The 72,089-nt window shown below is 41.5% G+C and overlaps 3 protein-coding genes and 1 non-coding gene across 5 annotated transcripts; 2 read left to right on the plus strand and 2 right to left on the minus strand.

The window, feature by feature from the left end:
* The first annotated feature begins 12,688 nt into the window (after positions 1-12,688).
* Positions 12,689-27,862, plus strand: LOC102705736 (putative aldehyde oxidase-like protein). Its single transcript, XM_006658408.3, has 10 exons — positions 12,689-12,933; positions 18,222-19,874; positions 19,989-20,251; positions 20,476-20,685; positions 21,423-21,641; positions 22,066-23,040; positions 23,645-23,740; positions 23,841-23,939; positions 24,753-24,942; positions 27,443-27,862. Exons 1-10 carry the CDS (start codon positions 12,759-12,761, stop codon positions 27,682-27,684), a joined length of 4,122 nt encoding a protein of 1,373 aa, XP_006658471.1. The 5' UTR covers positions 12,689-12,758; the 3' UTR covers positions 27,685-27,862.
* A 2,989-nt stretch (positions 27,863-30,851) lies between these two features.
* Positions 30,852-42,611, minus strand: LOC102706025 (zinc transporter 5). 2 transcript variants are annotated; one of them, XM_015838978.2, is made up of 11 exons: positions 42,255-42,611; positions 40,164-40,373; positions 39,985-40,070; positions 39,253-39,337; positions 37,618-37,696; positions 37,345-37,472; positions 36,622-36,708; positions 33,157-33,269; positions 32,597-32,727; positions 32,259-32,386; positions 30,852-31,888 (listed from the first exon to the last, which is right to left on the minus strand). In XM_015838978.2, the coding sequence occupies exons 1-10, from the start codon at positions 42,609-42,611 to the stop codon at positions 32,274-32,276; spliced, it is 1,389 nt and encodes a 462-aa protein (XP_015694464.2). In that variant the 3' UTR covers positions 30,852-31,888; positions 32,259-32,273. The 2 variants fall into 2 exon arrangements, with proteins under 2 accessions (XP_015694464.2, XP_015694465.1); XM_015838979.2 differs by having other exon boundaries at positions 30,856-31,888; positions 40,164-40,356; positions 42,255-42,422.
* Positions 42,612-57,134: 14,523 nt separating this feature from the next.
* LOC121055071 lies at positions 57,135-57,273 on the minus strand. Its single transcript, XR_005812290.1, has one exon. It is a non-coding gene; the product is annotated as a small nucleolar RNA Z247 (small nucleolar RNA).
* A 9,068-nt stretch (positions 57,274-66,341) lies between these two features.
* Positions 66,342-68,301, plus strand: LOC121054917. The gene is made up of 4 exons (XM_040525892.1): positions 66,342-66,954; positions 67,035-67,428; positions 67,557-67,747; positions 67,853-68,301. The coding sequence occupies exons 1-4, from the start codon at positions 66,342-66,344 to the stop codon at positions 68,299-68,301; spliced, it is 1,647 nt and encodes a 548-aa protein (XP_040381826.1).
* Positions 68,302-72,089: the final 3,788 nt, after the last annotated feature.

The following is a 72,089-nucleotide window of genomic DNA, read 5'->3' on the forward strand; positions in this document are numbered from 1 at the left end:
GTATCGGCTGTTAATCTCATGTGTGATAAGCTCTGCGATGGTCCAATTGGCCAATTAATCTTAAGACTGTCTTGGTTCGGTCCGATCTTTTAAGATTAGTTGATTGATTGGGCTGCTTAGTGTTTATCCTACTTCTGGCTCAACCGATTGGGCATATTTATAACTGTTATAATAAAATTCTTGTAAAGCCGATCATCTAGTCTATCGGCTAGGGTCTTAGGATGGTATCAACTGTCTAGCCGATAGCGATTTCAGGGTTATCTATTTCCATGCTATATCTTGTCAGTTACAGGATCAAACTGACTGGCACACCCAGTACTTCTAAGAATTAGGTCCTGCACTAGAATGGTCTAAGATTGATTCACAGGGTTACGTGTGTGTCCGTTGATTGTTATTTTCAGCATCAACACATTTTTGGCACGCCCGGTGGGACCGTGTCAAGAACCCAACTCAACCACAAGCCAGTCAATCATCCATCAAGTCAAGACACCACCAATGGCCGCGAAGGACATCAGCCCTAATAACATTCTTCCTGTCACCTGGGGAACCTCACAGACGAGCAGCGAGCACAGGTGCAGCGACACATGGATAAATTCCAGAAGCTGTGCCTCGAGTCCTTCAGCATGACTCGAAACGGTCCGGTACAAAAGTGTTGGCTCCCATCGCCCACCTTAGAGCCTGGGAAAGGCAGCGATGCAGGAAAAGGTGGTGACCCTCCCCCGGAGAACCAGCCGAATCTGCAAGATATGGTGGATTCGGCGATACACCATGCACTTATTAACCAGTCGGGGGTGCTGGTCAATACCCTGTCAGGGTTGATTCGACAGGTGGCCGATGGAGCTCCTGATGGAGAATCACAATAGACGGGGCCTAGATACTTCCCAGACGGGGAGAGGCCTAGGTATCGGTAGTACAGGGATGAGAGAGATCCGAGGGATGAGGAGCCAATACCGCAACATCCCCGCGTACACTTCGAAGAGATCCCGGACAGGCCAAGACAACCCTACCAGGAGAGGACTCCGCCAAGGAACGCTCAACACGCCGATCCATACTATCGGGATAACCAACAGTACCAACCACCTCCAGCATGGCCACATCGGCCAGAGCCGATCTACGAGAACCAATTCCGTCAGCCCGACCCAATGCCCAAGGGACAATTCAAGGATGAGGATTGGATAGCAGAGGTCATCCAGGAGCGCTTCGGCCTAAGGCCGAGGGAGCAAAGAACTATGTATCAGCGCACATACCCAGAGTGGTTTGAGAGGGTGCCGTTAACACACCGGTACAGTGTACCGGATTTCTCCAAGTTCTCGGGACAAGATGGCACATCAACCATCGAGCATGTCAACCGGTTCCTGGCCCAGTGTGGCAAAGCATCGGTTGAAGATGCGCTAAAAGTGCGTTTCTTCCCACTCTCACTATCCGGATTGGCCTTCACCTGGTTCTCGTCCCTGCTGCCAAATTCGGTCAAGAGCTGGGCCGATCTCGAGAAATAGTTCCACAAATACTTCTTCGCGGGGGTGCAGGAAATGACGTTGACCGATCTCACCACAGTTAGACAAAAAATAGACAAATCAGTGCATGACTACCTCCAGAGATTCCGCAACATGAGAAGCAGATGCTATCGGCTAAATTTAAGCGACCAGCAGTTGGCCGAGTTGGCATTCCAGGGCTTGCTCAGCAAAATTAGGGAAAAATTCTTGGCCCAGGAATTCGAGAGTTTGGCACATCTCGTGCAAAAAGTGTCGGCCCATGAGGTCCGATACCAAGAGGCTAGGAAGGATAAGTTCTAGCGCCGAGTCACCTATATGGCTGAAGAGTCATTGGACTCCGACGTCGAGGAATCTGACATAGGATTGGCAGAATGGACCAGAAATAAAAAGTCGGTGAATTGTCTCTAGGTCAAGGGGGCAAAGGAGACAGAAAAGTTTGACTTCGATGTCAACAAAGCCGATAAGATATTCGACCTCTTGTTGCAAGAAAAGCACATCCAGCTGCCAGCAGGGCATGTCATACCATCGGCTGAAGAACTAAAAAAGAAGAAATACTGTAAGTGGCACAATTCTGTCTCACCACACAAACGACTGCCAAATATTCCAGTGTCAAATCCAGGTGGCAGTCGAACAAGGCTGTATCAAGTTCGAGGAAACCAAGAAGCCGATGAAGATTCACGGACATCTGTTCCCTGTCAACATGGTCCAGCCTGACATCGGCTATGGGTCAAACAATAGTTCGAGGCGATGTCTAGGTACAAACAACATCACCTCCACTTTGATGATGAACAAATACCATCGGCGCTTTGAGAGGAACGAAAGGCACGACGGGTCATCCCGATACGACGATCATTGGGATTGTCCGTTCTTTCAATACTGCTGGGAGGAAAGGATGTGGCTGCCTTCCAAAAGAGACTGCCCGGAATGCAACCCCGAGGAGCGGGATTACCCTAGCCGGCAGCCGCGCCCTCAGAGGTCAAGAACGCCACCACGTGCTAGTACATGATAGGCTAGGTCCTCACGAGCAGAACTACGAAGATTATGATGAAGAGGAGATCGGCCAATACCGCGACGATCAAGAGCAACCGCTGCCAATGAAGCCTAACCAATGGTGTCCCAACGCGAATTATAGCAGCAACAAGACAAAGAACAACCGCCGGCACCCAAAAGGACACGTAAAGAATGGCGCATCAAGTCGGAAGTCCACAAACCGTCGGCCAATGTAAACATGGTAGTTACACTGCCAGCAGAATATAGGGCCGATTGGTCTGACGACGAGGTACAAGAGGCAACAGCCCAGCTCGTACTACCCCCACAACAAGCCGTCTTCGAGAAGCCGACAGAGAAGGACCATCGGCACCTTCAACCGCTGTATATCCAGGGGCATGTCGATGGAAAGCCGATAGCGAAGATGCTAGTTGATGGCGGCTCAACAGTGAACCTATGTCGTACTCCACCTACAGAAAGCTGGACAAGACCCCCAAAGATCTTGTCAAAACCAACATGATGCTAAAAGATTTCGGGGGCAACTCGTCGGAAGCCAAGGGGTGCCTCAATGTCGAGCTTACAGTCGGAAGCAAAACGCTACCGACTACTTTCTTCGTCATCGACAGAAAAGGGTCCTATAGTCTGCTGCTCGGGCGGGATTGGATCCACGCCAACTGTTGCATTCCTTCTACCATGCAACAAAGTCTGATACAATGGCACGGGATCAAGTGGAAGTGGTCGCAGCCGACTGATCGTTGAACATAGCCACAATGGATCTTCCCACGTGGGAAGCAGAAGGCTATGAATGCATCGCCGGGAAGCCCTGGTCAGGGGAAATCCTGAGCGTATTGGACACTGGGATCCAGTCGATACGCGATCAGGAGTCCCAGTGAATACCTTAACAGGAGCAGTTGATGACTTAGATGGGAAGCTAGGTCAAGGATTTATGTCGGTCGATAAGTAAGAAGAGATAGACATAGGACCTGGAGACAGGCCAAGGCTGACATACATAAGTGCAAACTTGACCCCGGAATTCCGGGAGGAATTAATAAAATTACTGAAAGAGTACGTGGATTGTTTTGCACGGGAAAATCACGAGATGCCAGGTCTAAGCCGATCGATCGTCGAACATCGGCTGCCGATTAAACCAGGTTATCGGCCCTTCAAACAACCACCGAGAAGGTTTAAACCCGACATGTATGAACCGATCAAGGCAAAAATTACCAGGCTATACGACGCCAAATACATCTGCCCTTGTCGGTATGCAGAATGGGTATCCAACATCGTCCTAGTACTCAAGAACAATGGCAAACTACGGGTCTGCGTGGATTTCAGAGATCTGAACAAGCCAACTCCAAAGGATAAATACCCAATGCCAGTAGCTGACCAGCTGGTGGACGCAGCCTTAGGGCACAAGATGATAAGCTTCATGGATGGCAACGCCGGTTACAATCAGATATTCATGGTGGAAGAAGACATCCACAAGACGGCTTTCAGGTGCCCGGGGGCAATCGACTTATTCGAATGGGTCATCATGACGTTCGGACTTAAGAGCGCCGAAGCAACCTACCAAAGAGCCATGAACTACATCTTCCATGATCTGATCGGCTCCCTGGTGGAAATCTACATAGACGATGTGATGGTCAAATCCGGGACAGTGGAAGAGCACCTGGGCAACCTTCGGCGCGTACTAGAAAGAACAAGGCAATACAGACTGAAGATGAATCCAACCAAGTGTGCCTTTGCTATCTCGGCCGGAGAATTCTTAGGGTTCATGGTACACAAGAAAGGAATCGAAATAACCTAGAGATGTCTCCAAGGGATAAACAACACTCAACCCCCAGAAGACAAGACAAAATTACAATCCTTGATCGGCAAAATCAATTTCATCCGGAGATTCATATGAAATTTGTTCGGAAGAATCAAACCCTTCTCTCCGTTACTGAAATTAAAAGTCAATCAAGAATTCTCATGGGGGGAGAGTCACCAGAAGGTGTTCGACAAGATCAAAGAATACTTGAAGAACCCTCCGGTAATCATGCCACCCAAAAAAGGGGTACCCTTCAAGCTTTATTTGTCAGCCGATTAGAGAACTATCGGCTCGGTACTGATCCAGGAAATAGAAAGCAAAGAAAGAGTGGTGTACTATTTGAGCAGAAAACTATTCGATGCCAAAACCAGATACCCGGAAGTCGAGAGGTTATGCTTGTGCTTATATTTTTCGTGCACCAAGTTAAGGCATTATCTGTTGGCGGCCGAATGCACGGTGGTATGCAAAGCCGATGTAATAAAATATATGCTATCGGCCATGGTTCTGAAAGGAAGAATGGGTAAAGGGATTCTGGCACTAACAGAGTGCGACTTAAAGTACGAGTCGGCCAAGGCGGTAAAAGGACAAGTGATGGCCGACTTCATAGTTGAACACCACAAGGAAGCCGATTACGTCGAAATCACACCTTGGACGGTCTTTTTCGATGGATCGGTTTGCAGACACGAATGCGGTATTGGCCTAATGATAATCTCGCCTCGGGGGGCATGCTTCAAATTTGCATACACAATCAAGCCGTATCGAACCAACAATCAGGCCGAGTACGAAGCGTTGATTAAGGGGTTAGAGTTGCTGAAAGAAATAGGTGCCAAAGCAGTTGAAGTCATGGGAGACTCCTAGCTGGTAATCAAGCAGTTATCCAGGGAATACGAGTGAAGAGATGACATCCTTAAAACTTACCACGAGGCGGCCAAAGAACTGCTAGGGGACTTCAAACAGATCACACTAACCCACATTCCTCGAGAGCAAAACACCGAGGCAAACTCCCTCGCTCAAGGAGCATCGGGCTACCGGCCGATGAACTCAGAAGCAGAAGCAGAGATAATGCAGCTAGGGCAGACAGAAGCAAGCATAGCGTGCGCTGAGGCTGATGACTGGTGATAGGAAATTATCGACTATCTGGAAAACCCGTCGTCATCGGCCAACAGGAAAGTTAGGTATAAAGTGCTCAAGTATGTCCTGCTCGAAGATTTGTTGTACTACAGAACGATTGATGGAGTGTTGCTGAGATGCTTAGACAAAAAAGAAGCCAAAGTGGTAATGTGCGAAGTGCATGATGGCATATGTGGCACCCATCAATTGGCCTACAAAATGAAGTGGTTGGTGCGGAGAGTAGGGTACTATTGACTGACCATGCTAGAGGATTGCTTCACGTACTACAAGAGCTGTCAGGACTGCCAAAAGTTCAAAAACGTGCAGAGATCTCTAGCATCGGCCATGAATCCGATCATCAAACCTTGGTCGTTCAGGGGCCGGGCCATCGACATGATCGGACAGATATATCCTTCGTCAAGCAAAGGACATAAGTTCATAATGGCAGCTATAGATTATTTCACCAAGTGGGTCGAAGCCGTACCATTGAAGAAGGTGACTTCAGCCGATTTGATCAGTTTCATAAAAGAACACATTATATACCGATTCGGGATTCCTCAGACGATAACCATAGACCAAGGATCGGTATTCATCTCAGAAGAGTTCCAACAATTCGTCATCGGTATGGGAATCAAACTACTCAATTCATCTCCCTACTACGCTCAGGCTAATGGACAGGCAGAAGCATCAAACAAGAGTTTGATCAAGCTAATAAAAAGAAAGATAGCCGAGCAGCCTAGGAGATGGCATACTTCGCTAGCCGATTTGCTCTGGGTTTATCGGATGGCATGCCACGGATCCATCCAGGTCCCACCTTATTAGCTGGTATATGGGCACGAGGCAGTACTCCCATGAGAGAATAACATTGGCTCCAGGAGATTGACGTTGCAAGATCAGTTGACACACGATGAGTACTATAATCTCATGATGGACGAGTCAGAAGAAGTTGCCCAATCCTGGTTAAGGGCGCCAGAAAAAATAAAAGAAAACAAGGCTCGAGTATCAAGGCACTACAACAAGAAAGTTAAGTCAAAAACTTTTGAGGAAGGTGAATTGGTATGGAAGTTTATCTTGCCGATTGGATCCAGAGACAACGTCTTTGGCAAGTGGTCACCGAATTGGGAGGGAACCTTTCGGATTCACAAGTGTGTGCCCAGAAACACATATATGCTAGAGGGACTAGATAGAGAAGTGTTCGGGAGAGCATTAAACGGGAAATACCTAAAGAAAGACTACCCGAGCGTGTGGATAAACACTTGATCGTCTAAACCTGATTAACATGAAAGCCGGTACACTCAAGTATCGCCTCAAGATGGCTGATGTTAACACATCGCACTTAGACCAACAAATTCATTACAGATCAAGACAGAAGATAATACACAACGAAGCAGAAGTTATATCATTAAGCCAAAGCATCAAGTTATACTAAGAAGTTGATTACAGGGGAAATGTTAAATAATTACAAGCCCAAGTGTTTCTTTAGGGCAGCAATTGCACACATGCGAATGTCATCGGCGTCTTGAATGATCTTTAAATCGTCAGCGTTGGTGCCAGGGACTGCCTTCAGGGATCGGCGGCTGCAGATGGCGGTTTGGACGGTAGACTTCAAGATGTGTTCTTGAGCAGTCATGGCCGATGGAAGATCTGCCAGCTTTTGTTCCTCGGCTAATAGGCTCTCAGCGACCCTGGTCAGTCGCGCCTCCAGTTCGGCCTTTTCCATCTTCAATCTTTCAATACGGGTCAGTATCCCCGGTGGAGCTGATTGGAGTTCGTCCAACTTGGTCTTTTCAGCCACAGCCCGATCTCGGTCAGCCTGAATTCTTGCTTGAGCCACGGCCTAGGAAGCATGGTCTATTATCCTTTGACGCGCCCGGAGCACAGGAATTCTATGGGACTCGATATAACCTGTAGGGGTTATCGCATGTATCAAGTCATCAGGCAGCCGATCTTGGATTTCTTCGATTCTAGATCTAATTGGCCTGACGTCATTGATCAACGTATCGATTGGGTAGTCTAGCCTGGCCAGGATATCTTGAAGCTGTACTCGGAGGTCAGTCGGCAAATCAATGGGCTCATCTACGTTGGCTTTAGAGGGGTCCAAGTATTTGCCGACATTAAAAGAAAAGGAATCATCCAAGTCCTGAAATGAAAACGACAGGTAAGCCAGAACAATAGTAAGGCGAGAGAATGAGCTTAAAAGTTTACTTGTGCTATGGGAGCAGCATCGGCCGGTTGGATAGGCATGCTTGCAGGCAGAGGAACTTCCTCCGGGACGGGCGCTGGTGCCGGATCAGCATCATCTTGTGGAGTCGTTGAGCTGGGGGCATCAAGAAGCTAGCACAAGGAAACAGAGTGTTAGTGATAGATGCAAGACCAGATAATGAAGGAGTCATTGGACGATTACCTGTGCAGAGGAAGTAGCTTGCCGGGAAGGCCAATGGACCACCATTTTTTGTTTCATGCCAAATCTCAGGGATGGGCCAGCTGGTGAAGTTGGGCTTGCTGGCGCAAGTACCATGTCAGTAGCAGGAGCTGGATCGACGATGACAGTCGGCACAAGAGAAACATCAACTGATGGCTTGACAGGAGACTGTAGGAAAGAAGATCAGAGAAGTGATCGGCTGGGTAAAACAACAGCTATAGTTCAAGAAGCAACTACCTGACACAGCGGAAAGAGATAAGAAATCACCTGCTAACGGATCTCGGTGTCAGAAACCTCTTCGGCAGTAGCGTTGACGGTAGCATCTATTTCAGCCGATGACGCAGGGATCGGCAGAGCTACTGCCATCGTCTTGGCCCTCTTCTTCTTCGGGACCAAAGTGACCTTCTTGCTCCTAAGGGGCCTTTTTGCTGGACTTGGTGGCCCCGAGAACTTCTTGATGTACTCGCTAGGAGAAGGAGCACCGTGGCCCAAGGTGGGGAGAGCTGATGGGGAGTACTCGATCGGCTTGCCACTTCTGCTAACAGCAGGGACTGCAAGAGCAGGCTACAAGATGAGGTGTTAGTAATAGCAGAAGAGGTATATCACAAGTAAGGGAATGAGCTCTGTGTAGGGAATACCCTAGAGTTGGAATACTCATAATCGGAGTTGATCCGGTTACAGAAGCCTACGGTCGTCGAAAAAAGATGTTGGTGTAATTCTTCCGACCAACATTGGTAAAGATCTAGCACCGCGTTCCCAAAGGAGAAGGAGGTTGTTGACCCGAATGCGATAACTTCGGCCATTGTGGTGATTTTGTCAAACTCTAAGGCCGAAGCTACATAACCTCTCATCTCAATCTTGCCAAGGAAGAATAAATCGGCCGGTAACTGACCACATCCAAGTTGCCGGGATTCAAGAGTTGGGTGATAAAATTCATAAGATGGACTGGCCGATCGACCGGCGTGAAAGCTCATTGGCAGCAAGCACGGGGTGCAGGCAAAAGAAAAGTTTGTGCGTTAGGTTCATGTCTGTTAATACCTCTTCTAATACCTCTTCTAGCCTGAGTATACTTGGAGCTTCGTACTCCCGAGAATCAGGATAGGCGAACCAAGTCTGTGCGTTAGGTTCAGGTCCTAGGTAACAGAGCTTGAAAATATGTGCTAGTCGGACGGCTGACATCCAATGGCCTGGGAAGGATGACATTACTTCTCCGTACGACATACGTCTCCGGGTTGTAGCCGGTTCTGACTCCAGGTATGACAGAGAGGGGAAGCTACGCTAGTTGAAGGCCGATAGCTCTAAGACTTTTGAGAAATATAGCCTCAACCACAGCTGGAGAAACCACCATGGTCCGGCTATGTGGCCAACTGGTTGGCCGATAGAGAGCCTCGAAGATACCTAGTGCATATGGTACACTGCTCCGAGTAGGTTTTGGCCAAGGGGCACAGGGTTTCCATCGGCCAAACGTTCTGCTATGTTCTCAAAGTTGGTGGTAGGGCCTAAAGCTTGTCCGCAAAACATGAACCTCTCTAGCCATAGGTTCAGGAAAGCATTGTGCTCTCTATGATTGGCTGACCCAGAATCCTTGCGGTGGGAGATGTATCCCGACCAACCTTCAACACCCTTGGTTTGCAGCCGATGTTGGAAAGTGCTTCTCCGGCTCAAGGGGTTCACGGGTGTCATGATATTCAGGCCAGTTAACATCAGGACATCCATGAGAGTGGGAGTGAGTATCCCATGGCCGAATACAAAAGCATTTAAGGCATCGGACCAGAAATAGGAAGCAGCCGCTAGAAGTGGTTCATCCTTTTCCATCTTGGAAAGGCTAGGCCTATACAATGGCCGAGGTCCAGCTCTTCCCATTGGGTACCATAACTTTTGTACATACGGTTGTACCAGTCTCTCCAGTCGGTCAAGGGGGTTGGTAAAGATCTAAATGACTGGGTCCAATCGGAAGTGTTCAATTGGGCAATCTTAAAAGGGATCAGATTGGCTTCGGAACAGATGATTTCTGTGGGATCGAGATTTCCCATGGGTCCGAGAAAGTAAAATCTAGGGTTTGGGCTAGGGATCATGATCTGGTTTCTGAGCTGCTGGAAAAGAAAACAATGCAGAAGAGTAAATCAGATATGGGACCGATTGGTAACCTAGCATATAGGAGCGATGAAGGAAATTCGCTAACAGTAACCCTAGATTTAGAAAAACAGGGTACTCAATGGTGGAAGGCGGAAATAAGGCCAAGGTGAAAATTTACCTCAGGGATCTCGAAGGGGGTGTCCGGTGATGAACTTGTGGATGCCATTGCCGCTGGTGAAGGCTTGATGCAGCGGAGTTGATCAGCGCTACACCGCGGAGCGATGGCGGGGTGTGATGTGACCTCGAGTGGGAAGTGTGAGCTCGGGGGATGGAACGAAGTGAGTGGGATGGACGCAGGAGTAAGGATCACCGGAGCTCGAGGAGGAAGAAGGATACAATGGTGAAAAGTGGCTAAGTCTAGCGGAGAGCGAAAGCTTATAACACAAGCAAGCAAAAAAAGTCGTTATCACAGTGCGCTAAAATAGGGATCCGTTGAGACTGTACGTTACAACAGAGTGAGCCCATGGCAGAAATCGGTTACAACAGAGGAAATTTCGGAACAATGAATTATTCCGAAATTGGGGGGCATGTATTAACACCGAATTTTGGCAAATAGGCGTTATGGATTGGAACACGGTTGAAGACTGAATTGAAAAGGAAGGCTCGAATCGGCTGGAGATAGGAAACTGGGTGCGATTTGGTTGCAACCGATAGAGTATAGATCGGACAAGGATGGGAGTCCGATTAGGCCCAAAGCTTGGAGATAGGTTCGGTATTTAACTGTGAGTCTGTGTAGATTAATTAGAATTTATCTCGAAGTTTGTTTAGGATTCTGTTATTTAATTAGAGTCCGGACAGTGTAAAGTTAGTTAGTAGCGGATTCTTATCCGGTTAGTTATTTCCCTGGGCTATAAATATGTGTCTAGGGTCCTTGTAAATTATCAGTAGATCAATTCAACTTGGCACATCGCCTCAAAACCTTCGACTTGCTTGGGCTTTCGGCGCGGAGTTTGTCAGCTTCGCAATGTAAGTTCTAGTTTGTCAAAACCCGTCGATCAACTGGGACAGAACTGTCTCGGTTAAGTCCGATCTTCTACTTGGTTGATCGGCGGGCTGAGTTCTACTACCGCTTTGATCTATTTTAGTTTGAAGTAGTATTAGTGCTCGTTCAAGTCTCTTTGAATTCTTTGTTTCAATCTGGTAACGTTGTTCCAGTTGGCCTGGTCCTGTCTTAGTTCAGTCCGATTAATCTGGTTTACTGCATCCCGTTAATTGTCGGATTGGATTGGGGATTCGTAGAGGCTTATCGCTGAAGGTTTAGCCATCATTATCTTGAGTAATTCACTGATTAGTTGGTTAAACTCACTGATCTTCATGTTTCTATGGTTATATCATGCGAAACTACGTACTGTCTCGGTTAGGTCTGATCTATGTATGTTTGGTATGATCTGTCCATAGAAGTCTGTCCGATTGGCTGAATTTAGTGGATTAATTGATGGATTATGCTGGTTTGCTATCTCATTATTTGCATGCTATAATATTCCGCTGATATCATGTATGGTTGCGCCTAGATCTGTACTGTCTCGATTAGATTCGATCTTCTAGGTCTGGTATAAGTATGCATGTCGTTAGTCGTTATTGTTTCATGTTAATAATTAGCTTAGCATCCCAGTTTATATCCAATTCCATGTCTAGTCTTGTATCGGCTGTTAATCTCATGTGTGATAAGCTCTGTGATGGTTTGAATGACCGATTAATCTTAAGACTGTCTCGGTTTGTCCGATCTTTTAAGATAGTTGATTGATTGGGCTGCTAAGTGTTTATCCTACTTCTGACTCAACCGATTGGGCATATTTATAACTGTTATAATAAAATTCATGTAAAGCCGATCGTCTAGTCTATCGGCTAGGGTCCTGGGATGGCCAGCCGATAGCGATTTCAGGGTTAACTGTTTCCATGTTATATCTTGTCAGTTACAGGATCAAACTGACTAGCACACCCAGTACTTCTAAGAATTAGGTCTGCACTAGAATAGTCTAAGATTAATTCCCAGGCCTACGTATGTGACCGTTGATTTTTATTTTCAGCGTCAATACAAGTGTGGTGACCTCAACCCCTCGTTGGTAGGATATGCTATCACAGCCATTTCACAGCCAAACTCCATCACCTAAATGGTCAACCACTTTCATCATCTTCGAATGGTGACCTTGTCCCAAAATTGGCCATGAGGGAATATTGAAAAGCTAAATTATATTTTCGCATGTCAGATACTCTCAACTTAGGAAATATTGAAAAGGTAAATTATCTTTTCTTCTAGCCCAAGTAATATTTGCCGAATAGTTCTGACATTATAATGACATTCTTACAATTAGTTAAACAGTAATGTCATATTTCAAAACTAGTAAATTTATAATGGCATGAATCTAATTAACCCTTATGCTTTCGGTCTCATATACTACTCTGAATATAGAAAACTTTGAATAAGATAAATATTCAATGGTTAATAACACTATTAAGTAACATAATGGAGTAAGCTTATATAGAATAATAAAATTTCTATATTAGATTTAGGAGAGGAAATTAAAGTTGACAACGAAATAATTTAATTAGGACAATTCTTTTAATATAAATTAAAAAATAACAATTTTCAGTCTCTAGCCCGTGGAGATGCACGGCTGTTGGATTGTACTATCATCCCTGAACTATCCATCTCCAAACAGTGTATTTGACTCTCCCATTTAGCTAGCTAGCTACGTACCATTAAGTCCTGGGCAACGGCAAGGCATCACGCACGCCCGCGCTAGGTAGGTGCAAAGCCCAAAGCGACCGGCGGCGACGTCGACCGCTCTCTCCGGCGACGATGATGGAGGAGGAGAAGGGGACGGTGGTGGTGGCGCCGGTGGAGCGGGTGGTGTTCGCGCTGAACGGGGAGCGGCAGGAGGTGTCCGCCGCCGAGGTGGACCCGTCGACGACGCTGCTGGAGTTCATCCGCACCGCCACGCCCTTCAAGGGCCCCAAGCTCGGCTGCGGAGAAGGTAATATTAATATTATCACTTAAGCTCTTTCGACCTCGATCTTCTACGTACTGTACGTGTTCGCTTCTTCCAGCTGATCTGTTTCTGAAATTTTGCAGTACGTAGGTAGGGTGTAAATCAGAGTAACGTACGCAGTAGTTTAAGAGGATAATTTAATTTAATTTGGGTGATATTTTCCCCATTTTTAACCGGTTCCCGGTCATGGTATCAAGATTTATACGTGGTTTCATTGATTTATGATACCACGTAAATGATCGGTAACTTACTATTGGTTACTTCTCCATTGCTAGCTACCCTTCTTGTGTATAGTGTACTCCATCTTTCATGCATGTGAGTGAAATACATGTGTTAATTTCTTGCCACGAGATCTTATCATAACATATAGAGATATGTCCTGATGCGAGCCTGCATGCTTATTTGCATCTGTTAATTTGGTAATTTCTCGTAAATGATGATTAAAGTTGAGTCAAGTTGAGCATGGATGTTTGCATCTATATGCAATAATGTACTACCTCCTGGCAGAGATATTTGATTCCACACAACGAAAATGACTTATGTGGTTAGTATTACTTCGTTTTCTAAAAATAAAATGTGGTTAGTATTACTTGGCCGTCCAAAATGAAATAATCTTGACCTTACGGACAATCTTTTTACACATGATAACAAAATAAGAAATATTCTAATTTATCTCTCACCACATCTTACGATCTACAGTATACTTTTTCTTGATCATTAAGAAAACTCTCGTTTATCCAAAGTTGATTGTGCTGTTTTGGGACACGAGGGGGGATTAGACACAAATTAGCAAAGTCGGGGTCGATCGGGAGAACTTGAGAAACATCTCCAATAGTAAAATTTTGTGCAAAACAGGCCGTGCATCTGACATACTGCACGGTGTGTGTTTGTGGGTTGCGTTATTTCGTTGCTAAAAGATGAAAAATAGTCTGACTTTTACGATAGCTATTTAATTACATAAATAGTTGAATATTAATCTGAAAATTTGAAAATATACTCTATAAAAATAAAATAATAAATTTTTATATAAAAACTTTTTTAAAAAATACCTTTTAGCAGCTTGGAAATAGGTTTGTGCCAAAATCGAGGAAAAAATCTAAAAAAAAAACGCTACCGTGATTGTTCAACTGCCTTGTTGTTCAGGTCCCATTGTCAAAATCTGTACTTTCTCCGTACTAAAAGAAAAGGCCTCCTACACAAAAGCAAACTACAGTTAATCACCTGATTAAGATACATTTTTGTAATTGAGATGCCCATTATTCAAGATATATTAAATTTTATTTCTTTTAAAGTATGCATAGGATTATCACACGCCCTTGCACGTACCATGCATATATATTATAGAAAAAAGTCTTTTTGTGAAAAATTCCATATACACAAGAGTTATATATCAAACTCGGAGTCTCTTCGCTTTATATAAGTTGTAAAAGAGTTGGAGAAACTACACTATCTTCTCTGAAGATCCTATAAAGTTTGAAAGGTCTAATGACACCCTTAAAGGGGACGACAGTCGACATCTAGATGTGACTGTATGTTTCGACAACTCCAATTACAAGGTTGCTGTACAATAAAGGTGACATGCTTTCAAATCGATAGTATAGGTATAGATCAGTATCCTGTCTTAATTATACATAACTCTAGAGTTGCTGTTAATTACTTAGTCCCATTGATCAGTACGTTGCAAACACATTAGATGGGTGTCTTCAAGGTTAACCTGGTTCAAATTTAACTAAATTTATAGAAAAACATAGCAAATATCTAAAATGCTAAATCTGTTCCATTAAATATATCAATGAATATATTTTTATAGCATATGTGATTTATGTTTAAACATTGCTACATTTTTTTAAAAGCTTAGTCAAATTTAAAGAAATTGATTCGGAATAAACCTAAAACATCTTATATAATATGAAATAGATCGCGGAGTAATTCATATATAATCACTCTTCAAAGAAAATCATAGGCCTTTTTTAACAATAGCTTTTGTTAGGATCAATATGCATTTTTTTCCTTGCATATGTCACCTGCCACTTTGTCCTCCTGCAGAAATGAACAGAGCAACCGTTCATTGGATTCACCACGAAAACAAGTACATGTAGATACGTCTTTCTGACTTGTTAAATCGCCTTCGTTTGGGTCATCTCAAGCTTAACGTGGTTAATTTGTCTTCTGCCAGCGAATGATGTGAAAACTGCTCAAGACTCGATGTAGACACGACGATCTGCTTGGGTGTTTTCTCGGACAAAGTCACCTTGAATTTAAACGCAGGGTTTTTGGGTAAGATGAATGTGTAAGTTAGTAGGCGGGATATCCACCTGTTCATCAATATATGGGCCGGACTAACATTATGGGGGTGGTAAATGGTGAAAAGCAATGCATGGGTTATTTTATAACCCAATGCAGACTTTAAATATTTTTAGCTCAAAAGACAATAAAATTTCAGCTCATTCTTTTTCACTCAGCCCATAAGTTTTGTAGGCCAAAATGTTTCCCACCACCATCCTTAACTATATATCTATTGATTTGCACACCTACATGTGCTAGTACTATCCATATAGAGAAAAAAAAACAACTTACTAGCTCCATCCAACATTACAACAAACAAATTAAATGAGAGATGGTTGTGTTTGGCGGAGATAAAGCAGTTATTTCTCGCACTTACACGCACAACTTGTAAAGTCCTTAATGAAGATATCCTCACACAGATGTAGACCTCAAGTCCCCACTGAATCTAGTCTTGATTCCACCGTGAAGCGATGTTGACCTTAAATATCCTGACTCTACTCTAACCTTGTCATATGGTTTTTCGACCATACTAGACCTAGGTTCCTCCATGTTGGTATTTTATAAGATCACAATTAAACCAGCAAGCATACGGAGAAACTTTATAGCATTTCACCTCAGAGTATTCCAAGCGTATCGAACACAAGGAATGTGCATATAAAATCTAAGAATGAATTCATCCAAGGACACCAATGTCTAAGAAATTACAGACCAAGATTGACCTAAAGTCAACTACACACAAATAGATAAAGCAACTATTTCTGGGTATAGATATCGCTACCTAACCCATGTTAATCACAGACACTCACCACCACAAATATTTTCAAACCAATTTTCAGTAAATAAATCGTTTGGAAAGGCAATTGTTTATCACGAAATATTAATCATGCCAATTATCTTACATGGCTGACAAGTGGAGAAGTAGTAATGGAACTTAGGCGCAGCTAGACCCAACCTTAGCATGGCTATATCCAATCTACAAGGAATGTCTTGAGATTAGGAATGAAACCCTAACCTTTGACTTCACTTCACTGACAATAAAGATTAAGTACAAACGTAATCAGCAAGCCGTGGGAAAATATGCGACCTAGTTTATTTCGCAAACATTTGATAACATTTCTTTTTCAAAACTCTAAATGTGGGTTGGTTTACAAAGATAGGAAGGAGGCTCTCACCTCAATCCTATCCATGAGTTGCTCTATAACAACACAAGCAGACGGAACACATTTCAGTTATTAATCTTTACTGGGAACTCCTATTGCATACTACTTGTCAGGCCACGACATTTGCTCCAAGTCAGCCACCCCTTCGCAGCTCCCAACTCAAACCTTCTCTCTTAGTTTCTTTGCACTTTCATCCTTTCGAGGACATCAATTCATCTCATATATCATTCTTTCTAGCTCCTAGAGCCTTTCACAATCTCCAACACACTTATGTCATAATCGTTTTAGATCACACTTATGTCATCCATCAGTCACGAAGACTGATTTTGTTAATGAGTCCCATTCCCACAAACCGCTTTCACAAAGCACTAACAAACAAATCTACGCTTGAGGAATGACCTCATATTCGCCCTTAACTATGGCCCGACTGTTCAAATGGTTCTCTCCAGAGGCAGCGTTACAAAACTGTTATTGGAGGGTTACCGCCCCCATTGGAAGGGCAATTAACCATCAAAACTACACAAATTCATGTTCGAAAAAATTGGAAGTCAAATTCCATGATTTTCCTGGACAAACCGCATTGTATTAGAAAATTATTGCATAGTTTGGACTCAAACCATGGCCAGTTTGTTCATGGGGAAATATAAATAAAAAAATCCTAAAAAATTTAAAATTTACTGAAAATAGAAAATTAATACTATGATATATTTGGTGCATGTAGATATATTAGTTGGTAAATAGAAAAATTTCTAATGATGTAAGCTTTGGTAAAAGTTTGACATTCAAATGATTATAAATGACAAATTGCAATTGTGCAATGAATATGCAAGACAACTGAAATTTAAAATTCATGTATGTACCATTATAAATTTCTTTGGTGCACAAACTACAACAGATAAATTCAATGAAGGTTTTTTTTCTTCTCATATATTCTCTTGCCATCTGTAAGCTATAAGCATATTGTATTATCTCATCTATAGATTATATATGTGTTGTCTTTATAGAAAATGTTTTTTTATATAATCAATGTGATTTTCTAAACATGGCCTAGATGAACAGTGTCTTTTCTGGAATTTTTATTCAGTTTTACCACATTTGATCGGTTTTGTCTTAGATTTTGATCCTAGAAATGTTATTTTCATAAACTTTCACCACCAAATTGCTCTAACTTCATATGTATTGCTAGGAAATTTTGGGATTTTTTCCACAATTGGTTTTTAAAATTACTCGATTTGGTCCAACTTTATTTGAATCAAACTGCCAGTAACCACTACGGCGTTGTGGCGGTTTGAACGGTTAGCGCGGTAACCATGGCATTTACTAGCGGTAGAGTTAACCCTTGCGAAGGATTCACGCTTTACCCACACAATATGAGCTTACTAGTGGCTAGGCAGGTAGGTTGGAGTGAAAGCATTTTCAAAGTATTCTAGGATAGCTAGTCATCCACCGATGGGTGTAGACCAAGTCCTAGGTAGGTCCCAGACCTCCCGTACTTAGGATTCCACGGGTGCATCTCACATGGCATTATGCAGAACCTGAATAGGCAACACAGACCAAGGCTAAGAGGATTCAGTCCTTTGTAGGCAAAGACATCAAATGCACCGAGAGAACATGCCTTCTTTTCTTTTGTGAGATGCTAAAGTATTCTTCTTTTTTGTACAGTATATTTTCTTTAGGGTTCAAATAGGGGGTGTAGTGATTTACATAGCAATTTCAGTTACCCCATCCCTTGTGTAAGCTATTCTTTCTTCAACATGTGAATTAAATATCGGGCTATAACATGTTGTGAATTTATCCATAGTTTCATAATACTTTGCAGTATTTCAGGTGGATGTGGGGCCTGTGTAGTCCTTATAGCGAAGTACAATCCAACGACAGATGAAGTAACTGAATTCAGTGCAAGCTCATGCTTAACACTTGTTTACAGTATACATTTCTGTTCAGTTATCACCGCTGAGGGTCTGGGGAATACCCAAGATGGCTTTCATGCCATTCAGAAAAGAATGTCTGGATTTCATGCCTCCCAGTGTGGTTTCTGCACCCCTGGCATGTGCATGTCTATTATGTCCTCTCTTATCAATGCTGACAAATCCAAGCAGCCTGAACCACCACAGGGGTTCTCAAAGCTATCTGTATCAGAAGCAGAAAGGTCTTTCTCAGGCAACTTGTGCCGATGCACCGGTTACCGACCGATTGTTGATGCCTGCAAAAGTTTTGCTTCAGATGTTGACTTGGAGGATCTAGGCCTTAATACATTCTGGAAAAAAGGTGACATGTGCCCAGATGTTAGCAAATTGCCAGGCTACACATTTGGTGGTGGGATCTGTACCTTCCCAGATTTCCTTAAATTCGAGATCAAAACATCGTTAGATTATATGAATGATGCTACTATTCCAAGCCCCATGGAGGGATGGTATTGTCCCAAAAGTATCAAACAGTACTATGAGTTAGTAAATTCTGGTTTGTTTAGCGAAAGCTCAGTGAAAGTGGTGGTTGGCAACACAAGTACTGGTGTTTATAAGGATCAAGACCTTTATGACAGGTATATTGACATTGCAGGAATTCCTGAACTTTCATCTATTGTGAGGAAAGACAAGGGCATTGAAATTGGAGCAGCTACGACAATTGCCAGGACCATTGAAATCCTTAACCAAGAAAGTGAATCCATGTCATCTCCAGATGGGAGTGTGGTTTTCAGAAAACTTGCTGACCACATGAGCAAAGTTGCTTCACCATTTGTCCGGAACACAGCAAGCATTGGAGGAAACATAATTCTGGCACACAAATACCCTTTTCGCTCTGACATTTCCACCATACTTCTTGGTGCCGCTGCAACAGTTAGTCTTCAGGTTTCTTCAGAAACACTACATGTTACTTTTGAACAGTTCCTTGAGCAACCTCCTCTGGATCACAGTACTTTACTTCTCAATATATTTATTCCACATTGGGCTTCAGACTGTAAGAAAGAGAATACTTTGATATTCGAAACTTATCGCGCTGCTCCTCGTCCTCTCGGCAACGCGGTTTCATATGTTAATTCTGCTTTCCTGGGACATGTTGCCTTGGATAAATCATCAGGTGATAATGTACTAAGTAACCTGCACTTGGCTTTTGGTGCCTATGGAACTGAGCATGCTATTAGAGCAAGGAAGGTTGAGGAGCACCTGACAGGAAAAATACTTACTGCATCTGTTGTGCTTGAAGCAGTGAAGTTGCTTAGAGAAACAGTTGTACCGATGGAAGGAACAACTCATCCTGAATACAGAGTCAGTGTGGCTGTTGGATTTCTTTTCAGTTTCCTATCTCCACTTTGTAAAGGCATGGTAGAGCCAGGAAAGACCCCGAGTATTTCTGAAGATTTGCTAGATAATTATGTCCATAACATGCCGTTCTCTTTGCGAAGAGAAACGATTTCCGGTGATGAATATAAGCCTGTTGGTGATCCAATCAAGAAGTATAAAGTTGAGCTTCAAGCTTCCGGTATGTGGTAATCTAATTACATTGCTTCTCGCAATTACGAAAATAGTCATGGTGATATTTCCCAATGAATACTTCTTAGAGAATTAAACATAAACTATTCTCTCTCTAATGCAGGGGAGGCAGTATATGTAGATGATATTCCTGCTCCAAAGAATTGCCTGTATGGAGAATTTATTTACAGCACACAACCTCTTGCTTATGTGAAGAGTATAAAATTCAAACCTTCTTTGGCATCAAAGAAGATCATTACTGTTGTTTCTGCCAAGGATATTCCTACTGGAGGGAGAAATATTGGATCATCGTCCTTTCTCGGGGAAGACGAACCACTATTTGGTGATCCAATTGCTGAGTTTGCTGGCCAAGCCCTTGGTGTTGTGGTACTTATCTTATATTTTTAATATTTATACGAGAGCTTTTTTTCCATCTTTAAGGAGGTACCAAGAGGTAGCATTATTTTCTATGTATCTCAAGGATGGGAAAATTACTCTTTATACAAAGTTTCAACTGCCTTTACTGAATAATATTCTTTATGGATTTTGTTCATGTGTTTGTTGTTTTTTCCATATTCATGTCACTCAAACATGATATTTATTTATCTCAGATTGCAGAAACACAGCGGTATGCTGACATGGCAGCAAAACAGGTGGTTGTTGAATATAGCACAGATGGTTTAAAGGCACCAATCTTAACAGTGGAGCAAGCCGTGCAGAACAAGAGCTATATCAAGGTTCCTCCTAGTATGGCTCCCAAGCAAGTTGGTGATTTTTCCATTGGCATGGCAGAAGCTGATCACAAGATCCTATTGGAAGAAGTATGGTTAATTTAACTTTCTGTGTGATTCCTCATACTATCATCATTGTTACATTATTAGAAGACAGAGTGAGAATTATGACATACCAAAAATCCGCTTAAATAAATTTGACATCTGTATATATCATCCAATAAAAAGAAGAAAAATGCTAGACCAGTGAACAAAAAACAACTACTATTACATTCTCCTTTTTCACATTGTTGGAGTGGTAAATAAAACTTAATATGTGCTGGTTCCAAAGCCTCGAACCTGCACTGGAAGCACATCGTTATCAGTGTTGGTTTGTGAATGAGTACTCACATTTGAATTTTATAGGCGAAAATACCACATATGGGATAACTAGATATTCCATATCAGTTACTTTTTCTTTTCAGATATAACTATATTGTCATAATACTTTTATTAAAACATTAAGAACTGTTAACTATATGCTCATAATTGCTTTTTCTTTAAATATGGTCTGTTACATATATAGCCATAAAAAAATCCTTATAAATTATGCAATGTTACTGTTTGTAGTTGATCCTTGAAACTATTTTTGATGGGCACAAGTTAATTTCCAAACTGTAATCGCAGTTATACTGATATAGTATTGTAAGTGAAATGTTATGACATGCTATATAGCTTCTAATTGAAGTGACCAATTTTCCTAACCTTAACAAATATAGTAAGATTTATCATCACAGCATAGGACAACATTTTTCTCGTGAATTAATATGTGGTATCAATGGCTACAGGTGAAACTTCCTTCTCAGTACTACTTCTACATGGAAACACAGACAGCCCTAGCAATTCCAGATGAAGATAACACCATGACAGTATACAGTTCATCACAATACCCTGAGTTCGCACAGAATGTCATTTCTAAGTGCCTCGGCATTCCATTCAGCAGCGTACGGGTCATCACAAGAAGGGTTGGAGGTGGCTTTGGTGGAAAATCAGTCCGATCACTCCATGTAAGAATCTAATTAATTCATACTAGTTTAGTAAGCTAGTTTGCAGCAACTGTTTTAGAAGAGATTTGCTTCAATCCAACAAAAAGTAACAAAAATTATCTCAAGATACTGATACCTCGCGGTACCAAATCGTTTCTGATCGTTGGATCTAACCGTACACGTCCTACTCAGGTAGATCCAACGGTGTAAAATGATTGGTACCCCCGAGGTATTTTTTGTTGGACCGGAGCAAATCCGGTTTTAGAATGTTCTTGTATGCATTTCGCATTCTTCCCCTGAATTTAGAATGCTCTTCGAATTCTTCCAAGAAAATATGTATAGAAGTACCTGATATGACACTAACTCCATGAAAGAAAGAAAAAGGAAAAACAACCGACAGGATTTCCTGCTTATTCTGACTGATCCATTCCATATGCTTTTGTAGGTTGCAACAGCAGCTGCACTCTGTGCACACACATTACGCCGTCCGGTCCGAATGCATCTCAATCGCAACACTGACATGATTATGATCGGGGGGCGGCACCCGATGAAAGGTCGTTACTCCGTCGGTTTCAAGTCTGGCGGGAAAATCACAGCCTTGCACCTGGACTTACTGATAGACGCTGGGATATCTGCTGATGCGAGCCCCATCATGCCAGGGCACGTTGTATCAGGTCTGAAGAAGTACAACTGGGGTGCCCTCTCGTTTGACATCAAGCTCTGTAGAACGAACCACACGTCCAAATCAACGATGCGTGCTCCTGGACACACGCAGGGTTCTTTCGTTGCAGAAGCCGTCATCGAGCACGTTGCGTCGGTGCTCTCCCTTGATGCAAACGCTGTCAGGCAGAGGAATTTCCACTCCTACGACAGCCTTGTTTCGTTCTACCCGGGAAGCAGCGCAGGCGAATCGTCGTCTGCGTACACCTTGCATTCTCTTTTTGATCGGTTAGCCTCGACTTCGAGCTACCTGCAACGTTCTGAATCCATCAAGAAGTTCAACGGTTGCAGCAAGTGGCGAAAGCGAGGCATTTCTTCAGTGCCCCTCGTTTTTAGTGTGAGAGTGAGACCAGCACCTGGAAGAGTTTCTGTGCTCACTGATGGCTCCATTGTTGTGGAGGTTGGAGGAATCGAGCTTGGGCAAGGACTGTGGACGAAAGTGCAACAGACGACGGCTTTTGCTCTGGGACAGTTGTGGCCTACGGGCTGTGAAGAAGGTCTGCTTGACAGAATCCGTGTTCTTCAGTCTGACACACTGAACTTAGTTCAAGGTGGTCTTACTGCTGGCAGCACTACATCTGAATCTAGCTGTGCAGCAACACTTCAGGCTTGCAACATGCTGCTTGACAGATTGAAGCCAGTCATGGGTAGGCTGCAATCACAGTCAGGGACAGTCTCATGGGATACATTGATTTCCCAGGTAATTCCAGGCAGCTTACTGTAATTTCTATTTATGCAGAGTAAACTAGAATATCCACTAGCAACTTCACTATCCTGTGATGTTCTAACAGCTCCAGGAAAATAATCATCGTTTGCAGTACAGACTTGTGAATTCGTCCATACAATTTGACACCTACTCATTATCTGCTAGTATTATTGCATGTCTTTCTCCTATGATGATTACCAGAGAAGAATTTGAACTTGATTTTCTGTGGATTTATATATCTTTCTGTTGCTACTTTTGTGATCATGTTTAGATTTTTTTTAAAAATGATTCGGTATATGCTAATAGAGAAGCCAGTTCAGGAAGTAGTTTTCTGAAATTAAAATTGATTTCTGTGGATTCATATACAATTCTGAGTTTATGATTAAGTATTTGCTAATAGAGAAGCAAGTTCCAGGCAGGATTTTTTTGTCTATAATACAAATTTGTATTTACTACATTTATGACCATCTCAAGATTTCTTGAAATCATGTGACGTGGTGTATTTTGGTAATAGATAAGCTGGTTTCCCTAGGCAGCAGTTTTTCTTCCTGTTAATATTCTACACTTGACCATTATGTAATTACAAGTTCACACGCAGGCCTCTCAGGAAAATGTTAATTTGTCAGCAAGTGCATACTGGGTACCTGACAAAGATTCAAACTCCTATTTGAACTATGGAGCTGGTACAAGCGAGGTGCGACGATTTTCATGCTGATTGTCGGCAACATGAAGTTCAGTAATGTTAGAATATCTATATTCAATCCACATATAAGTTGAAATTTCCTGGAGTGCAGGTTGAGATTGATCTTCTTACCGGAGCAATTACCATACTAAGGAGTGATCTTATCTACGACTGTGGCAAGAGCTTGAATCCTGCTGTAGACTTGGGCCAGGTTTGCTAATATTTCACATTCAAATTTTCTTTCATAGGTCTGAACAGAATATAACAGAAAAGGTTTCATTCACACAAGTGTGTATCAAGTATCAGATGGATATGCACAGTTTTTACTTAATTTTCTGTTGTACCCTCTGATGAAAAATAGACCATGTATTTCCCTCGAAATAAACCCCAAAATAAGAATTTTTTTAATATACTCTCCAATGATTATGAGCCGGTCGTTGGTTTAGATCGGAGGGATCTGATTTTATTACACTACATTGGTAATAAGTGTATTATAAATTTTATAGGGGTAAAATTAGAACAAAAATATATAACATTGTGATAAATTTGTGTCGTATATCAGGTTGAAATAGATGAATTTGGTAAATATATATTACCAAATATTTAAATAAAATGTTTAATATATGTATTAAAAATACATAGTTGGATTTAAATTTACTACTATTAATAGTGTAATGTACCGTAACATTGTTCCAAAACAAACGTGCTTGCAGATCGAACCGATCTACCATGTACCTAGATTCGACCTTATGTCCTGATGCGAAACTACTATTAGTTTACACAATTTACTCTAAACACCCACAAATTTAGCCTGAACTACAATTTGTACCAAACACTCATTTTGCCAACAGGAACATTGACTCCATGCAATTTTGTTCACTGTCCAAACACATTGTCTGACCACATTTCGAACATATGCTATTGGAACTACTAGATTCCTATGTAACATGCAAGTAGTTCCAATTTAATACATATCGGCGCGTCATATTTGGTATTTTCTTTTTATCAATCTTCTGTCTTTCAGATTGAAGGTTCCTTCATCCAAGGAATTGGTTTCTTCATACACGAAGAACACCAGACAAACAGTGACGGTCTGGTCATTAGCAACAGCACCTGGGACTACAAGATCCCAAGCGTGGACACCATCCCAAAGCAGTTCAACGCAGAGGTGCTCAACACCGGATACCACAAGCACCGTGTGCTTTCTTCAAAAGGTGACAATGTCATTCCATTTGTTTATTCATTAGTCCCATATGATTCTATTGCATATTTTTAGACAAAAGGCCTGGGCCCAGCTTTTTATTAAAGCCAGAAACACGGGACAGAAATATCCGAGGTTACCAGCTTAACATCACTAGGAACAACACGACAACGCAACAGAAAAAACCACCCAGCTTCAAAGGAGCATCCCTGCCAAACTCACCGGACAAACCCCAGGGCAAAACACGGAGGCTAAAGCTATTATAAAGTAGCATAGTTCCAAGACAACCCAAAACTCGCTAACTAATCAGAAAAAACACAGCTACTTCTTCATCCAGTCCGGGACCTTGAGCTTCTGAGATGCCTTACCGCCACATGCAGAGCTAAAATCCAACGCTATAGAACTGCCACATCTTTCACTTTCAGAAGTCTTTTCAACTGTAAGAGTAGACACACAATTCGCAAGGGAATAATTAGTGGAGAAGAAACAACTTGATCGCGAAAAATCATATCATTCCTGACTGACCACAATTATCAGCAGCAGGCCGCAAGAAGACAGAAACTCACTCTATGAAAATTAGCTCTAATATTCCGAACAAAACAGTCATTAAACTCATCAAACAAACATGGGATTTTCCTTAAACCCAGTGCATCTCGGCATAAACACCATGTAAACAAAGCAAGGGGACAGGAAAAGAAAATATGTTTAGAATCTTCAACCGCATTACAAAGCTGACACAATTCTGAGCCATTCCAATTTATTTTTTTCAATTGCCAAGCAGATTGAATCTTGTCATGCCAAGCCAGCCAAATAAAGTGTTTAAGTTTCAAAGGAATAGGAGAACTCCAAAGGTTTTGTATTTGGGCATCACAGATATCTCTAAATGTCAGCATATTATACATAGAATGGGAGGAAAACTTGCAGTTAGAATCAAGAGCCCAAACCAACTTATCAACCCCCTATCCTGGCTATTATCCGCTAGGCTGTTTACTAGGACACAAAGCTCATAACAATGTCCAGCATCTTCATGAGAGAAAGAACATCTAAAAGTTAATATGTTAATACCCCCTTCAATAACATCTTGAACTAAGATCTCTTTTTTATTGCAAATCTCATATAAGTAAGGAAACAAAGTTTTTAGACGGACATTACCTAACCAAACATCTTTCCAAAACCAAATGTGACTCCCATCACCTCTAATCCAAGTAACACCTCTATACACCCAGGGTTTAACCTTGTGTAAACCTTGCCAAAAGAAAGAAAGACGGTCACCCCTTACTTGACTTTGAAAAAAACCAGAATGATTCATATATTTAGCTCTGAGAACAGACATACGTAAACTTTCATGTTCTGATTCCAATTTAAGAATCCATTTAGCCAAAAGAGAAAAATTCATAGCTCTAGTCTCAGTAAAACCCAAACCTCCAACATTCTTTGGGAAAGCAATATTACTCCACTTAACTATATGATATCTCTTCTATTAACCTAAACCTTCCCAATAGAAATGACCTCTAATCGAATAATGGACTCTGGGAGCAAATATAAGCCCATGGCATAAGAGGGTATGGAAGACAGACAAGCATTAATCAAAACAGCTCTCCCACTATAGTGCAAGGATCTAGATTGTCAAGAATTGAGCCTTTTCTCTAACTTTTGGGGAATAAACTCCAAATCTGCAACTCTCAATTTGTCAGGGCTCATGGGAAGTCCTAGTTATTTTAGACGAAAAGAAACAGTATTACAATTAAGCATCATAGCTATCCTTTCTTCTTCAGCTAAAGGAACTCCCACTATAATGACCTCACTTTTATAGTAATTTATTTTCATACCCGAAACCTCTTCAAAGCAGTAAAGAAGGAATTGGGTAGCCATAATTTCCTCAACACAAGGGATGAAGATGATTGTGTCATTAGCATATTAAAGATGAGACAAACCTCCGGGAACTAAATGAGGGACAATACCAGAAAGGATACCATTTTGTTTAGCCAACTCAAACATTCTGGCTAAAACATCTCCCACCAAATTAAAAAGAAGAGGAGAGAGAGGGTCCCCTTGTCTTAGGCCTCTAGAAGTTTTAAAGAACTCAGATCTGGTACCATTAATATTAATACAGACTCTACCTCCTATGACACAGGATTAAATCCAATTAATCCATAAGGGAGGAAAAAGTTTCCTTTGAAGCACCTCAAACAGAAAACTCTAACTTACCCTATCATAGGCCTTCTCAAAGTCAATTTTAAAAACAACTCCTAAAAGCTTCTTATGTCTAAGTTCATGTAAAACCTCACGGAGAACTAGCCCTCCTTCTAAAATGAATCTCCCAGGGATAAAAGCAGTTTGAGTATGAGAAATAATGTCAGCAGCTATCAGAAAGAGCCTGTTAGTAACAACTTGGCTAATGATTTTGAAACATTCATTCAACACACAAATGGGTCTAAAGTAACTTATTAATGATCACCTACTGCATGTACTTTTATGGTAATTTATTAATCATCACCTACTGCTTGTACTAGCTTCTGGGGAACCTGCCGTGGTTCTTGCGGCATCCGTCCATTGTGCGCTGAGAGGAGCGATCCGAGCAGCGAGGATAGAGTTTGCAGGCAGCACTGAATCTGCAAGAAGTTCGTTGCTCACGTTTCAGCTTGATGTTCCTGCATCAATGACGGTGGTGAAGGAGCTGTGTGGCTTGGATATTGTGGAGAAGTACCTGCAGGAAGATGATCTGTCTAGCACTGGAACTGCAGGTTGCAACTAGAACATACATTGTCTGATGCAAATATGCAGTTGAGTGACTTTCAGTTTCTGAAAGGAGTGGTATATATATGAAATGTGTTTATCCGAATGTTTCTGTGATATTTAGTGTTTTTCTTCAACGCATTTTGAACTTTGAATATCCAAAGAAAATGAGTTGTGCTGATTAAGTACTTATTAAACCAGGATAGAGGTGTCTATATGTGTGCAAAATACATGGAAGTTTATTGAGAATTTGATGGTACTGAGCCACCACCTATTTGTGATGTTCATTATAACATGACGACTGTTGATGATATTTAGTTAACGAAAACAACCCTTGATAATAAAGAAGAGGTTTTCCCTAGTTTTCAAGGTTATGAAGCCGAAGATGTGCAAAATCTATAAAATTAAAAAGAAACTCTAGAAAACAATATACCATCCTAGAATGGGATAAGCTACAAATTATGTAAACTTGACAACACCGAACACATGTGGTGCTAGACCAATATTATTGTACATTGTAAAATGTCTTAATTGTTAATAATACTATTATGGTATTACGATTAACGATTCACCGTAAAATATTTAGCTGTGAACAAGAAGAGAAAGAAGGGGCACGCCGTTAATTAGAAATCTTTCTCCTTTTTTTTTTTTGGAAACAACGGCTTCAAAGAAGACAACTCAAAATTGTAACCATTCTAATCATCTTGTCATTTCTTATACATGTTTCATGTGTGTTAAATTCTATATGTTATGATCAATTTAATGAAATATGACTTTAGACTCAATTTTGATATTTTGTGTAGGACCACTAAATGTTTGATGCCATATATATATATAAGCCAATTATTAAGATTTTAGATATAATTTTTCATACCTTACCATTTTAAATACCCAATTCCAATACAGCATGTACGCGCACAGATCCATGTGACCTGCTCCCGGTGGGCACCCACAGCCGCGCGTGCTCCTGCAACCACGTACGGCATCTCCGCCTCCGGCACCACAGTGGTCTTCGGCTGCGGCAGAGGTCTGCAGCCCCTTCCTCAGCAGCCGATGCGTGCGCTGTTGGAACCCCAGCGGTGTCTGGCACCTCCGCGCGAGCTGGAGGGTAGGCTGATTTTGGAATTTTCTTTTTATCGTTACTCTTTTTGTGTCCAATAAAAAATAACTCAAGGTACCGGTACCTCAAGGTACCAAATTATTTCTTACTATTGAATTTAGCTAAGTAGGATGTACGCTGCTAGATCTAACGATTTGATACCACGAGGTACTGATACCTCGAGTTATTTTTTTTGTTGAACTGTAAAATTGCTCTTTTGGGAAAAGCTAGATGACAGGGTACCCTCCTATCGCTATGACGGTACACCCGCACGTGCGACACATAGGCACCAGTGTATGTGCAAGACATAAAAAACTATTTACTACGCTAATCAATCGTATGATTGACGCCACAACTAGCTAGCTCTAGTACAATCGATGATTGGCACATTTTTTTATCCTTCTCATCCCTTTATTTGCTTGAGCCGCTACTTCTTCTCATGGCTACTGCTTCAGTCTGTTCAATGGTCGGAGTAGAGTTTGTTTCTGTACAACCAACGTATATTCTTCATCGGTAATATACCTTGGCCACCAAGTGCTTGTCTCCCACTTATCAATGGTGCAAGCTAGTTATACATCTTACTTACATAGTGGTTAGCTAACATCACAACATGCAAGAGATGGTGCTGATTATATTACATAACTAATCATGTTTAGAAATATCATGATACCAACTAGTATCAACTAGGTGTAATATGTATCGATCTAGTACCAATATGTATCATCTGGTATTAATGGATACCCAATATGATATCAATACCAATGAGGTATCATACGTGATACGAAAAAAATATCAGTTGATATTAATGAGGTATCATGTCTAATACCAAAAAGTATTAGTTGATACTAATGAGGTATCATATTTGATAGCAATGAGGTACCAAATATAGTATGTTCCAGATATCATCTCATACGAGTGGGGTACTGTAGAATAGCAGCTCCCTATTTTTTTTACCGGTGACTACTTCAATTTCTGGTTTGTTTCCTATGGTGATTGTTTTTCGTCGTCATTTCCTTTTTTGGCAGGGCCGCACAACACATGTGGAGGGGAGAGAGGAGGATGACTCCCCTTTTAAAGTAGTAGAGACATTTTTCTTCTAGTTGTCTAAATGAATAGGTCCTATTATGATGAGACTAATGGATAATATCACAGATCGATGGTTGTCAAGACCCAACAAAAAAGATGGTTCAACTGAATGGTCATAACTATTGATCTTAGCTTAAACATCTACTCTGATTTGGATGACACAAGGCAAAGCTATAATGAAGTTAAAGAATGTTTTACTTAGTTTTTGGTAGTAAGGTCGGATTGCTAGACAAGTGTCGAGAGGGGTCTATGACGTGAGAATGTGCATGATCTTGCGCATGTTAGTTCACTTGCATATAGTGAGAGTATGTAGCCAAGTGTGGTTAGTCTATTCTTGGCCCCATGCAAAGAGATAAGAGGGCATGTCCATTTAGAAAATGGGTGGTCTCTTCATGGGCATGCCCGGTGGAGTCTGCTTCAGAGTTTTAGCCTATTATCCTTTAAAAAAGATATAAATTGTTGGATGAATTGTTAATGATTCAGGTAGCCCTTTGAATAATTTATCACGTTGTTTAGACGGCTGTCAAGGGCGTCAAGTCCTCAGGTAGCCGGCCCTCGGCTACACAACTCATAGCCTCGGTTAGCCTCGGTCGGTTGTCTTCGCGAGGTTTTCTCGTTCCTTGCTTCATTCAATTGTTATGCGAAGTACAAGATAAATAGGCTGTTGGCCATAAACTTGAAAACCACTAAACTTAGAAACTACTAAACTTGTAAACTACTAATTTGGAAATAACTATACTAGAAACTCCTAAAATCAAGGCTAACTCCTATCCTCGGCCCTACCTTTCTCTGCTACGGAAGCCTGGGCTACAGCTCTCCTAACGTCGCAAGCTCGGCGCTACCGCACATAGGTGTGTCCCCACATGACAACAGCATATCATGCACTAGCCTTCCTCAAAATTAAACTGGACGGTGCAAGAAGCTAAGGAAGTAGAAGTGCATGGAGATGTCGCTGTTCGCCGGGAGAAATAACACGTGCAACAGTATAACAATCTGGAGCAGTCCATGAGACTAATAGACCATACTAGTAAGCATAAGCTAATGTTCATTTCACATCCCGTTCTTTCCGTTATTGCAGACCGGTAATACATCCTGTCATGGCGGTGCTCGACGCAACCAGCATAGAACTCAGGCCACCTTTAGGCGCCATTTTTTTCTCAGGCATGCAACTCAGGGTGACAACCAAACATGCCCTGGATTCTTGCAAACGAATAGTAAAAGAACAATCTGGATCCTGCTACTGCAGAGGGCTACAGTCATCAGAATTTGGACAATTTTTTGCCGTTGGATTAGAACAGACAGACCAGATCGACTGCTACAGTAATGTAGAGTATTTGATACAGCACCCAAAAATTACTGTGGCTACAGTATTTTAGCTCTGTTCATGGCGTTTTTTTTTTTCTATACTCCTCGCATGATCTGCATTACTTCAGACAATCCAGACCCGTAAAAGAAGGCCACCTTGGTTGGGAATGGACAGAACTCTCTTACGGCCAGGCATTCCGAGATCGCGATCTAAGCATGCTGTCCCTCGTGCTTGACAATCCAGGTAGAAAAGGGTAAGCATCCAGAATTCCGGGAAGCAATATTTTTTTGCATGAACATAACATAGCTTTCCTCCAACATTCCTGCAGGCCCTAAACCTGTGGAAACGGAACGCCATGCTGACTGCTTTACTAAATCACTACACAATCGAGTTGGAACCCGTACACACAAGTAGGGGTAAGCATGTTCATTACAACATTGGTTACAAATCCATCATTAGCCGAAAAAAGGAAATGAGGACCAACAGAGAGATTGCAGGTAATCAGAGGAAGAAGATGGACAAGGGGTAAGAGAGTGAACTGCATTACAAATATGAATATACATCTACAGGGTGTTGAAAGGCCGAACAGCACAATTACTAGTGTCAATGGAGTATCGCAAGCAAAATTTGCAGGTCAGAACACCCAAAGCTATCTGTGGTTGATGCCTCGAAAAAAAGAATGGAAACCACAAGTTTGAGCTATGCAACAGTATGAGTTTCCGCATGTTATAGCTGTAGAATAAGACAAGTTAGTAGTGTTAATGAAATGAGTAGATAGACTGGATTGGATACATAAAACTTCAAGTTTTACTACAACAGTCAACGCTTGTGTTCTTTTCCCATGATGGAATCCATCATATGGAAGTGGATACTATTTAATTCCAAACAAGCAGAGCAATCAACTCAAATTTGTTGAAGCCTCTGATCTTAGTATTACTGTATAAGCACTCTGGGTTTTTTCACAAAGAATAAGGAGAGGTGATTGGTTGAGATGAGGAAGTCCGTGGAGAAATTCTGTGACAAAATTTGAATCCTAGAAGTAGATAAATTTTGGGATGGAGGGAGCAGTTTCATATCCTAATCCTTTTTTGGTGCAACTTACCCATATTTAATATTTTTAGCTTGGAAGTGCTGAAATTGGCAACTGGTTGTGGAACGACCCATTTGATAGTTCATGTGCCTCCAAAGGACTCTTCTTCGAGCGCTCCAAGGATGTTGCTTCAAAAATGCCTACAAAAGAACATTTACAATTAGGCAATTTGACCTGAAACAAAATTATGTTGTGTATCATCAAATTTCTGAGGCAGCTACCAGTAAAAGAAATATATATTTGGATTACGAACAACTAAATGCTGTAAAACTGATACAGTATAGTTTGTGAGGATTTACATATCGCATACAAATAATTGAATATGGAAAGGATGAGAACCCAAAACTCACCAAATCCTAAAATCACTGAACAAAGCAGAAAGCCCAAAAGCGAGAAATCCATTTTGTACAGTATCTCCAAAACAATGATGCAGCCTGTTGAAACCGTTAAGTGTCTCGGAGAAGAGAAGACCAGGTGCAATCTGCCACGGTGAATAGAAAATAATAATAAAAAATTAGAGACATTATATCATGAACAAAATGGGAGTTAACTAAACAAGCTGTTCGCACTTTTGGTTTAATAAGAATGATACGAAACTTCAGAGACTCAAGGAAAAATAACATATTTCATGTGGAACACATGAAGCATGGCCAAGTTCATGTAATTTAAGAGATATCAAGTCCAAGTTCAAGTGCACATGGTCAGCTTTCACAGACTCAAGGACATGTAATTTAAGAGATATCAAGTCCAAGTTAATAATATGCTCATATTCTAATTGAGTTAGATGAGTGATAAACAAAAATTAAGCATGGTCAATTACATCAACACAAGACAATTGACGGGTTTGATTTTTTTTATTTTCGTTTTAATCAAAAAAGTCGGCATGTCCTTTCTGTAAGAAATATCTTACTTTTCCTCAGCAATATTGTCAACATAGAATATAAGCACCATTCCGAACAAAACGGTACTCAAGTATGTCCAGCTTGGAAACTGCAGTTTAACTATGCTGTCAGATGCCGAGCCCTGCAATCAACAGAACAACAATCACTATATATCAAAAAAATAAAGATGCCAATCTTCACAGCAAACATATATTACACTGTTATGGGTGCCGGCTTGCGAACGTAGGAAATATGAGTGCTGGACAGAAGGACGAGGCTTTGGAAGCCCCTGCCCGTGCCGTCCCGTGGCGACAAGGAGAAGGAACAGGGGTGAGGAGGCTGCACGTGCAGCAAGAAGAGGCAGAACGTAGATGAGAATTTAGATGAACTAATTGCTTACTTTATTCCTTGATTTGATGGCCTATATATAGGCTTGACAATGACTAATCTATATGCTAATCAAACTCCTATTCTTTATGCTAATCAAACTCCTATCTATCTGCTATGTATTAATCCGAATCTAACTCCTATATGGACGCCTGTTTGCTGCTGCTGATTTATGCTGCCGTTGCCTATTTGCTGCCGCCGATCTCTTGCTGCTGCTGCCGATCCAATCTGGACTCCTCAATGGCCGGCACAGATATGGAGTCTCCTCCCTGGTTCGGACGCCGGCGGCGGTAGTAGAGGCCGACCATGACATCTCTCCCCTCCTTCGGAAACAGCTCGTCCTCGAGCTGAAATTCCGGATAACGGTGACGGAAATCGTCAACATTCTCCCATGACGCATCCGCGGCAGCTAATCCCTCCCACTGAATTAAGACTTGATGTTCACCACGAGCGAGACGTCCACAGACTGCCTTCGCCGGTACTGGCAACACCCGTCCGTTGGAAAGGGGAGGCAATGCCGGTGGCTGTTCTGGTGGTGTCCCACGGTAAGGTTTGAGGAGACCCACATGGAAAACATCATGGATGCGGGCAGATGCTGGAAGCTGTAAACGATAAGCCACGTCGCCTACCCGAGCAATAATCTCGTAGGGCCCATAAAAACGTGGTGCAAGCTTGCCAGTGCGGAATCCAGGAAGTGACGCAGCTTGGCGGTGAAGACGCACCCAAACCCAGTCTCCGATTTGATACTTGACGTCGCGATGTTTGCCATCGTAGAACAACTTGGAATGGTCCTGGGCCTGTAGCAGACGTTCCCGAATTTCAGCCAAGAAGTCATCCCGTTCCACAAGAGCCTGGTCTACCACGCGAACACGTGTCGAACCTCAATCGTAGGTTCGGAGCGAGGGAGGACCGCGCCCATAAACCACTTGGAATGTGTTGTACGGAGAGAAGTCTGGAAGGCAGTGTTGAAACAGTATTCAGCCCATGGCAACCAGCGCAACCAATGGCGTGGCTGATCACCCGTCAAGCAGCGAAGGTACATACCAATCACGCGATTGGCTGCCTCGGACTGACCATCGCTCTAAGGGTGGAACGCCGAGCTGAGGTTGAGCTTCACACAGGAGAGGCGGAAAAGTTATGACCCAAAGGTACTCGTGAACACTGGGTCACGATCACTGACGATCGAGCTAGGGATGTCGTGCAGTCGAACAACCTCATTGAAGAAAACCTACGCCACCGTTGTGGCCATGTATGGGTGCCCGAGGGGGATGAAGTGCGCGTATTTGGACAGTCGGTCGACGACGGTGAGGATGACGGACTTCCCATGGATGCGCGGGAGCCCCTCGATGAAGGTGTTCGGTCTTATTCTTCTAGCAGACCGAGCAGGCGCGCACGAAATCCCGGACCACGGACTTGGCGCGTGGTACAAAGAAGTCAGCCCGTAGTCGTTGTAGCGTGCGTTCAACTCCTTCATGTCCGACATGGGTGTGGGCGAGCAGTAGCGGTAAAGACGGGGAAGACGCCATGACGTATGTGCAGTTGTCACGTAGGATGACTCCGTCTCGATGCGACCACTGTGGACCGGCTGTCCCGGCGGAGATGTCTGCTGCAAGTTTGACGAGGTTGGGGTTGGAGGCATGTTCCCGACGGATATCCGCGAAGGTGTCGAAAGAGGGTCCTGAGATAGCCCATAGCGTGGCTTCTTCTGTGCGTCGGGAAAGTGCATCTGCCACGACAATGGTGTGTCCTGGGCGGTGTATTCCACAGTGAAATCAAACCTCATGAGCTTGCTCACCCATCGATGCTGAGGAATTGTGGAGAGGCGTTGGTCGAGGAGGAATTTGAGACTGTAATGGTCCGTGCGGATGACGAATGTGTGGCCCCAAAGGTAGGCATGCCAATGTCGGACTGCCTGGACAAGCCCGATGAGTTCCCATTCATACGCGGCGAGGCCCACGTGCCGTGGCGCAAGTGCACGACTAAAGAACGCGAGCAGTCCAGACCCTTGATGTGGCACAGCGCCTATACCGGATCCTGATGCGTCACATTCCACAGTGAAGGGCGCCCATAACAACTTGGTATCAGAGCATGGTTGTTGAAGATATGATCGAAGATCCCAGAGACATGTCCATCCGGCTCCTCAAAAGGATGCAAGCCGACCTGGCGGTACTTGCAGCCTCAATGAGGACGAAGCATGCACCAATTGAGGAGGAAGAGAAGTGCAATCTGCAGACGGGTGGTGGGCACGGCAATGTCGTCGCTGGCCGCGGCACCATCCTCTCAGCCCTCCCCAATGGAGGCTATTGTGTTGTGCCATCATCCATGCGCCCATGACAACATGTATTTAAGAGGCGTAATTCAGGCAGGTCGTCAGCGTGCAGAGCAAGCCACGGCACGTGACGTGGTGCGCGGCCGAGGGCAGCTTCACCTGCTTCCTCTAGGGCACCCTTCCCTGAAGCAAGACAGCCGAGGGATCCTTGCTGGCAGGAGCGGGGGCCATTGTTGGGTAGCCCTCGCCCATGTGGTTGGCTATGGCACTGGGGTCGCCGCTGCTGGGGTCATCGGAGGCGAAGACGGCGATTTCGGCTTCCACAAAGAAGTGGGCTGGCGCCAACACCCAATTTTTGGGCCTGGTTTTTTAGTTATAATTGTGTCACCAGCCGAAATGTAAAAGGCTTAAGTTATGTTAGGTTTTATTTAGAGAGTCGTATGAGCCAATCTAGTAGTACTGCAGCTCGACGGCGAGCTGCTCGAAAGGAGGGATGCAGTGTCATAGGTAGGGGCCGAGGGATCGAGGCCCATGGGCCCAACCCCCAGGGCGGATGAACAATACATGCGGTACTGTAGCACCGGAGATAGGATAGGATTAGGAGATAAAGTTAGATTAGATCAAGTTAGTTACCTAGGGATTAAGTCTCACCATCTATATAAGGATGGGATTGTATCGTTATTCTAATCAAGCAATAAATCAGAGTTAGTCTTCCCTAATCTAAGTCCCTCTCTCATCCCTAGCAGCCGTCGCCACCCGGCTATCCTCCCGGCGGTGTTTACCTCCTATGAACCCTAACCCATAACAACACACTAGACAATAGACAAGGTATACTCACCAGGATTGTATCCCACATCGCAAAAGGAAAAAGAAAACATGTAGCCGAAGCAATATTAATTGCATGAAGTCGCCTTTTAAGTTGATTCTGCAGAATAATAAAATGACAGCAATTGTCAATTCAACAGAGCACTTCTCAGCATAAATTGAGGATAGCAATGGTATATATATCCCAGGCAGCTGGAGTCAGCACATGGTCAGGGATCACATGGAATAGTCATAATAGACACAAAAATTTCAGAGCTATTCATAAGAGATTCGTTAACTTCTCATACAAATTTCTTTGATATTCTGATTTAGGATTCAAAATAAGCTCGCATACTTTAACTCTTTAATTATAATCAAATTGTAAATTCTGATATTGAGAAACAGTTGGTCCAAATTATTCAATCTTCCATACTTCAAATTCAAGGATATCATCAACATAGTTAGTAGGTTAACTTTAAGCATTGGAAACAAAATGCATATCAGCTCCCTCATGAGTACTATGACAAGGATTCAAAGCAATTGGACGCGTGTATGTTGACTTAGTACAAGTTGCATCAATTTTCATTTTTCACAATGCTCTATACTCTCTGCTTATAATGATCTGTCCTGTCACATACTAATTAGTCTGCAGAATGATTATATTGTGTGGGTATTACCTGTAACTTAGAGTAGTATTTCTTAAGGAAAATAATCAGAACTTAATCAGTACTGATACAATTAATGAAACTGCGAGTACCTTAAGGGATACCCGCCGAGCTAATACTCTCCTCAAAGCAGATAAAATTCCAGCCGTAAGTGGAACTACCATTTCTTTCATTCCAATAACTTGTGTTCCCTTCTCCAGTGATTCACTTCCAAAGCTATCTATACAAAGTCAGGGATTCTCACACCAGTTACATGACTTCATACGAAGAGATGCTGTGTAAAAATTTGGAAGGGAGTCTTAATTGACAAAAAAGCTAGAATTTTGCAGTGTGTTATTTCAGAATCAGAACTCTTTGAAGGATACATAGTGGTGAATGTGTTCTTGTAGCCCATCCATTTGCTAAGAGATAGTATGCTAACAGCATAGCAGCAAGTCCAGCAATCTACAAAGCCAGGAAAGACAGATGTTAAGAATAATAAAATGAACTTATTGGTTGCTGATTTCCTGCTTTATTTTTTTATCAGTATAGGAGCATGTTTTGAGAAATTAGGAAAACACATAACAGATTCAAGAGTTGCACACACAATCATAAACGAGAATTAATTATCCATAATAGACACTTGCACAGACAAGATTTAAACAGGTAGCTTTCCTGAAAAGAAACGATGAAGAAAAATATTCATCTGAATATTCAGTCCCATAATCGTGAATGCATGTCTGCAAGCTCATTTGTGCTTTATGTCATTTGGATCAACTTTATAAATGCACTATACATTTTAAACATTGAAGTAATATCTTTTAACCAGAATAAATAGGATAATATACACTACTGTTATCAGCTTCGTGCTGAATTTAGGGTGTGTTTGATTTCCAGTACTGGATCTAGCCTGGCTTGTACTATTGGACCTGGCTCAGATGAGCCTGTTTCTTATAAGATGTGGTTGGTCGTCTCTTCGGCCAACCTGACTAAGGTGAGGTGGTTTTGGATGAGTAATGTTGCTATATTTGTTTACTCCCATCTGCTTAGCCAGAACCTATGGAGAAGTTTGGTTTAATTGACCTCTTCAAATTGCCACCGATTGCCTCAAAAGAAGCCCGTCCAATTAAGTCCGTATGAGCAAATGCACACATGCACTGGTCAGCTTCAACGGAACTAAATTGAGATTGATTTCTGCTGAGCCAGGTGTGCACCTCGTTTTCGCATCAGTCGGGGCAGACTCCATTTGGCTAGGCAACCAAACATTTGGACCCTGCACATGCTGATGCAAGCCGAGGCGTTGTTCATGGTACCAAACACAACCTTAAAATGCCGAGTAGGTGACTCACTGTGCCTATGCTTTTTTTATTTCCCAAAAACAAAGTACCAGAACTTGTGTATATAAACATATTCAGTCATCTCCATAGTCGTGTTCTTTTGGCTAGATTATTCCTCGGCTTTTACGCGCACACTTGACAAACTATTAAATAGTGCATTTTTTTTGTAAAAAATCTCTATATAGAAGTTCATCATCCCACCTTTGTAGAGTAGATTTTCAATTTTATAGTAGTTAATATCATTGTTTACACTATTAAATAGTTACAAAAAATTAAATAATCTTTCATCAACCAAAAGAACACAACCTTTTATCATAAAAAGGGTTTATCAAGTTGACCTCCAAACGACAAACAGTGATTAGATGATACTCGAGGCCAAAGTGCATCTTTGTACAATCAATCCTACGTTCCTAACAAGTGATAAGTTTCAGTAAACCAAAATAGCAAAAAAAAAAACAAAAGCACAATACTAATTTCTCATTACAACTAGCAAAAGACCCATGCTTTGCTATGGAAATATATTACAAAATGTCAGAGAAATTTTTTATAAACTATGCTAATATCACTTGTTTGAATCAAATATGAAATATCAGAAAATACCAGCAGCTAGTTTGTAAAAAAACTATAGAAAACAGTTGCCACCATCAATAGAGACATTTAAAGTAATAGATATCAACAAGTTACCTTCTTCCATATGTTAACTTTCCTTCCATATAAAGCAGCTGACAGAACTCCAAGAACAGCACCAGCGTACTCCGCCAGCAGAGCACTAGACCCAATAGACATGAGCAAATGCAGCTTAGATATGCATACAACAAAATCGGGTAGCACTTTTAGAAGTATAATTAAGCTCAGAGAGATACAAAATATTTTTAAATATGAAGCATTAGCTAAGCTTTATCATGGAAGTGCTCAGAATTAAGGTGATAGAAAGGCAACAAAATAGTGCCTACGGCCTAGCACCTCGCAGCAGGGTGCCTTCCAAATTCCATTTGATTAGAAGGATTGGAGCAGATTAATCTATGGTTTGTCGGTTACTGCATAGTACCAAGATTACAGGAAACAAATACTGCTTAAAGGGAAAGTGTGCGCTAGGCAGGGCCTGATACCTAAAATAAGCGGCCATGTTTTATAACAGCATTTGAGAATGTAAGTGTAACCACCTCAAGCAAACAAAATCATACAAATCTATGCTTTAGTTGTTCAATCATAAGTCTATGGCACATGCATAAAGGTAAAATGGAGAGAATGTTTTACAGGATGCCTATCAAACTAAAGCAGTTTATTTTCCAGTTGATCAGCATCCTTGCCTTACAGCATGATTTATATGATTGTAAGTAAAGGGGGTTTGCACCAGACAACATATACTGTCTCCAACATCCTTAGATAGGGTGTCAAAAAAAACAATGTACTTACACAAGTGGTCCACAAGCAAGAAGTCCTTTACCCCACAATACAAAGTACAATGCAAGAATTCCACCATTGATAACTGTTGGAACAACCTGAAATAAAGGATGCAACCTAAATGATGAATAAAAGCAAGAATCTAGTGGTAGACAACACAAAATCTCAATGAACATAATGTACAGATGAACCTGTGAGTTGGGCAGAGGCCGGCCTTTCCAAGGCTTCTGCAAAGCCAGGAAGATGACTGAAGCAGGCACAAGGCAACTGAAGATGAAACCAACTATTGAATCCCCACTACTTGACAGGTAATTATATAGGGAGTACACAGACCAAATTCTAGCAAAGTTTCCCAATATATGAATTACTTGCAACGGTGTTGACCTGACCAATAGAAAACACTATAGTTTGGTCAACGAAACTTGTCATTATACTGAATATCATCACGTATCTTGGGGAAGATAAGCAACATTAAGATATTATATGAGCACAATACTTAGGGAAATCAGGTGTTTTATGTCTGATATGGGTAGAAAAAGTTATAGAGTTGAGCAGCTGTCAGTCTTGCAATATTTCACCTCTCTCGTTCATCAATGAAATTTGAGGAAGTTTATCATGTGCCAATCGCACACAGTTCACAAATCTAAATTCAATATATAACATCAGGTAGCTCATTCTGTACCCTTTATGCCATTGCCACTATAAACCAGTAGTGTCCTTCATTAGCAAAAGATTTTAAACTAAGCTACCTTCAAAACTGAAATTTATATCAATGGCATGTTTTTTATGAAACTAAAATTGTGTGCATGCAAAAGCTCCTTCACTTTGCATGTCCACAATTTCAAACATGTGTATCAAGGTAATCCATTGTGTGGTAATATACGAGCAAATTGGTCATTTCAATCAGCTTAATGAATGACAGCTACCAGTTTTGTAATGGCAATAGTACAAAAGAAAGAAGAATGGTATATAATGAAATTGAGATTTGCCAATGGTATATGGTAGAATGGGGTATTCATCAATGCATATCATGACATTTGTCTCTCATAGAATTTGGCAAATTTTAAAAAAGGAGTATGTCCACTATTAAGGCCCCCATTGATTTGAAGGAAAAACATAGGAATTTGTAGGATTCTAATGTTATAGGAATTTTTACTATTTGGTCCTTTCAAACAAAGGATTGAATCCTATGAAATTCCTATGGAATGTCTCATCCCATGGAAGTTTTGGAGGAATTTTCACATGAGGTCTAAGCTCGTGGAGGAATTTTAACATGAGGTCTCTCCTCAAATTCCTGTGCTTTGCCTGCAGCCCAAAAAAAATAATCATTCTTGTCTTTTCCTATTTTTCAATCCTCTATTTTGCACTGCATTCATATCAAAATCCTTCGTTTTACCTATTCATTTGTTTTTCCAATCCTACGATTCAAAGAGGCCTAAAAAAGGAACACAAAGTATGGTAATGTGGATGAGAAACCAGTTAATTCACATATCAGAAGCAATTACCGATAAAGAAGTATATAGCCAAATTTTAATAGCAAAAGGCACTAAAATAAGTGACACAAAAAATGCAATAAATGTCAAAATTTCAAGCATAATGCCTATGGTAACAGTAATATAAATAAAAAATATCAAAATACTGCTAACTTAACATTTGTATTACATCAACTGATACTGCAATGTGCATCATGACTATTAGTTAAGTCTTACTGTTATTGAGCTGCATTCTGAAATAGATAAATGGTTAATAACTTTATATTCAGCTATATCACAACAAAGTGTGAGTATCTATAATTCCTCATCGCTACACTGCCTTGCTTAACAAACTACCTTAACAAGAAATACGAATCAGAAACATAGCTTACATACAGTTTAACAACACATAGATTGACCATTTCTTTACTACATACTGGACAATATTCAATAAATCGACACTTGAACTACATATTAGTCAGTGAAAACCTAATGATCTGTATCTTTCTAACTATATACATTTGGAATGGAGTATCAGCTATCGCAGATCTTACCGAGAAACTTATCAATGGATTGTGTAGAATCGAGTTACTAAAAGTACTGAGGAATGGCATACTGGAACCAAAAACGCCAATATATAACTGATTTTCTCGCTCCAATGAATTTCCTACAGGGGAAACAATGCCAATGGAATACTGCTTGCTTCGCGGCTAAGCTATTCCCCCCAGCTGAACGGAAATGACGAGAAGCGAGATCTCACGCGGAGGAGCGGGAGCAACAGGAAAGGAAGGGGTCAGGCGAAAACCTCACCTCGCCGTGGGCACCGAGCGGGAGGTGGAGGCACCGCCGCCTCCTTCCGGTGAGGCGGAGGCAGAGGGCCTCGGCGACATCATCTCGTCGGCCCCGCTCGCAACTGGCCCCTGGTCGGAGTCGGACTCGCCGGATCAGGTCGGGCGCCGACAAGCGAGGGGGGCGGCGGTAGTTAAGCCTTCCGACTGCGGAATCTGCGACGCTCCGCGACTGCGTGAGGCGGCGGCGGCGGCGGCGGGCCAAGGCGGTGAGCGGAGGGGCGTCGTCGAGCTTTGCGATCTGGATCGACTTTTTTTTTTCCCTGCTTTCTAGTTCACGAAAGAGGAGGCGATGGAGAAGAAGAAGAGAGATTTTCATTTCGCAAATGTGACCGTTGGTAGGGGTATATTTGCAAAAGCAGCGTTAATGTGTGAGTTGGGTTAATTCCTAGATATTTGGGATTATACATTTTGGATCACTTCTTCGTCCCCGCTTATTCTCAGTCTTTTGATTAGCTTCTATCTGCTTATTGTTTTGTCAACTGATAAATGATATATATTATAATAATATCTACATCGAAGTTTATCATCCCACATATCTGAATTATATTTCTCATGTTTATAGTAGTTATCACAAAATCAAATATTTTTATTTTCATCTTAAGAAAAGCATAGCTTTATGTCATCGTCAAAAGAGGTTTCTTGTTGTGATGGCGTAGGCTACGTCGGTTCATAAGAAAACCCACATAGAGTAAGGTTACATTATTACCCGTGATCATAGTACAATGGAATGATACCTCACAGAATAATAGTGAAAACCAGATGATACGAAGCTTTATTTTAACACTGATGGCGGTCTCATACATTCTATCACCATGGACAAGCCCCATATTGGTAGTCTCACAAAACACATACGCCTAAAGCAGAAGCAAGATAACAGCAACGACAAGTAAGAAGCACATGGCATAAACGACAAGACAATTACATAAAGCCACAGATAATGCTTGGAAACTAGGCCTGAAACCCTGTGAAGTTGGACTCATGCTACTCTTGGTAGTAGTGTACAACTGAGGGATCGAGGTACTCATCCTCTAACTCTATATAGATAAATAAGTAAACGTGAGTACTAATATACTTAGCAAGCCGATAAAAAATTATGACATGCATGTTACAAATCAAGTAAGGGACATGGTCATTTTCCCCAAAGAGTTATTGAAACAAATTATTTAATAAATACTACTAAGTCGAGTTTGAAAACCAAGTATTAAACCCATATCAGTATATGAATGAAGTATACCCATTATACCATCTCGGCACACCCAAAAACCACATTTTAATCCACCCTTATTCCACACCTGGCCATCTGAGCCAAAACCTCCATATATGCCAACACCTTGAGTCACACGAACTCATACATTATGCCCAAGAATAATTAAACCAAAGATTTTCCTTAAAAATCAAAATACGGGTTTTATAAAAACTATGCTAAGAGAAACACCTCACATCTGCCCATGACCGTGGACATGGTTGCTTAAATAGTTTATCAATATGTAGAGATTGCACGCTTTACCCTCACATGATGAACGTCACCCTTTACCCACGCTTGTGGATTAGACACGGCGGACAAAAGGAACATCCACAACAAGGCATTTCTATAACTAAACCATAGGCATCCCTGGTCACACAACTAGGCCAATCCTGTATGAGGCAAGTATCATGCCCTCATCTACTCAGGCCACTCCATATAGCGTCGACCATATCCCAATGGCCCAACCCAGACTCCCATCTCAGGAGAATGTCTTAGTCTCCCTATCCCAGCGTGCCTCAACTGCCAACTTGCTAGACACCCATGTTTTAGCTACTTACTTAACCAGGGGCATCCCATACTACCCGTATGGCCATACTGTTTTATGTTTAGATAAATTTCCCAAAGGAATCGGTCCTTAACGATAATGTATAGTCAAGCCACCCTGGCACTAACTCCCGCATTATCAAATTTAATAAACAACGCCTTCTCTTTATTTTAAAACCACTACGACATATTCCTCGGATTGAAATATAAATACAATAAGTATTTAAACCATTAATAATTAATCATGAAACAGTATAATCATGACATATAGGCTATCTACATGGTGATGCGAGCACCGAAGAATTGTAAGTGGGGTTAAGGGATGATGGCGCAACTAATAGGAAGGTCCGACGATTCAATGCGACCGTGGCTGAACAATTAAAAACACAGTGTAACATAAGCATGCACCTTTGCAAATAAGATAATTAATTCAAAAATATAGGAGCAAATATGATCAAAGAAGGCTTGCCTGGTTTAGGAGCAGCGGTCAAAGAGTCGAACGCTGGCTCAAGCCCTCCGTCGGTCTCGGACTCTACACGAGGAAAACAAAACAATACATAAACTCACATCTGGAGGAAAAATAAATCATGAAATGGGAAATACATACGTAGTGGGGAATTTTAGAAAGATTCTAAAACTAAAACGAAGTCAATCGGAGTTACAGTTTCGGAGATATGAATTTTTGAAGTTTGGAAGTATTTTGGGTGGTTGCTGGACTTATCCACGAGTAAGGCCAGGCTGTTGACTGAAAAGAGGGGGGAACAAGGTGGGGTCCACGTAGGCCCACCTTCTTTATTACTCTATCTTCTCCTATTCTCTCCTTCTTTCACGGGCTCTCTCTCTCCTTCCTTTCTTTCTTTCTTCCTCTCGTAGCTTCCATCTCTCTTTTCTCTCTCACACAATGCCATGGGCCCATGGCAGAGGCAGCCAGAGGGGAAGCCGCCCAGGGAAGGGAGAGGAGAGGCGGGCGTCGGTGGCATGGAGGTAGGTCGTGAGGAGGGGTGGCGCCAAGGCTGAAGATCGCTGGCAACTGCGCTAGGCAAGTAGCTAGGTGGTGGCGCCATGCATGCGCGACGGCGCCTCGGTTAGGAGCGACGCCGGTGACGGTCGCGCCGTGGAGGAGACGAGACCAAGGCCAAGGAGGAGGCAGAGAAGGTTACACTTCATGACCGAAACCTCACCGGTTCCATGGAGAGCTCGGCATGGCGACCACGTCGACTCAGAGCGACAAAGAAGATGGAACATGCCACCAGAGAGGTGATGGCAACAGTGAGTTTCGAGGGTATTTATAGGCGTCGTGGTGCTGCTTGGGGCCGTCATGGCCACCATCGCTATTTGCTCGATGCTCCCTCACCTCGACCTTTGGCTTCACAGATGAAGTGATGGCACAGGCAGTGAGCACACATCGTCAGAAAATATAGGACGCAGCGAGCACAGCATCCTTGCAGCGATTGCAACGCAAAGCCACAGAGCTTGCTGCCGCTTCCAAGATGGCATTCTGCCCGGGACGAGGCAAGGTTGAACCCGCAAAAAGATTGAAAGAAAGAACGACTAGGGTGCTAGACTGAGAGGCAACCTCGTGCACGCGGGGTGAGATAGGCTAACTGTGGAGGCAGGAGGCTATGTGCTTAATTGAAAGAGGGAAATGAATGAAGCCAACGGGTAAAGACAACGATTAAAACAAGGAGTAAAAATGATGATTTTGAATGACTTGGGTGTTGAGATTGCTTTGAGATTTTTGGATAGATGATTTGGACAGAGAGAACGAGAATAAAACTTGGAACACCCAATTAAACAACGAAAATAAAACTCTCCTAAAATAAAAAGGAACCTAATAAACAAATAAAAACATAGGCGTTACGCTTCTTCTCTTTGGTAGCGAGGCAGCTTGCCACCAACCACAACAACCTCCTCCCTAGTGTTGCGGTCGTGCGGCACAACCGCCCAAGCGTCGCCCTTTAGCACTGCCCTAGCTGATGTAGCCATGCCACTATTTGTCACCAAGGGTTTGAAGAGTGAGAGGGAGAGGTTTTGTAGTTTTTGTAACTTCCTAGCAATTGTCACTACCTCTAACCACTCAACCCTTTCCATCTTCAATTCTCCTGTCTAATCAAACAAAGATTAATCAATTCTACAAAAATGGCAGGAGGATATAAAGAGTTATTCTTTCTCAATCCTAACTTTTGAATGGAGCCTGAGAAACAATTGTGAAATATCTAGGACAGAATTGTCAGAGGCTCCCTACACCTATACAACAATTATCACACTCTCAAGTCTCAATTCTGAACAGTCATTTAACAAAGGGTTCTGCAAACATGGTAAGGGTAGATAACAATAATATATGCTATTGTTAGAATTATAGTTTGGGCCTAAGCCCATTGGAGAATTCCTAATAAAATCTTTTCATGAAATATGTGCATGTGAACTTTAGTCTCACCTTGCTTATTCTAGAAGATGGAGACCTTCTTATAAGGAAAAGTGGTATTCTAGCCATTTGAACAATTGTGTGAGAGAGAATTAGAGAACCACACGAGCACTCTTGCTTGCCTCACCAAACCGGTTAGGGCACTGGTGGCGTGCACACATGACACATGCATGAATGGTCTGCCAAAATGGGCTCCTCGTGCTTACGCACATACAACTTCATTTTGTAGTTTTGTTTTGTAGCAAGTCTTATTGAATTTATCAAGAGGTTGTTCTGGAATCCTTGTTTATCTGGATCATGTGGACTCCATATAGGTTACATGTGAATTCTCTGGTTCGGTTACGAGTTGTAGAGATAATTCAAGCATCCTAATCATGCATCTTCATCTCTCTATAAATACTGAGTTGACACCTTCATGCATCATATGCGAAAAACAACTAGAGTTTGCTAACTCGTCTATACTGAACCGTCGCACTTCACGTACTTCATCCTGCTTGGCGTGCATTGGCAGAATGGGAGAGCAGGTCTCTAGAACTGTCGTCTTAGACATCATGCACCACAAAGGGTGAATAAGAAGTTCTTGGGAAGCGCTATACATGACTGCTCATTGTTTGTCCACCACGGTGCGCATTCCTTCTTTGGTTGCAACATGACGTCATCAACGTGTGATGTTGTGCAAGGTTCATGAGACAACCGTTATGAACGCTCCAGTTCAGAACTCAATAGGTTTTAGTGATATTTTTTTAATATTCAATCTATTTATGTGTAGTGCTTTAATTTACATATTTAGATCAGGTCAGATGGATCTGTTATTTTTCATATTTTGGGGCTAAGTCGGAGCCAAGGGGAGGAAATGATGCGAGCCCGTTGCCCAATCGCTCTTTTTTCCAAACATCAGAAATCGGGAGGCAGGCTGTGAGTAGGTTGGCTGCACTAAATTCTCTCCAGTAATTTTGTTGCTTGTGAAGTTCCTTGCTACTACCTCCGTTTCATACTGTAAGATGTTTAATTTTTTAGTTTTAACATTTGACTATTTGTCTTATTCAAAAATTTAGTACAAATATAAAAAATGTCAAGTCGTGTTTAAAGTCCTTTTGTTAATAAAGTAAGTCACAAGCAAAATAAATGATATTTTCATAATTTTTTGAATAAGACAAATGGTCAAACATTGCAAACAAAAAAGTCAAACATCTTATATTATAAAACGGAGGGAGTATCATTTTGTGTTAGTCTAGAAGTTTTTCAAAATATAATCTTTCATAGTACTTGGTGCAATTAATTTCCTCAAATGGAATAAATACACAACAATTAAATAATTAAAACAATCTCATTTATTCACATAGATCTTTAATTAGATATGCTTTCTTGGGCTATATACTCCCTTGAAGGAGGTATTCATTGCATTAAATGTGCAATTAATGTGCTGCACCATATCTATATATGTTCATTTATGCATATAAGATATATACATGAAAATTTTCAATGTGAATTAAATGTGCACAATATGTTTCATTCTATTTAAGGATATGTGTACCTGGCATAGGAACAAAAGCTAGTATGTCCTCCTACCTATGAAATGGAGAAACGTTCTATCAAAATTGTGATGCTTCATGCCTATCTTATTACTACGATAATAGAAGGCTGTTTCGCCTATATTAATGAGGTAAAAATGACAATGACATACTTTTGTTTAAGCTCAGTGTATTAATTTGTTTAGAGTATTGGAAATTGAGTAAAACATGGCATACAAGCATGTGCAATTTATTTTGTTTACCCCCCTTGATTGAAATTTGCAAATATTATATTTTTGTAGTTACTGAACAAACATATATATAATGTGCACTGTGCCTCTTATACCATTTAACTGTTCTTGCACTGCAATTCTATTGATATTTCTTACCTTTTCAGTATGCAGCATACGAATGGGATTCAGATGATGGAGGTGAATTTTACGTTGGGATAAAGGCTACATTAGATGTATATGGTTTTGGCTTAGAACCAGGCCAAATGAGTGGAGCTCGATTTTTTATTTACAATGAAGTGAGGGGACAAATAACTGGACTACAAGTTGGGTGGCATGTAATATCTCTCTAACCCTCCCCTTCCTATGCATGCTTATGAGTTTATTAAAATGTATAATTATCGTTCTATTTTGATTTAATTCTTCACTGATCATATAATTTTGTTGCCCAAAATATTCTGTAAGGTAACATGTTTCTTTTTATTTTGCTTTCTATCACAAAGGAAGGGCAATTTGTTTCTTACCCCTCTTTCGATATCTAATATTGATTTCACCCCTCCTTTTAGGGTTTCATTTTTACCCCTGTTTTTTGAACTCAAGACACGGTCTGCCCCTCTTTTGGATGGAGTATACTAACGGTGTTAAAGTTAGTCGTTAAAGTACCATTTTACTCTTTGTCAGAAATTTTATTTTTATCCTTCTATTCCTAATAGTGTTTCTATTGATGTATATATACTGCTTTGATTTAGAATAGAGGGCAAAACCGTAAATGATAAAAAGATAAGGGATACAAATAAAATTTCCGACTAAGGGTAAAATGATACTTTAATGACTGACTTAACACCGTAAGTGCCCTCCATCTAAAAGAGGGGTGGACTATTGATTGAGTTAAAAAAATATGGGTAAAAATGAAAATCCGAAAAAGAAGGGGTAGAATAAATATTAGAGATCAAAACAAAGATAAGAACGAAATTGTCCCTAAAGGAAAAGGTTGACCCTTTATTTGTACTTGTATGACTAATTCCATTAGTATATCTTTTAGTCTTTATGCATAACCTCCACCATGCACTTTAGTTGTTTTCAAATATGAATATAAACTTTACAGTGCAAAATATGCCCATATGCTCGATTTTTTTATATGTATTTGCAATTCATATTATACAGGTATATCCAGATTTATACCATGATTCTCAAACTCATTTCTTCACACGGTGGATTGTAAGTAACTTCATTGCATTTAATTTCCATATCTAGGATGATCAAAATAAACATATAATAGAGGTTTGATGTGTCTAAAAGTCAATCTACTGCTCTTTTAAGAAGATACACCAAACTAGCATATAAATTAGAAGAATTTTCCAGCCAAAAATTTTTCTATACAAATTTCTATGTGTGACACAGTCAGGTTTAGGACAAGTCAGATGGCATCAGCCTGTTGTGCTGAATTTTTATGTGTATGTTACTTTGTAGTGATGACACAACACACAACACATCGACAGGAAGACCGAAATATCTTGATATCAAATCCATGAGTTGCGTGGTTTATTTGTTTCAATATTTTCTATTGCATGGTATTAAGGCCTTACATGGAGCCAAGGTATTTCGTGGAAATTTTACGGTATTTTAATAAGAGGAGAATTTCACTGTATTGAATAAACTAACATGCTTTCCGAACAAGCTTTGAGTTTGCCTGCTATCCCTTAGCTTAGAGTTCCATAAAAGAGATAGTGGACTTTAACTTGTAGCCTTTGGTTTTTCTTCATGGGTAGTCTTTATATTTACGTACCCTTTTAGTAGACCTAATGATAATATGGTAAGCAATTTTACCGTCCTTGAGAAGGTACCACTTTTTTCTATATAAATTTTGGTACTTCTTGGTATCTTAGGTATTAGTTTCTTAGCTACTAGGAGGTATCAAATTTTACATTAAAATTTTAGTACCTCTAGGTACATGCTCAAGAACTGTAAAATTGCTTTAATATTATAGCGCTGAGTGGTAAATCCATATCATCCACCACCACTATCAATTCCTCAAGTGTACCATGTGGCTACCTTCAATAGTGAAGTGGGTGGACTACTTGTCCTTTCCTCCAACACCTAATCGCCAAACAAAGCTCGTGCACTTGCTATCATTGTAATTTCAATTTTTAGCCTTTTGTCGGGCTTCTAGACATGTTTTTAGGGATAACTTTGTAACATGTTCTAGCTAGCTCATATGCCAATGATACTAATCGTTTATCTAGACTATTGGAGGCAATTACATAGCTCAACGTACACATATAAAATGATAACAAATATAATTCGAAGTAACAATGGGAATAATTTTATTTTTTTTAAGTGTATAGTCGTTTGTATTTTTTAATTTTCGTTGCAACGTACGGACATTGAGCTAGTTATACAATAAATTAGTAGCAATTTTATTGTAGAAGTATTCATCCCAAAAGAACTCTGTACCATTTTCAGGATTGATTTTATTGAATTTTTTCCATAAATTTCTTTTGCTCGTTGCATTGGTAGAACGGTGAATCCCATTGCTACAACACCATTTGCTCCCCTGGCTTCTTTAAGAATTAAGAAATGTTTCATTTACAGGCTTTAGCTCATTGTGGTTGTTCAGCCTCATCTTTTTACCTTTTTATAAACATAAGTGAAACAAGTTACTAACGATAAATACATAATTTTTGGAAACTTCTATATTCGTGTTTTTATCGATCTAAAAGAAAAGGCTAGAAAATAAACAATGATGAAAAAAACGAAAATCCACTTAAATTTAAAATTTAAAATTTAAATTTTACATTATAAGCAAAAGCATAAGTGAAAAGATAGGAACATTAATTTGTTGTGGTTGTGCTCACACTGTTCTGTCTTCCAAAACCGAACTATGGCAGCAAAAACCTATAATTTAATGAAACCACAAATTACGAAAAAAAAATCATGAAGTTTGAGATGAACGGCAAAGAATGAACATCTAGAACAATTCCAAGTATATATTAAGTAGGAGGAAATGAAGTTTTGGAGTATAAAAATAGAAGAACTATGAAGGACAATAAAAAATTCCACATCACAGGAAAGAAAGAAACCATGAAGAAAGCGGACATTCTGGAAGAAAGAAGCGAACTGAAAAAAAGACATAAATGAACGACAAATCTGATATTATACAATGTTTCGCAGTGACAGATGTCAATATTAGTCCAAACATTCGGTTAGTGTTAATTAGATCATTATTTTCCATCCTTTTCCTGGAACATGGAAATCCTAAGCTATTTTTTATATTGTCACTGGAAGGGCTAAAATGAACTCATCCACATGTTCAAATACAAATGTAATCATTGTGGTAATTAATAGATGTTCTACACCACTCTTTACTTTCAGCATAAATAATCTAAACCGTTTATTTTTCCAACCCAGTAAAACAGATCTATACTATACTAACATGTTATCCACCGCGGTAAATCTAAATCAACGGTCAACGTCCTTCTGCCAACGATAATACTAGCAATACGATACTATCGGTATCAGTGGTGTAGTCAAGCTCGGTAACTAATATCGCTTAATTTGCGGTGTCCACAAACGACACAACCCGTGGTGACTGGAACGTGTACGGCGGTAACTAATATCGCTTAATAAGCTCGGTAACTAATATAGCTTATTTCTACATGTTCAATTACAAATGTAATCATTGTGTTAAGTAAGTAACAGGTGTATACCGTTTATTTTTTCTAATCCAATATAACAAATCTATTTATAGTACCATATTATTCACTGATAGTAAAATTCTAAATCAACGGTCGACATCAATAATATTAACGGTAGAATACTGTCAGTATCCCAAGTAAAGAAGCTCGATAATTAATATGCCTTAATTTGCGGTGTCCACACAGGACACAACCCGTGGTGACTGGAACGTGTACTGCGGTCTCAACGGCGGCGGCCTGAAGTACGTGGGCTACTTCCCGAGATCGGTGATCCCAGCGCTGGGAGACAGGCCCGTCAACATCTCCCTGGGCGGGTTCGTCGGCCACGACAACGCGCAGGAGCCGCCCCCGATGGGGAGCGGGTGCGTCCCGTTCGAGAGCGCCGCGTCGTTCGCGGACGTGCGGCGGCAGGGGCCACTCCCTCGACGGCGACCTGCAGCACAGCACGCAGGGGAACTGCTACAAGCTGTCCCATATCTTCAGTTCCCAGTTCTATTACGGAGGCCCAACCAACTGCAAATAATCAACTCAGATCCAATAGAGTTTAGCAGTTTTCCCTTCCAAAACAAGCGCAGATGGGTTTTTAAGGTGGCCCCTTACGAATAAATTAAGTGAGATGGATTGCCATTTCGTGTCTCGGTTTCTGAATACTTTTTTATGTGATAGTTGTCAAATACTATAAAATAAAAATAAGCATTATACAAAGCTTTTTTGACGGTGTTTCAAAATCAACCATAAACTTCTAAGTGACATTATTGACCCCTGCCCTAACTTTTAAAACCGTGCATTTTACCCTACTAATTAATGTGGTTTGTAGCCCCAATAGCAAAGAAAGTAAAACGGTTAGGATGCATTTGGTTTATGGTCAAGCATGAATAGGATATAGCCATCTATGTCTTGAGGGATATGGTCATCAATTTTTTTGGTTGATGAGTAGGATTAGCCAATTTTTTGTTTGGTTGAAGTGATAAGGAGTGAATATGTCGAGTCAATTTTTTTTTAGTACGATGGATAGTTGTTATGATCACTTTTGGTGACAATACCTCAAAATGATTGAAGTAAACACACATATAGTAAATGAAAAAAGCCACAGTAACACGCCCGCTCTGGTTAACGTCGTCAACCCATAGCCGCCCCCGCGCCAGTCTCCCCCAGGTCGCTCGACGTCAGCCGCCGCCCCAGCTCGCTCGAGGCGGCGCGGCTCCCGCGCCACCCGCTGCACCCCTCCCTCGCCGGTTGCCTGCCCGGCTTGCTCGATGTGAAAATCAGAGGCGCGATGAAGCTAGAGTAGAACGCCGGCCTCAACTCAGAGATCTCGACGGTTTCATGTTAATAGATTAAATTCTACACAACAAGGCGCAGGTATAGATGGGTATAGCCGGCTTAGAGATATTTCTTACAATTGATCTATTTCTAGTAACAACCTAAAACTCCTAGCCGGCCAATATCCCAACTGTATTTAGATTACAACACGATATGTTTAACACTCCCCCTCAATCTAAATCTTCTCTAGATTAAGATTGCCTTTGAATAACTCCAGCTGTCTCGCTGCTAGTGATTTTGTGAACCCATCAGCCACTTGATCTCTTGTTGAAACATGTTCTATATCAAGTAATCGTCTTGCAACCCTTTCTCGCACAAAATGATAATCAACTTCAATATGCTTCGTACGTGCGTGAAATACTGGATTTGCTGAGAGATATTTAGCTCCCATATTATCACACCAAAGCTTTGCTTTTCTAGGAGCTTGAATTCCAATTTCCGCTAACAAGATCTGAATCCACATAATTTCAGCTGTTGCATTTGCCAATGCTTTATACTCAGCTTCTGTGCTAGATCTTGACACAGTTGCTTGTTTTCTTGCATTCCAGGAGACAAGATTTGACCCCAGAAATATTGCAAAGCCTCCTGTGGAACGTCTGTCATCAAGACTTCCAGCCCAATCTGCATCACTGAAACCGCTGACCAGAAGAGATGTTGTTTTGCCAATTTTGAGCCCAAGTTTAGTTGTATGCTTCAGATATCTCAAAATTCTTTTGACTGCAGCCCAATGAACAGTGGTCGGTGCATGTAAAAACTGACACACTTTGTTGACAGAAAATGAGATGTCAGGCCTTGTTAAAGTTAAATATTGCAATGCACCAACCACACTTCTATAATGAGTAGCATCACTTGGACCAAGAAGATCTCCTTCATAAAGTGAGAGTTTCTCTGAAGTAGACATAGGAGTAGTAACCGGCTTACAATCACTCATCCCTACTCTTTTCAATACATCTGATGCATATTTTTCTTGTGTCAAGATTAAACCATCAGACAGTTTATTTACTTCAATTCCAAGAAAATAATGCAGATCGCCTAGATCCTTTAGAGCAAATTCTTTATTAAGACCACTAAGCAGAACCTTCGTTGCATTTGGTGTTGAACTAGCCACAATGATATCATCAACATAAACAAGTACATATATGCTAATATTTCCTTTATTATAAAAGAATAGAGACGTATCTGCTTTAGATGACTTGAAGCCCAATTCTTGTAACTTCACACTCAGTCTAGAGTACCATGCTCTCGGCGCTTGCTTCAGTCCATACAAATCCTTGTCAAGTCTGCATACATAACTCGGCAAAGATTTGTCCTCATATCCAGGTGGTTGTTTCATATAAACTTCTTCTTCCAGAAAACCATGTAAGAAGGCATTTTGTACATCTAACTGACGAAGACTCCAACCTCTTGATACAGCAACAGAAAGAATGACTCTGATTGTCGCTGCTTTAACCACAGGGCTAAAGGTATCTTCATAATCTATTCCATACCTTTGCTTGAAGCCTTTAGCAACAAGCCGAGCTTTATATCTGTCAAGGCTGCCATTTGCCTTTCTTTTTATTTTGTATACCCATTTACAATCAATAACATTTGTGCCCTTCTTTGGAGGTACAAGATGCCAAGTCTTATTCTTCATTAATGCAGAATATTCAAGATCCATAGCTTCTTTCCAATTTTTATTATCCAGAGCTTCATTTATATTTTGTGGTTCTCCCGATGATGTAAAACACCCATATCTAACAGTGCCATCAGTGTATACCTTTGGTTTGCGAATCCCAGCCTGTGAGCGTGTTCTTGGTCTTAAATCACCAGGTGTAGCGGGTGCCACAGCAGCTGAAGATGTAGACGCCTCAGCCGTAGAGGATCCAGGAGCTGCTCCTGTTGATGAATCCACACCGGGATCGCCGCTGGTCGGCTCTGCAGGAGAGTCCGGTGCAGCGACAGGTTCTGTCGCCCGCCCGGTTGGAGACGTGGCGCCCTCCTGTTGGTTCGCATGTGTGTGCGCTGGGAGAGGCAGCGCCGGCGACGCGTTTTCTGCCGCATCTGGCACCGCATAATGTCGCCTCCTGCATTTGCTAAGTCCACCCCATTGCCTGCACACACTTCATTACTTTCATCAGTACTGTTAGTGTCAAACATATGATCATCCATTTGTTCTCCCCCTTGATCAGATGATTGAGGCTGAAGATCAGGAGGAAGAAGGGATATTTCTTGACGAAGGCGAGCTCCTGCATTTGGATGGAGTTTTGAAAAAGGAAAGATATTCTCATCGAAGGTGACATCCCGAGATATGTAGACCCGTCCTGTGGAAGGATCGAAACACTTAAATCCTTTGTGTAAAGGACTATATCCAAAGAACACGCATTGCGTGGAGCGAAACTGAAATTTATGGGTGTTGTAGGGACGAAGATTTGGCCAGCATGCGCAGCCAAAGACCCGAAGAGACAAGTAGTCTGGTTTTTGTTGGAATAGTCGTTCCAGTGGCGTGTCGTAGCCTATGACTCGACTGGGGGTGCGGTTGATCAGATAAGTGGTAGCAACAAAGGCATCTTCCCAGTATTTCAAAGGAATGGAGGCATGAGCAAGCAGAGCTAAACCAACTTCTACAATGTGTCTATGTTTTCGTTCTGCAGCCCCGTTTTGTTGATGAGCGTGAGGACACGACACAAGATGAGATATGCCAACTCGCTCAAAAAAGGAGTGAAGTTTCTGATATTCGCCCCCCCAATCAGTTTGCATTGCAACAATTTTACGATTAAAAAGCCTTTCAACAAGATTTTGAAATTCATTGAATTTCTGAAAAGCTTCGGATCTATGCTTAATGAGGTAAATCCACACATATTTGCTGTAATCATCAATAAAGCTAATATAATATTTGTTCCTTCCAACCGAATTGGGTGGAGGACCCCAAACATCTGAAAAGATAAGTTCCAAAGGTTTACTAGAAACACTATGAGACTTAGGATAGGGAAGCTGATGACTCTTAGCCTTTTGACAAGCATCGCAAACAGACTCTTTATTTGACTCATCTAAACAAGGCAGATTATTTTTGCTAATAACTTTAGAGATAACAGGGGCAGAGGCATGACCCAGACGGCTGTGCCATCTCTCAAAGGATGGTTTGACGGCTCCAAAGGCTTGCTTTATGGTGGATGAAGGGAGAGGGTAAAGACCCTTGCGGCATGGTCCTTTAAGAATGATGTTCTTCGTGGCCTGATCCTTTACCAAAAAATATTCAGGGTGAAATTCAAGAAAGGAAGAATTATCTTTTGTGAAACGATGAACTGAAACAAGATTTTTAGCAGCCTTTGGAACATGGAGAATATTGTTTAGATGTAAATTGCGAGTTGGGGTATGAACAAATGAATGACCAATATGTTTGATTTGCATACCTGCACCACTCGCCGTGTGGATCTGATCGTCTCCATAATACCTGTCACGAACAACAAGCTTCTCAAGATCACTGGTGATATTATCTGTGGCGCCAGAGTCCAAATACCAATTTTGATCCATGGCATACTGATTCATGGCAGCAGCAACGTGATGTTCCTCTGGAGCATAATTTTCATCAAATCTATGCCAGCATTCAAGCGCCGTGTGTCCGGTCTTGAAACAGACCTGGCAGATCGGGCGCCCATTATTATCATGTGTCGCAGTTGGTCCCGTGGGAAAACTTCTGCGCTGCTGGTTCTGGCGTTGCGTTTGCTGTTGGCCACGACCACGTCCAGCAGATCCACGGCCAGGGTTTGACCGTCCACCTCGGCCACGGTAAGAGCCACGCATCTGCTGACTCTGACTTCCACCACGGCCGCCTTTTCCCGCTGAATTCGCCGATGACGAACCTGAGCCATGCTGCAACTCTAGTCTTGTTTCAAAGCTTAAGAGTTGGGAGTACAATTCAGGAGGGGTAACCGGATCTGATCTGGTTACAAGAGAGGAAACTATAGAATTGTACTCAAAATCAAGGCCATTACAGATATACATCACCAATTCTTCATCATCAAGGGGCCTTCCTGCTGCAGCCATCTCATCTGCAAACCCCTTCATCTTGCCATAGTACTGAGCAATCGTCATGTTGTCCTTTTTTGTAGTGGCGAGGGCGAGGCGCACATTGGTAGCACGTGCACGCGTATGGGAAGCAAACATATCAGTGATTACCTTCCATGCTTCAGCGGAGGTCTTGGCCATGGCAACTTGTGCCAGGATATCCCTGGACAGGGACGTGAGGAGGAACCCTAGGACTTGTTGGTCCACAGCGAACCACTCTTCAAAGGCCGGGTTGGCAACCTTGATAAGTTTGCCATCAGCTTGCTTCTCATCAACTTCTTCGGCTGGAGCGACGGCTTTGCCGTTGATGTAGCGCTCCAATCTTGCACCTCGTAAGGTTGCAAGAACTTGCGCCGACCACATGCCGTGGTTCTGGCGAGTGAGCTTCTCCGTGACTTGAACGCCAAGGAGAGGATTCGACGACGAGCTTGATGACGACGCCATTGCTTGAGAGATTGAATCGACAAGCTCTGATACCATGTGAAAATCAGAGGCGCGATGAAGCTAGAGTAGAACGCCGGCCTCAACTCAGAGATCTCGACGGTTTCATGTTAATAGATTAAATTCTACACAACAAGGCGCAGGTACAGATATATATAGATGGGTATAGCCGGCTTAGAGATATTTCTTACAATTGATCTATTTCTAGTAACAACCTAAAACTCCTAGCCGGCCAATATCCCAACTGTATTTAGATTACAACACGATATGTTTAACACTCGACACCAGCCGCTGCCCTCGCCCCCGCGTCGGTCGCCGCCTCTGCTTGCTCGCTCCGTTCCGGTCTCACTCTCACACATGAGTGAGGCCTTGTTTAGTTAAGTTAGCAAAAACATTACATCAAATATTTAGACACATAGAGTATTAAATGTAGTTTAATTACAAAACAAATTTTAGATTTCCCTTAGAAACCGCAATACAAATCTTTTGAGTCTAATTAATCCGTCATTAGCACATGTTGGTTACTATAGCACTTATGGTTAATCACATCCTAATTAGGCTTAAAAGATTTGTCTCATGATTTTCTTCATAACTATGTAATTTGTTTTAGTGTTCATGTATATTTAATGCTTTATTTAGATGTCCAAAGATTTGATGTGATGTTTTTGAAAAAAAATTTTAGGAACTAAACATGGCCTGACGGAAAGGAGGTGACGCGGAAGGAGGCCAGTGCTCGCTCCGTTCGGGCAGGCGGCTGTGTCCGGGCAATTTGCCTGGAGCTCTTCATCTAGCATCTGAGCAGGATATTCCCTATTGAATCACCATATCCTCCTTTCGCCAAATAACCAAACACACCTAAAAATCGGACGGCTAAACCATATCCACCTATGTCCTCCCATCCAAACACACCCTCATATCATTCCTCTTCTCTTCTTCCTCCTCACTCTCTGTCTCTCCCAAGTCTGCCTCAGACACCAACTAAAGTGCCCAATCGTGGAATCTGATACTGGCCAATGCAGGCAGCAGTCACAGTGTTCTTGGATCTGACCATCTGTACCCTCCGGTGGTACATACCAGATCCATAGGGGTTCGTGTTACTGTGATATCGTCGCCATAATAAATCGAACTATGCTATGGTTTGTAAAATTTCACGAGATCTCAAAATTTTTAAAAATATTTGGTAAAAAATAAAAAAATAATGGTGATATATTATGATAATTATGATATATCGTATTTTTTCATACCCAAACCATAATTTTTAATATTGACTGTGCCACTAGGATTATCAGTATATATATGGCGATTATCAATGTAGGGTGCTTCACGGTTTCGGGCCAAAAACAATATTGCAAACCCTGGGTATCATAGGCGGTAGCTTGCTCCCCAGTGCTAACATACACATTTTTGCTTCTAGCCTAAGTATGGGACAAATTGAAGGTTACTATTTCATAGGGGCCAATTGTTTTGGTAGAATGGTGATATAATCCTAATTCTCTGTCACTAATATGTGAGCCCCACATGCTATTAGGTTTATATAGCAATGAGCAGTATCGCGGAGGACTGTAACACATGGTAGAGATGTTAGCGATATTATAAAGATTTGTCACTCCTAGATATAACAATTCATCCACGTGTGTATATTATATGGGCACTAAACCCATATATCACATATACATACCGTGACAAATAACTAAATATCTCGAGATGTTGTGGACTTATGGTGTAGTCTAATCAGTGGCTATGAGTACAACTCTCTTGGTATCTCATTTTAGTCTCTTGGCTGATCTATGGATTGTGTAGCAATGCCCTCCCTCCCTGTATGATCTGTATATTGGTTATCGATGTTTGGATGAATGGCTCTTCAGTTTATTTGAATAATTCAGTTCCTCGGACGATAAACTCGATGGGCGGTGAGAACTAATTTTTTTTTTAAAAAAAAGAGATATCGACCAATGCCAGGCAGTCTATACTCTTTATTGAGCTAAAAAGGAAATATAATACTACACGTTACATGTATGTAAGATCAACCATCGGATTAAACTTTATTCTAATTAATTCATTTCTTCTGTTTACCAAAAAAAGGTAAGCAACATTTTATCTTGCATATATGTGTTGCCAAACTTGTACTGATTAGGCTGACATTAGAAAATATGATTTCTGCACATTACATACATACATTATTATGTACAATTTCGTAACGTGTGGTGAAACTTTTTTGGTTTACCCACTCAATATTTTAATTGCTACAAAGGCTGAGAAACAATTCCATTATCCACCATTACTGGGCGTATCAGTTTCAGGCCAGACCGAGCTCACTCTCTGCCTTCTGCCGAGTGCCGACCTTCTCTATGAGCTCATATGCTCAATAGGACATGACTACTTTGTTGCAAAACAAAACCCAACCATTGTCTAACTAAATTAAGGAGTATAAAAACTCTAGTCCATATTTTTAGCAATAATCACATATACTTTATGTGGAAACGAGTTAATTCTTTTGCAATAATTGGTGCCAAAAAAAAACAATCATGAATGAGAAATCATTCTGCTAAGCAATTGCATTTGAAACATCACCATTTATAGGGCTCTGCTTTATTAAGATATACTTCATTGGCCAATATTTCCCAATATTTGTATACTATATCAGGGCTCTACCATTTTATTGCCCAAATTAATGTTGGCCTTTGTTGTTTATCTTGCCGTTTATTATTCTATCTCACCATTTATTATTTCCATATCAAACAAGAACTAAAATCAGACCTCAAACATATCTGCTAAGATGATATCCATTAAAAGCCTCAATTTTTGCTATTTTCCTTGCCTTTATCCTCAATGTTCCATCCACCTACATATACTCCTCTCCAATTGCCACTAAACAAAATTTAGAGCACAAGGGAGAAATTCAGATCAAAGGAATGCTTCAGGTGCAAGGTTCCCTCCGCATCCACACTTTCTCCTCTGCCGCCGTTGTCCATGCTGTCGAAAGCTCCGACGAGGACACCAATCCGCCCCACTTCTCCGCCGTGCCGCGCAACGGCAAGAAGGCGTCGAGGGAGGAGATAAGGAAGAAGGTAAAGAGGCTTGTGTCATCACTGCGGCAGAAACACCACATCTCCAAAGCTGCCAACAATGAAGCCATTGAAGGCAGAGGAGGTGGTGGTCAGAGCGACGTGGAGACGTTCGTGTCCGCCAAGAGCTCCGAGCTGTGCTCGTTCCGCACCGACGACGGCTCCGAGCCTCCGTCGTTTCGTCTCAGCCCACCACCACCGATCTTCCCAGCCGGATGCGTTGAAGGCCAGCACCCTGCGTCTCCGGTGAAGATAATCAAGAAGCTCCCATTCGGGTATGTCATTGGGCGTCGCCTCGATGCGCCCGCGGCGGCAGTGCCGTCGACGAAGCTCTCGTTGAACCTCAAGAACTTGATGCCAAGGTTGATCGATCTGCAGCTGAAGTCCAGGTCAAAGATGATCAGGAAGAAAGTGGTTCGTGCTCTCAAGGAGAGATTTCGAGGCGGCGGCGGCCGACAAGGTAGAGATGAACATGCAGGGGAGGATAAGGAGAGCATCAACGACGGTGATGGTGACGACGATGAAGATGTGTTTTGGAGGAAGGACGTGAGAGGGCTTCGCTGCAGGCGAGTGCAGGACAGTGACCTTCCATACTGAAGATGCACGGCATAGCCCATAGGGGAAGATCGATTCGCTGGTCAGGCTGGGAAGCATCTAAGCATTTGGCCTAGAATTCTGTATTGTTCATTTCTTGTGCTGCTGTGGCGGAACCAAATGTCTGAAATTAGGGAGGGAAATCATCTTGAGTCGTTTGGACCACCTTCTGGATAATTTTTTTTTTACTTCTGAATAATATAATTTCCTGTGTATCTAGATGTGCCTCACAAACACAGGTGCCGATGTGGTTTATGTTTATTGCTCTTATTGTATTACTATTAGAGCAATTGTGAATATGGACAGTATTTTGGTTTGGAATATTGTAGACGCATCCGTGACCTGTCTATTGAGTCATATATATTTTTTAAAGATATAGTAGATTGGAAGATGAAAATACAACCACTTTTAAGCTTCAAATTGTTAAATTGGAAAAAGTCTAGATCGCCCCTTAAGGTTTGGCAAGCTTTAAAACCATCTAAACGACACCCTAACTTTACAAAACCGTTTAAAAAAACCCCTCGCATGTTTTGGGGGCGGTTTAATTTACCCCTGGGTGGTTTTTTGGGTGGTTTTATTCAGACGGCTATCGGGTGAGAGGGCACCCACTAAAGTCCTCTCCCTTTGTTAGCTTTCACCAGTGCATAGCTATATAAACTAGACACAAGTCGTGACATAAAAGTAAAAATAATAGTTCACAATATGAAAAAATAAAAGTAGATAAGAAAATGAAGCAACTTGAAATTGAAAACTACTGACAGAGCTCCTTCCCTTCTTTGTTTAATACTTAACTCTTACTAGCATAAAAGATATATGGTCTCTTCTTTAACCAAAATAAAGAAAAATGATGAACCTAGTCATAGGAGTGAAAGGCAAAGAAAAAACCAAACGAAATATCCACGAACACGTCACTTCTGTAATTTTTAACGGAGATGAATAAAACACATGCATACTACAGATTTATGGCAGTGGCATGGAACCAAGCACTAAACGAAATTCGTAAAGAACTAATCCCAATATAAAAACCATGACCAAGTTCACTATGTATGTTTTGCAACGTACGTTTTAGAAAATTCAACAAAAGTAGAACTAAGAAAAGGTGTTTTAACCGTACTTAGAAAGACCGACGAAATGTGTGAAAGGGAGGACATTTTTTTGGCAGAGCAAAACCGCCCCAAAACCACCCAGGGGGTTTTTTAAAATGGTTTTGTAAAGTTTAGGGTGTTGTTCAGGCGGTTTTAAAGCTCAGGGGTTGGATTAACCAGGGTGCCAAACCTCAGGGGTGATCTAGACTTTTTCCTTGTTAAATTTATGCTAAATTTCATTAAAACTTCCTTTCAAAGTTGTGGCAAAATCATTTATACGGGGTTCCTAATATTTGAATAGGTTTGCATTCTTTGGAAAATATTGAACGTGACTCTCATATGTCACACCCATAAATTTCACACAGAAATTTCTGAACTAAATATGTATTAAAACCCTTGTCCAAGACCGGTCAGACATACAAATTGACAATGTTGATTATATAACCACATCTTATCTTACAAACAAATGAAATTGAATAAATAGTATATCGAAATGTAGCGGAAACACATAAATAAAACTAGCTAGCTTGCTCGAGCGAAGCGACGGCTCCAGTCCATAGGCAACACTTGACGATTGGATCAGCCTCATTTCTGAGAGTTACCTTCGTCCGAGTCGCATTCTACCTCTGAGGGGAAATAAGACAAGGCTAAGTACAAACACGGTATTCAACAAGTAGCATGGAAAAAGAGAAATAAATGATGCATCAGATCATAGGGATGGCGACGGGTCGGGTTCGGGGCGGGTAGAGCTATTACCCGCCCGCTAACTCAAATGTCGTGGGTAGAATTTCTCACATGTCAAAAATACATCAAAATAACATATCATTATATTTCAACAAATACAACAAACTAAACATACCACTCTTATATAATATTGTATCACACATGAAAAGTTCAATAAATACAATATATTTGCTCATTATAAAATATCCCAACAAATATAACAAACTAATCATAGCAATAATAACATCACATAGCACATTATATGATGTTCCGATTCAACCATTCAATATTGCATCACACATCAAAAGTTGAAGACATGGGTCACATTAAAGTTTTTAGCTAAAAGGGAGTACATCACAAATATTATTATATGAATAACATAATAAATTTTTAGTCAAAATTTAATATGTGTGCTACATTCGGGTACCCAACGGGTTACCCGTGGGTGAAAAAAATACCCATGCCCATACACGTGTCCATTCGGGTCGGGTCCGGATACTACCCACGAGTAAAAAATTGTACCCATACCTGTCCCTGGGTCGAGTACCCGGCACCTGTACCCAGATTGCCATCCCTATCAGATCACAAGGATATGCTAAGGTTATTTGCATAAAGCAGCATTTAGTAAACAACAGTGATTGAAATAGAATAACATAAAATAAAGTAAATAAATAAATAATTGAAATTACCAACATCCACTGTCCAATGTTACACCACGTTGCGACTAACCCAACCACTGTTCAACGTTGCAACAGTCCCAAATCAATTCCAAATTAATCAGATTATTAAAGTGAGACTAATCACAGAGAATCTGACAGTTCACCCATAACTATGGAGACGACTATTCAAATAGGTTTACTCTCATCAGAGGTGTACTACTGTACCCACAAGACATAGTTTCACTACACAGGAACGTGCACCGATGTGCCAACATGTCACACTGGATAGGACATGTCGCATAACCCTCCCTAACCAATCGTGCCACATTGCAGGTTTCGCTCACTCCTTTAAACCAAGTCGGGCAGCACCCTCTTATGCCTAGTTGAATCCGGAAGCAGCATAGAACATCGTGGGGTCTATCCATACTCAATAACCCCCACCCTTGCCTAGGTACGTCGAGAATAGTTTGAAGCTATACTACAAATCCCACTGTTGCCCATTCTGGCTTGTGGTTAGCACTAAAATAGTGTCTAGGGTTTCCTACGAACTGGTACTTACTTGCCATGGGTGCGACTCTCAAAACCATGCACCCACAGCTCACCATTAATTAATATTTTAGTTGGCATTAACCCTGACCGGGTATTCAATCATGATCAACAGCTATCGAAGACTATCATTGATTAATTATGATCCCATGTGCTACTTTGACTAAGCAAAGCTAAGCATATATTAGGCCTAACTCTACTTTAATTACCCCTGGTATAACATAGATATATACTGAAGGATAAACAACGGTAAGTAGGTAATGCCCGAAAAATAAATAAAGTACGTTAACTGAATAATGCAAGTTTTAATAAGTAGAGCGGGAATTTTATAACAATAGGAGAAATTGAAAGTGCATCTAGGCTCCTAATTTGTTTTGGTGATTAATGACAATCAAATGATGAGGACTAATGACGTGTGTGAGAATGTGAAGATATAAATAGTCCTCATGAAAAGTTGTTGTTGTGCCGCCCACGTGAAAAGAGAAGTAAAGTCGGTATATTCGTGTTGGCGTGTGTATTTACTTTAAATTTGAGTCAACTAGGAATGCCGTACTATAAAGAGGGGTGTGCAAATGAAATTTAGGAATGAATTCGGTGCTCGGAAATATTTTTGACGTGGATCTTTTGCTATCTTTTTGAAGTTGTGCTGGAATATACGGAAGTTCCGAAGGTACTGTCGTAACTTCCGAAGGGGCCATAATCGGTTCTGTAAGATTCACGGAAGTTCTAAAGAGACCTCCGAAAGTTCCGAAGGGGCCAGAATCGGTTCTGTAAGATTCACGGAAGTTCCGAAGGAGACTTTCGGAAGTTTCGAAGGAGCAAGAATCGGTTCTATAAGATTCACGAAAGTTCCAAAGGAGACCTTCGGAAGTTCCGAAGGAGCCAGAATCGGTTATGTAAGATTCACGAAAGTTCTGAAGGTCTTGACTGGAACTTCCGTTGACTTGACTTTTCACAGTTGACTTTGAATTTTCTAAGTGTTGGGGGCTGCTATTTTGAACTGACCGGAAGTTCCGAAGAAGGAATCTTTTGCCCCCAACGGGCAGAAATTGAGAGGGGGGTATAAATACCCCCAACCCCTCAAGCTAGGGTGGCTGCTTCACATGTTCATCACTATGCCCTTGGCTTGCTTTTCTTGAGATTCACTTTGAGCCTTGCTTTCTCACTTCCTCCTCTCCACGGATCTAAGAGATTTGGATTTTGTGTGTGTGAGAGTTGATTGTTTTGAGTTGGTTTGAGTGCTTGGTGTTGACTTCGTAAGAAATTTCGTGAGCACTAGATTCATCCCAAGATCTCCTTGCTAGCTTGTTACTCTTGATGGTTGAGGACACCTAGACGGCTAGACGTCGTTCCTCGAGCCACCGAAGCTCTTGTGGTGCGCTGGAAAAAGGTTTGTGAAGGTTGGATCTCACCTCCGAAAGGGAAGAGATACCTCGAGTGAGGGGGAGTGCACGAGTGCAACCCCGAGGAAAGGCTTGTGGAACCCGGCTCAAGTTTGAGCTCCTCAACGGAGAGTACAATCCCCTCAAGGATTGGAACTTTGGTAAAAAGTCTCCGTCTACACTTGTGGTGAAATCTTTCTAACTTGTTATTTAAGCATTGCTTTTGGTTGCCGCGTGTACTCTAGTTGCTGTTTGTGTAAAGCTTGAAGGTGGTTTGCTTATTTGAGGTTTGGTTGGCTAGATCTACTCCTTTCTCGTTCTAGATCTGGTGCTGTCGGAAGTTCCGAAGATCAACGGAACTTCCAAAGGCCGGAAGTTCCGAAGCCACTGACCGGAACTTCCGAAAGTCTCAGCTTCCGCTTTTTAGGTTTAATTTTTAAATCGCCTATTCACCCCCCCTCTAGGCCTTGATATACTCTTTCAATTGCTATCAGAGCTTAATCTCCTTATTAGGCTTAACCGCTTGGAGAGATCATGTCGAGAGAGAGGAAGGGTGATGATGCGATTATTCCTCATGGCCGAAGCGGTGATTACTCCGCCGTCGGGCATGAATACTCCACATCTACATCCTATTCCTCTTATAGCGGAAGAGCACCGTACATCAATGGTACGGAGTATGCCGCTTGGAAGCATAGGATGAAGATGCTCTTAAAGTCTATTAACCCATCTATTTGGAGAACAGTCGAAAATGACTATGTTTTGCAGAATCCAACCGCGCCCACCGAAGAAGATGACAAGAATGAGCATAAGAATGCTCAAGCCACCAATGCATTGCTTAGTGCATTGAGTTCAAATGAATTCAACCGGGTCGATGGGACCGAGAGCGCCAAAAAAATTTGGGACACCCTCCGCAATGTCCATGAAGGCACCGATGGGGTGCGTGAATCCAAGGTGGAAATCTTGAAGGTACAATTGGAGAGGTTCGTGTTGAAGCCGGAGGAGACCCCATGTAAGATGTACGACCGGTTGAGCAAGATCGTCAACGAGATCAAGGGACTTGGGTATAAGGACATGACGGATAGTTATGTTGTGAAGAAGATGCTCCGGGCAATCACACCAAGGAACTCAACCTTTGTAACTCTCATACGTGAGCGTGCCGACTTCAACACCTTGACACACCTCATAACATGCTTGGGCGAATCCTCGCTCATGACTTGATGGAGCAAGAATCCAAGGATGCTTGCAACTTCATCTCTCAAGGCTCAACACCGAAGAAACAAGACATAGCCTTGAAAGCCGTCAAGGAGGCCGAGGTTGATGAAGAGTGTACTTCTCAAGCCGAGAATGACATGGCATTGTTCGTCCGGCGGCTTGGGAAGTACATGAGGAGAAGCGGTTTCTTCAAGGGAGGCGCCTCCAAGTCAAGCTTCGGCAAGTCAAGGGGAAGGCACTCATCACGCAAGTGTTTCGAGTGTGGTGAAACCGGACACTTCATCGCCGAGTGCCCTAAGCTCGATGACGACAAGAAGAAGAAGAAGGAGGAAAGGGGTAAGCTCATATCGGTGATGAGTGGACCTCCTACTCCGAGGGCAACTCAAGCTCAAGTGATGAAGATGGAATGGTAATCGTCGCCATCAAGTCTTCACCACCACCGCCACCAACCCTCTTCAACTATGATAGCGACAATGGCGCTCCTTTTTGTCTTATGGCAAAAGAGCGCAAGGTATCACCTTCCTCAAAATTATTTAGTCATGACTTGATTGATGAAATTTGTGGGAGTGATGATGATAAGGTTGAAGATGAGTTGGTCGATGAGCTAAGCAAGGAGTCCTTGCCAACCATGTGTGAATTGCTTGATACTGTTGAGGGTCAAGAGTCCCTTCTCGAGAAGCAAGAGGATATGCTCATTCGTGAGAAAGAGCGTAACCTTGAACTCGAGAGTGAACTCACTAAGGAGAGAAAGAGATATGAGACACTTGTGCATCTTTACAAAGACACCAAGGACTCATGCTCACTACTTTAGGAGCCAAATGCAAAGCTTCTAGAGAAGGTGGAAAGCTTGGAAAAGGCATACCACTCTCTAGAGGATAAGCTTGACACACTCAACAAGTGTTCTCCCTCCCTTATTGAGATATCTAAAAACTCAAAGGAGTCAAGCAATGAGCCATATGTTAAATGCAAGTACCATGACCTTGATGCTTGCACCTCAAACGCCAAGGCCGTGAAAGCCTTGACCGCTCAAAATAAGAAGCTCATGGGGTTACTCAACAACGGGCTTCTCAAGTGCCACATGGGTAGTAAGGCCCTAAAGGAGTACCTCGGGTACCAACATGACAAACACAACCGTGAAGGCCTTGGATACATTCCTCCACCTAAGGGAAGAGTTGATAGGAGTGTGATGATCAAGAAGATCAAAGGGCTTGACAACTTTGTCAAGGCCAAAAGTATCCTCCCTATTACTCATATGCCTCATTGTTCATTTGACACATCTTAGGTTCTTAGGAGGAATGCCAATGGTCGTGTTGTGGCTCGCTATGTTGGTCCTCGGGGCAAACATATTTCTATCAAGAGAGCTATTTAGGTGCCAAAAGCACTTGTCACTAACATGAAAGGACCCATGCAAGTATGGGTACCTAAAGCAAGAAGTTGAACTCTTGTAGGAATATGTCTCCGGTGGAAGGAGTTGGGTGATCGATAGCGGTTGCACCAACCACATGACCGGAGAAAAGTCGATGTTCTCATCTCTTGATGTAAATGGATCCTCTCAAGAGAACATCGTCTTTGGAGACAATGGTAAGGGAAATGTCGTTGGATTAGGTAAGATTGCAATCTCCAATGACCTCTCTATCTCAAATGTTCTTTTAGTAAAATCTCTAAATTACAATCTTTTTTCCGTTTCTCAATTATGCAAGCTTGGATATAATTGTCTCTTTACCGATGTGGATGTGACCGTTTTTAGAAGGAATGATTCCTCCGTGGCTTTTAGAGGTGTTCTCAAGGGCAAGCTTTATCTTGTTGACTTCTCTTCGAAAGAAGCAAACCTTGAGACATGTCTAGTGGCCAAGTCCAACATGGGATGGTTATGGCATCGGAGACTAGCCCATGTTGAAATGAGAAATCTTCACAAACTTCTAAAAGGGGATCACATTGAAGGACTAACAAATGTACATTTTGAGAAAGACTAGCAAAATGCCCGTGCATTGCAACGGGGTTAAACAAAAGTTTAGAAAATTATAAAAATGTTCGATTAACCCATGCTTGTTTAAAGATTATAGCTGACATGTAATGTCATAAAGAGAGATATTAACTACCAACACTTTCAAATAACAAAAAAATATACCAGTATCAGGGTTGAAACGGGATATTTGAGAATTGTAAATTGTTGCAAATGGAAGCTTATAATTGAAAGTAGTAAATTGTACTCAACATGTACAACCAAAAATGGGAATTAAACATTTAATTGATGATCACATGACTTTTGCTGTGTACAATAGGTTTGTAGTAATATCAAATAACTAAATAACTATTTTTATTGTTGAATAATGCTAATACATTTAAGAATTTCTTGTACACCGTAAGGAATGTTGATTTCACCCTTGTTCTGCTTATACGTCAACAGATGTGCTAAAAAATGTTTTCTTTCTTCGTATTCATAGCCATCCTGCAAATATTTTTACATATGTAAAATCAAGGTTGACATCTTATTTTAAATAATAGTATTTAATGGAGATTGGTAGTATATGATACTGACCTTTAAAACCGGAAGCTGTAATTCTGAATCCGTCCACGTGCACATAAAAAGGAAAACAAGATAACCAGATAGCTCGCTGATAAATTAAATTGTTAGCTATCTTTATGTTAGAAAATTAAACTACTATAGATATAATTAATTAATATCAATTGGTTTTAAAGAAACTTACTTGTTGTGAGTTGGAATATTTGATACGATATCTAGTTCCACTCGTTTTCCACACGCACAATTTCCGGAATTTTTTACAAAAAATTTCTGTAGAAAAGTTACTTTTAAAAAATCATATTCATCTATTTTATATTTTAATAATTAATAATTATGTTTAATATTTTTAATAATTATTTATATTAATTAATCAACTAGCTGCAGTTAATCAAGTCGCCAAAAAAAATAAACAGCCAAGTTGCCTGACCTGGGATTTGAACAAGGAACCTGCTGACTGCAGGAGGAGAGCCATCTCCACTGTGCCATTGTTGCTTGCTTTGTTCTTGAGCTTAAGTATATGACTCTACTTGTCGGGCGGACACACACGGAAGACAAAGAAATTAGGGACGTTGCTGCTGCTGATGACGTCATCATGATGTATTGCTGATGTCATCACGGACGGACCAAATTCTCTGGCAGAATCGTTACCGCTTTTTATAATAGTATAGATAGGGTGTGTAGTGCATGTCAAGCCGGGAAACAAGTTGGAGCGCGACACCCCGTCAAGAATGTGATGACCACCATAAAGACCTTTGGAGCTTCTACACATGGACCTCTTCGGGCCGATTGCTTACATAAACATCGGAGGTAACAAATATGGTCTTGTAGTGGTAGATGATTTTTCACGTTACACTTGGGTTTTCTTTTTGCATGACAAAAGTGAGACACAAGAAATAAAATTTGCAAGAAGAGCCCAAAATGAGTTTGATGTCAAGATCAAGCAAATCCGAAGTGACAATAGTGGTGAATTTAAAAACACCAACATTGAAGAATATCTTGATCATGAAGGCATCAAGCATGAGTTCTCCGCTCCCTACACCCCACAACAAAATGGTGTAGTAGAGCGGAAGAATAGAACACTTATAGAGATGGCGAGGACCATGTTAGATGAGTACAAGACGTCGGATCGGTTTTGGGCCGAAGCTGTTAACACCACATGTCACGCCATCAACCGGTTGTATCTCCATCGCCTTCTAAAAAAGACTTCCTATGAGCTTCTTACCAGTAACAAACCAAACATCTCATACTTTCTAGTTTACGGTAGTAAGTGTTTTATTCTTAACAAGAAGGCAAGAGCATCCAAATTTGCGCCTAAAGTGGATGAGGGGTTCTTGCTTGGCTACGCGTCAAATTCGTGTGCATACCGTGTTTTCAACAAGACCTCCGGTGTTGTTGAGATCGCGCGTGATGTGACGTTTGACGAAACTAACGGCTCCCAAAAGGAGCAAGTTGATTCTCATGTGCTAGATGAAGAAGAAATACCCTACGAAGCTATACGGAGGATGGCTATTGGGGATGTACGTCCTCAAGTGTCAAATAGAGATGACCCTTCTTCATCAACACATGTTGAGCCAACAACATCACAAGTGCAAGAACCACCGTCACCAACAATCCATGAGCAAGATGAAGAAAGCCGTGAAGATGTACCACAAGTACCACATCCAAGAGTTCATCAAAGCATCCATCGTGACCACCCCACCGACAACATTCTTGGTGATATAAATAAAGGGGTAACAACTCGATCTCGTGTTGCAAATTTTTATGAACATTACTCGTTTGTTTTCTCTATTGAGCCACTTAGGGTGGAAGAGGCACTTGAAGACGCCGATTGGGTGATGGCCATGCAAGAAGAACTCAACAACTTCACGCGCAATCAAGTGTGGTCGCTAGTAGAACGACCACAACAAAATGTGATTGGTACAAAATGGGTCTTCCGCAACAAACAAGATGAAAACGTCGTTGTTACACAAAACAAGGCAAGGTTAGTGGCGCAAGGTTTCACACAAATCGAGGGACTTGATTTTGGTGAAACTTTCGCGCCGGTTGCTAGACTTGAGTCAATTCGGATATTACTTGCTTATGCAACTAACCATGACTTCAAGCTATACCAAATAGATGTGAAGAGTGCCTTTCTTAATGGGCCTATTAATGAGTTGGTATATGTAGAACAACCGCCGGGCTTTGAAGACCCCAAGTACCCAAATCACGTGTACAAGCTTTACAAGGCGCTCTATGGGCTTAAGCAAGCTCCTAGAGTATGGTATGAATGCCTTCGTGATTTTCTTGTGAAAAATGGCTTTGAAATAGGCAAAGCCGACACCACTCTCTTTACTAAAAGACATAGGAAAGATTTATTTGTGTGCCAAATATATGTCGATGAAATTATATTTGGCTCTACTACCCAAGCTTTTAGTGATGAGTTTAGTAGGATGATGACTAAGCGCTTTGAGATGTCCATGATGGGCGAATTGAAGTTCCTCCTCGGTCTTCAAATCAAGCAATTAAAGGAGGGAACATTCATTTGCCAAACCAAATATGCTAAGGAC

This window comes from Oryza brachyantha, chromosome 7 (assembly GCF_000231095.2).
Source record: "Oryza brachyantha chromosome 7, ObraRS2, whole genome shotgun sequence".
NCBI lineage: Eukaryota > Viridiplantae > Streptophyta > Magnoliopsida > Poales > Poaceae > Oryza > Oryza brachyantha.

Bases quoted from the DNA above. Each gene is read 5' to 3' on its own strand.
- LOC102705736 (XM_006658408.3), top strand. From the start codon at position 12,759: ATGATGGAGGAGGAGAAGGGGACGGTGGTGGTGGCGCCGGTGGAGCGG. The intron at 12,934-18,221 runs GTAATATTAATA...GCAGTATTTCAG, and splicing joins CAAGCTCGGCTGCGGAGAAG to GTGGATGTGGGGCCTGTGTA. The intron at 23,741-23,840 runs GTGCGACGATTT...CCTGGAGTGCAG, and splicing joins ATGGAGCTGGTACAAGCGAG to GTTGAGATTGATCTTCTTAC.
- LOC102706025 (XM_015838978.2), bottom strand. From the start codon at position 42,611: ATGAAAATCTCTCTTCTTCTTCTCCATCGCCTCCTCTTTCGTGAACTA. The intron at 37,697-39,252 runs GTAACTTGTTGA...CTGGCTTTGTAG, and splicing joins AAGTTAACATATGGAAGAAG to ATTGCTGGACTTGCTGCTAT. The intron at 37,473-37,617 runs GTATCCTTCAAA...GACTTTGTATAG, and splicing joins AAGAACACATTCACCACTAT to ATAGCTTTGGAAGTGAATCA.
- LOC121054917 (XM_040525892.1), top strand. From the start codon at position 66,342: ATGTCGAGAGAGAGGAAGGGTGATGATGCGATTATTCCTCATGGCCGA. The intron at 66,955-67,034 runs GTGAGCGTGCCG...TGATGGAGCAAG, and splicing joins AACCTTTGTAACTCTCATAC to AATCCAAGGATGCTTGCAAC. The intron at 67,748-67,852 runs GTGAACTCACTA...CAAAGCTTCTAG, and splicing joins GCGTAACCTTGAACTCGAGA to AGAAGGTGGAAAGCTTGGAA.